The sequence below is a fragment of the Pseudophryne corroboree genome, chromosome 1, assembly GCF_028390025.1.
Source record: "Pseudophryne corroboree isolate aPseCor3 chromosome 1, aPseCor3.hap2, whole genome shotgun sequence".
Taxonomy (NCBI): domain Eukaryota; kingdom Metazoa; phylum Chordata; class Amphibia; order Anura; family Myobatrachidae; genus Pseudophryne; species Pseudophryne corroboree.
Genome location: NC_086444.1, coordinates 846623840 through 846695928, shown reverse-complemented (window position 1 = coordinate 846695928; position 72089 = coordinate 846623840). Strand labels below are relative to the sequence as shown.

Genomic DNA, 72089 nt, shown 5'->3' with positions numbered 1-72089 from the left:
TGGATGGGCTGTCAAACTTTACCGAGCTCTTTTCGGATTTTGGTTGCAACAAAATGGGGGAGCACATTTTAGTTGATGATACATGAATGGGGGAATATGTGATTGCTGATATCTGTGCCTGTATTCCCTATCGACTATGTGTGTCATTACCTGAAGGTTGTAGAGATGAAGATAAAGAACACTTATGGTAAATGCAGTGGTATTCTATGTCAGGTTAATGAACATTTGTCGGTTGAGGTCTTGTTCGGTGTCTGTTGAATGCAGTCTTCTTTGGGCTTTTGCCAAAAGGTGTGGGCAAAAAGCTTTGTCAATGTCCATAGACTTACAAAAGTGTTGGGCTAGCGTAATTTTAAAATTTCTAGGGAAACTGGGGGTCTATGGCATAGTTCATCAAATATCTGTGTATAAGGTTGTCAAAACTTCTTCTTTAATCCATCAGTTGTCTGTATACAGGATCATCAAATTTCTTGTCCAAGTGGGTCTTTTTACCTTGGAGAAAACGGAAAAACAGGTGAAAGAAACGGACCGTATAATCGCTTTTTCATCACATCATTGTTTCTACCGTTGGGTTATAAATCAAATCCATTGGAATTACAATTTCCTCACTCCTTAGACTCATTACTCTGGTACTACGTTTGCACTTCGTTAAAGCCTGAACGCACCTAAATATCAAGCCAATCGTTATGACAACACCTAAGATACATAGGAGAAACTTCCCTACATCCATTATGACTCCTTGAGCCCATTCTCCTAAACCAGAGAACCAATTTCGCGGGTTCAACCATGACACCCAACCAGTCAGCTCATTACCCACAGCAGCAAGGGTGAGATTGTGTCTCCTGCGAAATTCCCACTTTAATTGGAGAATATCGTCCATCTTTTGGTCTATGACCTCGACCGGATCCTCGGTGCTATTCGTAATATAAGTGCAGCATTTCACGCCGTACTGCGTTGCCAGTGTGACACAATATCCACCTGTCACTGCCGTGAGATAATTAAGAACCATCCTATGCTGAACCAGTTCTGTTTTATAAGCTTGAAGTTCCCTTCCAGTATACCTAAAAGTGTCGTCATACATTTCAGTGATATTGTCTAATAAATTTGCAAGCGCAGATATGTACCTATAGTTCAGCACTCCTCTAGCGGTGCGAGTGAAATCTAGCGCAAGTAGAACCTGAATCCCGGTGGATTCATGGATCATGTCAGAGGCCGAATGCTCTGTCCTTTCTGTCAGTTGCCTTTTAACTACGTGCTCGTAATGAGTGTGAGTATGAGCTTGGGCACCACGGTGTATATCTTTCATTTTGGCATGTGATACAGTCATTACCTCAGGCAGTACTTTTCCAATATAACACAATCCTTCAGAGTTTGGGGCAAGCCACTTATACGCCTTCCTCCCGCATATGAAATATGCATCATCGGGGAGAACATATGGGACGGAGTAGGACATAACCATATTACACATCCTCCATGTGAAATCTCCTACCCCTAATTCTCCCATCTGTCTAGTACACGTATCAGTTTGTACGATATGTGCACAGTATCCTGGTGATACTTCTCCAACTCTCGTAATCCTACTTCCTAGGGTATACCTATAATCGGAAAGATTTTTCTCTACTGGCTATGTGGCGTATAAGCTCTGTATCTGTCGGCATTCTATCTGCTCTATATGAAAAGGTCATGGTTTGGTTACTCCATGACACTTCCCAATTTCCCGGCTTTCGGGGATTGGTAATGTTAAAACATATTAGGGATCTATCCACATGATATTGGTGGAGCTTCAAACTAGGAGGACTGGAGATATTAAACCTCCTGTCCACCGGTCTCCCACCCTTTAGCTCAAGTACCTCTCCTACCGTTAAAGGGAATGGTACTAGTCCTGATTTGCTATGACCTTGAGGTACTTGAGAGCATACCCAACAATCTGTTTGATTTAACACACTACCCACTAAGGAGTGATAGTCACTCAATGGATGCCGGTCCATGTGGATAGTAAAACTGGATTGGCATTTCTTAATGCACCCATCCTCAACTACATTGTCACAGAGCCTACAGATACAGTTTTCTTCAGCTAACAATCCTTCACAATTCCTTCTATTGTCAATGCTATCGGATCGTTTTCTGATACTCGCCTTTACTTGTTGATTAAGTTGTTCTTGGAAAACTACGCCTCCATCTTTGTCATCAGAACCCATTCCAGAACCTCTCTCGACCTCCATGGTACTCTCGCCGGAACAGACTGCTCTGGTCAACATCATGGTCAACAGGAAAATCCGGATCACAGTCTCTTGGGGCAAGTCCATCTTATAGGAGGAAACGGAGAAGAATGAGAAGGGGGGAAAAAATAATTGAGGGAGAGGGGATGGGAAGTGGAGAAAAACAATAAAAGGGAACAGGGAATCGACAACTGCTTTTGATCTTATGATTTTCAGTGCTCAGGTGCCGCCTCAGTCCTCCTGGAACAGACACTCCAGTGATACAACTTCCTCTACCGTCTGTTCCTTATCACGGGACCTCTCTGGATCAGCAACCTTCTTACAATGGGACGAATGAACCCAAGTCTCTCTCTCGGCAACCTTCAATGCTGTAGTGCTAGTCAATAAGACTTGGTATGGTCCTTCCCATCTGTCAATAAGGCAACCTGAGCGTAGAAAATTCCGTATCATTACATAATCCCCAGGTTCAATGTCATGACAATTACTATCTGGTAAATCAGGAATCACCAACTTCAAATTATCATTTTGGTTCCTTAGCTGTTTACTCATGTTAACCAGGTACTTTACAGTCACTTCATTGTTACACTTCAAATCATCCTGAGGGTTAATCATAACATGCGGTTGTCGACCAAACAAGATTTCAAAGGGAGACAGATTAAGAGGGGACCTGGGAGTGGTTCTGATGCTGTATAGTACAATGGGTAAAGCTTCTGGCCATGTCAATCCTGTCTCTGCCATAACTTTGCTCAGTTTATTTTTAATAGTGCTGTTCACTCTTTCCACCTTCGCACTCGCCTGGGGACGGTATGGAGTGTGCAGCTTACTATCAATTCCCATCAACTTACACATTCCTTGAAAGACATCACCTGTAAAATGGGTACCCCTATCACTTTCAATTATTCTAGGGATACCATATCTACATACAAATTCCTGCACAATTTTCTTAGCAGTAAACATAGCGGTGTTTGTGGCCGCAGGAAATGCTTCGACCCAATTTGAGAATACATCTATACAAACAAGTATATATTTCAAATTTCGACAAGGAGGTAATTGAATAAAATCAATCTGTATTACCTGAAAAGGGCCGCCTGTAGGTGGGATATGAGATGGTTCTGTTGGTATTGCCTTTCCGATATTCTTTCTCAAGCAGGTAAGGCATGACATTGCTCTCTTACTCGCATGAGATGAAAATCCTGGGGCGCACCAATATGCTCTTACCAACTTGCACATTCCCTCCTTGACCAGATGAGTCAGCCCGTGTGCTGCCTCAGCTAAACATGGAAGATATGCTCTGGGGGCCACTGGTTTACCTTGTCCATCCGTCCAGAGTCCTGAGGACTCCTGGCCATATCCTTTTGCCTTCCAGACTGCCTTTTCCTGTGTGGAACACAAATTTTGCATTTCACACAACTTCTGTGTGTTGATGTTATTAAATACCATCAGTTGTGTGGTGTCTGTCTGTCTGGGGGTACCAGCTGCTAACTTAGCAGCTTCGTCTGCTCGGCTGTTACCAAGTGATACTGGGTCCTGGCTATATGTGTGTGCTTTACACTTGATAACAGCCACTCTGTCGGGTTCCTGTATCACTGTTAGAAGCCTTTTGATGTGAGCTGCATGCGCTACCGGTGTGCCAGCTGCTGTCATGAAATTTCTGAGGCGCCATAGGGCTCCGAAATCATGGACCACCCCGAAGGCGTATCTAGAATCGGTGTAGATATTGGCTGACTTGCCCTTAGCCAATTCACATGCTCTGGTTAGGGCGACCAGTTCAGCAACCTAGGCTGAGTGAGGTGGGCCTAGCGGTTCTGCTTCTATGGTGCCTTGGTCATCTACGACTGCGTATCCAGTACACAAGTCTCCCGAGTCTGACTGTCTGTGACAACTACCATCCGTGTAGAAGGTAAGATCTACATCTTCCAGTGGGTTGTCACTGATGTCAGGCCTTGCGGTAAAATTTTGGGTCAAATATTCCATACAATCATGTGTGTCCTCCTTTGTATTAAATCCTCCTTCCCCACCACTCTCATCCTCCACCCTTTGTGCCTGTCCAGGCACACCTGGGAGATATGTTGCAGGATTTAATGCACTGCATCTCCTTATGGTGATGTTTACGGGGGCCATTAGTGCCAATTCCCATCTTGTAAACCACGCTGATGAGACGTGCCTGGTTTGGGCAGAATTTAACAAGGCTGACACTGCATGTGGTGTATGAATTGTGAGGTTGTGACCTAGCACTACATCTTCGCTTTTCGTTACTAGCAATGCTATCGCAGCAACGCTTCGCAAGCATGTGGGGAGGGATCGCGCTACCGTATCTAGCTGAGCGCTGTAGTATGCTACCGGCCTGCTGGCATCACCATGCTTTTGGGTTAGGACGCCTGCCGCACAACCAGCACTTTCTGTTCCGTACAGCTCAAAGGGTTTCCCATAGTCTGGCATACCTAATGCTGGTGCCTGCGTTAGGCACTGTTTAAGTCTCTCAAATGCCATCTCGGACTCGTCTGTGTGCGAAATCCGATCAGGCTTGTTTGAGGAAACCATCTCCTGCAAAGGTAATGCTAGAATGGAAAATCCTGGGATCCAGTTACGGCAATACCCACACATTCCTAAAAACGTTCTGATCTGTTGCTGGGTTTGAGGCAGAGTCATGTCTCTAATTGCTTGAATTCTATCAGCGGTCAGGTGTCTCAGTCCTTGTGTTAGACAGTGTCCCAAATATTTTACTTTAGTTTGGCATAATTGTAACTTGTCTTTGGAAACCTTGTGTCCTGTGTCTGAAAGATGAAACAGGAGCTGTTTCGTATCCTTCAGGGATGCTTCCAATGATTCTGAACACAGTAGTAAATCATCCACGTACTGTATCAATACTGATCCACTCTCTGGTTGGAAAGACTGTAAACAATCATGCAAAGCCTGGGAAAATATACTTGGACTGTCTATGAAACCTTGTGGTAATCGAGTCCATGTGTATTGGACTCCTCTGTATGTAAATGCAAACAAATATTGACTGTCAGGATGTAGGGGTACCGAAAAGAAAGCGGAGCAGAGGTCAATAACAGTGAAAAATTTTGCAGTGGGAGGGATCTGCATAAGGATGACAGCTGGATTTGGCACTACGGGGAACTGACTCTCAACTATTTTGTTAATCCCCCTTAGATCCTGCACTAGCCTGTAACCCCTCCCCCCACTCTTTTTCACAGGGAAGATGGGACTATTGGCAGTGCTGGATGTTCTTACCAGAATGCCCTGTTGTAGCAAGCGCTCTATTACTGGGTAAACTCCTAACTCCACCTCTGGCTTCAGAGGGTACTGTGGGATTTTTGGAGCTATCCTACCATCTTTTACTTGTACAACTACCGGAGCTACGTTTGCCATTAATCCAGTGTCCTGTCCATCTTTAGTCCAAAGTGACTCTGGTATCTGGGATGTCATTTCTTCTACCTGGGATGGAGTCCTATTTGTCATAATGGTATGTGACATTCATTTTGATGGGGAGTCTAACATGTCTCGCACTTCCTGAGCGTGATTCTCAGGTATGTCCAAGAATACACCTTCAGGAGTACAATAAATGACGCACCCCATTTTACACAATAAGTCTCTTCCCAGGAGATTAGTCGGTGCCGATGCAGCCAGCAAAAAGGAATGCTTGGTATGTAACGGCCCTATTGTAATCTCTGCTGGTTTGCTAACAGGGTAATGCTGGACTACTCCCGTTACTCCCATGGCTGGAATTATCTTACCAGTGGTTCTCATGCCCACTGTCGAATTTATCACTGATTTGGCCGCCCCCGTATCTACAAGAAAGTTTAATGATTTACCAGCTACATTAATTGCAATTTCGGGTTCACTTCCAAGACTTGCAATCAATTTTACTGGCTGCAGATTACAGGTATGGCCACACCCCTATTGGGTATGGTGACCTCCCTGAATCCCGCTGGCAGCAACTACTAGAGAAGGGGTTAAATGGGAACTACCAGAGGCGTGCCAGTCTCTGTTCGGGGGGTATCTTTTTGTTTCCCCTGCATGTGGCTCATAACTCCGTTTCTGTGGACCCTGCTCCCAATGTCGTGTGTCGTGTCGTTGTCTAGGGGGTTGATAAGACTTTTGTATGTTTCTCGATTTACAGTCTCGTGCAAAGTGTCCCTCTCTATGACAAGAATAACAAGTTACCACATTTGACTTACCCACAGGGTTTGGTGATTTATACAAAGGCTGCCTTGTGGTCAGGGCCTGTATACTTACGGCCATTAATTTATCACCTTGTAATTCCCTGTGTCTGGTGATATTCCGATCGTGATCAATAGCTGCCTCTCTCAAAGTAGCCACCGACAGACCTCGCCAACATGGTTGCGTGGTCTGTACCCTTGTCTTTAATGCTTCTTTTAAACCATCCATTAGTACAGATACTGCTACTTCTCGATGGTTTATGTTTGTTTTAATGTCCTCTATGCCTGTGTATTTAGCCATATCTAGTAATGCCCTGTGAAAATACTCTGCAGCTGTTTCTGACTCTTTTTGTTTAATGGAGAATATCTTATTCCATTTAACTACAGCTGGGAAATACTCCTTTAACTGTAAGCTTATCCTTTTTACATTATCCTTGTTGTACACATCTGTAAGAGATACATCCTGATCCAATCCACAGTCAGCTAAAAATTGAGCTGAGTCGACATTGGAGGGTAAACATGCCCTCAGCAATACCTGCCAGTCTTTGTTATTGGGCTCTAAAGTGTTCCCTAGGTCTCTGATGTATTTCTGGCTAGCAACTAAGTCTTTCCTAGGGTCAGGGAATTCAGACACTATGGTTCTTAATTCCATTCGGGAAAATGGGCTATACATGGCAATGTTCCTAATGGGAGTGACTCCTGTGGTGTCTGTTTTCCCATTTGGAATAGCTATCACCCTAACAGGATTAAGTCTAGCAACATCATTCTGTGTAGATTCTACAGCCTGTGGTGAAATGGTTTCAGCATAGTGTATGGTGCCGTACTTACCCGTAGATACGACCTCACCTGTCCCTCCGCTAGGGGCCTTTGTTACTAATCTTAAGGGTTGGGCCGTGCCTACTGTAGTTTCTGATATGGTGGCTGCTAGAGAGAGCGCCGATATTGTTGCCGATTCGTCCTCTTGATCACACTCCTGGGGAAAGTTCAAAACAGGGTACAACTTGCACGGGTTAATACTTGCATTGGTTAACTTATTAACATTTACACAGTTGCTAAGTGTTTGTTTGTTACACCCTAGTGCGTCATTCTCCGCAACCAATTTCTCTCCCGTTATGTAAGGTGGCGGTGGTGCCGTGGCTATCAGTTTCCTGATAGGGTTAGATCCCGCCGCCTGAGCCAATCCTCTCTGTATTTCACCCTCCTGTTGCCATAACTGCAAATAATCATAATGTTTGATCCGTCTCTTTGTTGATTTAATGAGACATATCCTCCTCCTTAAATTTTGTAACACTTCTGGGCTAAAACTACCTACTCTTGGGAACTTCTCCCCGTCATGTACCGTCATTCTCTCCCATTCATCACATAAAACTTCTGTGTGTGACCCGTATTTTTCACATATTACATACCATGCCGACCCGATTGGTCGGTTTACTGAATCAACCCGAACCGAGGTTGATCGCCCCCTACCTGAACAATTGGCCCCCATAGTTTGAAGGTGTTGCTTTCTTCAGCCAACCCTTACAAAAACCAAAATGTTCACGATAGGCTGACGGTGGCGGTTTACCGAGTACCCCACTCACTCGCCCACGCCGACCAATACGACCTACACACTGTCCTAGTGCTGGCGTACTCGACCCAGGGCCCCTATGAACCTTTATTTACTGGAACATGTGAGTGTGTTCCGCAGAGCATTGACCCTTTCCAGTAACTATTGGTTGTTGGATAATTCCTGAGTGACCAGCGAACTTCCCTTTAAAAAATAAAAAATTACACAAATCACGTCAGAATGTACAAATAGTATTTATGACCCGTTTCGTACACAAATGGTACTGGTCAGATTTAACTAATGCACACAATTACGTGCGGTACAATCGTTCAGCGCATAAGCAACTAATCTTATGTGCAGAGCGACCAGTGGAATCGAAAATTTCGGCTGCGAATTCCTTCAGCATGAGCTTTATGGCCTATATGGGTTCCGCACCAACCCTTCCTGGTGTTGTGCTACTTGTCTCTATAGCGGACTTCTTTGTCTGCTGTACCTGGACCTCCTGGTCTGTTCTGGACCTCCTGGTCTGTACTACAGTATGACCTCCTGGTCTGCTATACTCAGATTTATGTTTAACAAGGGATGCCTCCCTAGCCACCATGTACGTCACTTACATGCATGTACCTCACGAGAACTCGACTTCTTGTGGTTCAACCTCAAAAAATTGTATAATTGCAAACACTCACTCACCACATGTACACTTTTGTTTCTATTTCTATTTCTGCGCAGAAATTTCTTTCCTTTAGACCAGATGTGTTGTAAATTTGGAGAAGGATCTGTTAGTCTAAATTTCGGACACTAAAATAGACTTGCGCTATTTATCGCGTTGCCACCTTTTCGCCTGTTAAAAATAACACTAGCGTGTGATTTGAGTTACGTGGGCGTACCCGGACGCTCCGTTGCGTAATGTACGCTGCGTGCGTTGGCCTTTGCGTTGCGTACGCGAGTCTCAGCCCTTTGTTAGAAACACGTGTACGCAAAGCAGAAATTCACCGTAACACAATTAACACGTTTATCAATGTAGATGATCCTCGATCATCTACTGAGCACCACACCAATCTCTCCTTGTATCTTTAGGTAGAGCTGTGTGCGAGCTTTGCAATTTATCCCTTAATGTATTACTTTTACACTTTAACTATGAAATAGCGACAAATCTCTTTTAGCACGTTTATCACTTAAAAAATGGCAAACAGGAGAGTGATATATGAAAATGCACGAATAAAAAGAAATGCAGATATGCGTGTGTGCGTACGCAAGACAGAAATAAACAGTTTTAAAAGACACTAGCGTGTTGTTCTTACCTCCGGTTCCGGATTCCCTCAGCACCCTTTACTAAGCGAAGCAGACGCTTATCCAGACAGCACTACGAGGAATATGATCTCCCGCCCTTTGCTGATGGATAATGTCTGCTGAAATTACCTAGCAGAGATATGTGAAGGACGGACGAGCCGCCAATTGATAAAGCTAAAAATTGATCTTATTTAAAACCCTTTAAGAGGTCTAAGAACACTGTACGCTATTGACGTATGGAGTACCGTAAGGGTACGCACGTTGCGTAACAATCGCTTAGCCGTAGTCGAGACGCTCAAGTGTCACGTTCGCTCACGGCCAAGAGATCACAGTCAGGCAGGCTATTGGCTGCCGACTAACGTAATGTTTCGCTATAGCGTAGCGGGCGCTCGGGACCACGAGAAGATCACCAGCGGCGCTAACGCTCACAATGTTAAACCTTTAAATGTAAACCATGAACAATGTATTATACAGGAAAACCTTAGTGTAGTGATAGAGTGTAGATGCAACACAGTGTAACCTTATTAACTTAAAAGCTGTTCGAGCGTCACTGACGCTCTGAGAATACTTAACACTAAGAAATACACAAATACCGGGCTTAGGGTCTAACGCCTTATATGAATGTTATACTTGAAAAAGAATAATACAATACAAGTCATACACTACAATATAACATAGACTAACTAACTAGATGACTACACAGGAAATACAATACAATACAATTACGTTTAAGGGAAAATGAGAGAGAAAGAGGAAGAGAGAGAGAGAGAGAGAGAGAGAGAGATATGGCTCACAATAACAATAAAGACAATATGATTGCGGAGAAAACTTACGCACAAAGGAACGATCGCATGCGCCTTTCTGAATATCCAGCTCCCGATTATCAGTGATGAGAACCGTTGAAGAGAGTGAGCTGGATATGATCGGCTTGTCTATTTATGCCCTACACACAATACAATTCAATGGTCCCTACAATCTCATTGTTCATTGGACACAGGAATTCGTCTTCGCATTATAACAAGAGGTCATAGGTTGATTCATACAGGTGGGCTGAGACCATTTCCAACTGCTCAGGTGGGTGGGAAACTAGGTTTCCCGCCGCATGGATAAGTAAGTGCAAATAATAGTAAAAGTACATAAACTTCTTATGTCCATAACTATTCGCACGAGCGATTAATCAGCTTCAAACCAACACCGGAATATTGCTAATTAAATACTCTTCCGATGGATACTAAACACCACTGTATGACCCATGTCTGACCCTTCGTATCAAACAAAGAGGGATCTCTCTGTCCATGAACATGCTATATTAACTAAACTTTCAGAATCTATCAAGGGGACCATGATCTACAAAATACATTATATGGTGAAAATATATAACGATTGAGTCGCACGCTGGGCGCACAGAAACTCTACCGTAAATGCGCATACCGTGCGCCTGCGGGTGCCCACAACAGCGAGTATGCGCACGCACGGGAGAGTGCACGCATGCGCAGCGCGGACCTGTATGAGGTGCAAATATGGCAGTGTGCATCGTGATATTTTTCTGACTTCGACATAGGATAAACCGTTCTAATTTTATAGCAGAAAACCCCGACATTTTGAGAAAAATAGCTGTTTTTTAATACTTTAGGGCTGATGAGGCAGGTCTTAACGTTATCCGATCGAGCTGAAACTTTGACAATCTCATTTTTACACCAATTGGAAACTAATGTGACAATCTAAAAATGACCAAAGGAAAACATCTCTTGTTAACGTGACTGTAATATAGAAAATGGTGCGCTTAGTGATGACATAAATATGAAACCTCTCAACGAAAGAGGTTACAGGTCGCTCAGCGATGTCATGAATGTGAAATCTTTCTATATGTAAAAAAAAAAAGTTTACTTTTGTAATAAGTAGTTATACTGAGAAGGAATGGTGGGGTTGGATGGAGGGTGTCGCCTGGACAGGACAGAACGGGGAAAACTGAGGTGACCCAGCATATAGTGAGATAGATAGATAGATTCAAACCCGAATTGCTAATATCCAATACATAGCTACAGTATAATGTATTAGGGGCTCCTGACTGGGGAATGGCATAAGACACACGGAGACGCACCATCTTATGGACATGTTATAGGAGTGTCACTGCAGTTGTAGTGAAATCAGATGATTAATCGCTAACACTGGAGATAGTAGGTCTGTCAGAGATCTGCACATAGCATGGGGCAGGTGCAGGTTTTGACGTTTGTGTTTTAAGATCAGCATAAAGTCGCACACACTACAGCGGCAAAAGATGGACACACAGATGTGCCTGAGTTTGACTCAGAATCAGGCCCAATTTTTGGGTTATTATATATGTTTTAATGGGGTTGGTATCAGGATCCCGATGGTTGGCATGCTGGCTGTCAAAATACCGACATAGGCATCCCGATGTTAAAAATACCGACATTAACTATTTAACTAAGCTAACCCCCTAACCCACCTTTCCCGTACCCTAAACCTAAACACCCCACCACCACCGCAGCCTAACCCTAACCATCCCCAGGGGTGCCTAACCCTAGCCCCCCCTCCCCGCAGCCTGACCCTAACCTCAAATCCCCCCCCTTGCAGACTAAACCTAACTACCCCCCTCCCCCCTCCCCCCTCCGCTGCTTATCTCTGGTGGTCTCTGTAATCATTGTTCGGGATTCCGACGCCGGGTAGTGATCAATGTCGGGATCCCGGCTCCAGCACTCTGAGTAATATTGGGATTCTGGCGTCTGTATTTCGAATGCCGGGATTCCGACCACAGGGATCCTGACCAGATCCCGTTTTAATGGTGCTAAAATGTATAATGCAAATGAGAGGTGATAATGCCGATATTATCTTAGACCGCAAAGCTATACCTCTAAATACACTATTACCGTGGGGCCGCTAGACTGAATGCACGTGCTACGCACTTTGTACGCTATTTGCGTACAGAGTCCTGCCCCTGGTACGCACACCGCGCTGAGTGTACGGAGTACGCTCAGCGTGCGCACACACAATGGATAACCTTTAAACCTTGTTAAATGATACAATGTAATGATATGCTTTACACTTTAAACCCTTAACAGTAAAGTACTGCAATGATGTTATACCTTTAAACCTTAAGTAGCGCTGGCGATACAAAGTACCCGCAGTGCGTACACCTTATCAATGTTTATACACCTTATACAGATAGATCTACTTTAAAGCCCATGCAGGAAAGTGAAAACACAACACAGATTTGTAGTTGCAACCACAGGGCTCTAAGGCCTCAGTGGATTAATTCCAAAAGGTAAACAATACAAATCATACACTACAGGCTAACAAGTAAATCTAAACAGAATAATGGCTACAGAGAATGTACATACGTGAGAATGTTCGCAAGCGCAACCTGGCCGATCCTCCGCTGGTCATACAGATAGCGTTCAGAGTCTTCTGACCGGCCAGGCAACAATGGTCTTTTTATACACAACATGCATACACAATACAATGGTCACTGTAATCTCATTGTCCATTGGACACAGGGATGTGTACTTACATTACAGAAAAGGTCATAGGTGGATTTGAATAGGTGGGCGATGTCTTTCCCCAACTGCTCTTGTGGGTGGTATCCTCTGGATTCCCGCCGCATACATGAAATACAGTAAATACAGTTAATGTTCATATTCTACTTTTGTACATAACTATACGCAGGAACAAGCGATCTTTCTCTAACTAACACCGGAATGTTACCCTCAAAATACCCTACAGCTGGATACTAGACATCACATTCCAACCTTTATCTGACCCTTCCTATCATGCAAAGGCGAATCTCTCTGTCCAGGAACTGTTTAAACTATTAATACTCGCTGAAATGGTCTAGGGGAACTATATCTAAAATGTACACTAAGGCGCATGGCCGTGATAAGCTCCGTTACGCAAATTGCGGATATGCGCACGCACGGCAGACTGAGTGCACGCGCAGCGGGCATGTGCATGGGGTTAGTACAAGGCATATGCATTACAATATTTTTCGACTTTGACAGTCCACCCTTTGGCAGTCAACAATAACTGCCACTATCTAAACATTAAACAGAAAAATATACAATACAATATCTATAAAAATGATTGGACGGTAGGAGGGAGAGGAGTAGGTGGGAAATGTATGACCTAGTGGGATAGTAAAAGCATGTATGTATGGAATCCATGTCTGAGGGGCATGTATCATCGTGCCGTACATGTTCTAGATAAGCTTCGAGGTATTGAGAAGTATACATTAAATACTTCTCATCCCGTATTAAGGGTCTGTAAGTGGGCAACAAACACTACCGAGCTCTCTTCGGCTTCTTGTTCCAACAAATGGGGTGCACATTTAGTTGATGATACATGGAGGGGGAAACACATGTGAATGCTAATATATGTATCTATATCACCTGTCGACTATGTGTGTCACTACCTGAAGGTTGTAGAGATGAAGATAAGACACGTATCACAAATACAATCACATAACATTTGTGCAATCGTTCTTGGGTGTTGGTTGAAGTCTTGTCCGGATGGGTGTATCTTTGCTGAAAGTGTTAATCAAAGTCTTTAGAGTGTCCATCAAAGTCTTTTCCGAATGGATGTATAGTTCATCAAAGTTCCTTCCGAATGGATGTATTTTTCCTTGAGGGAAAACAAAGGAGAAACGGGTGAAAGAAACGAACCGTGGAATCACGTCTTATCACAACATTGTCTCGATTGATGGGTCATAAATTAAATCAGTTGTTGTAACAATGCCCCCGCTACTCAAACTCATCACTTTGGTACCGCGCTTGCGCCACATTAAAAATCGAACACATCTAAATATCAAACCAATCATTACGACGACTCCCAGGATACAAAGGAGAAACTTTCCTACACTCACGATAACATTTTGAGCCCATTCTCCTAAACCTGAGAACCAATTGCGTGGGTTCAACCATGAGACCCAGCCGGTCAGTTCATTACTCACAGCAGTAAGGGTAAGGTTGTGTCTCCTTCGGAACTCCCACTTCAACTGCAAGATATCGTCCATCTTTTGATCTATGACCTCGGTTGGGTCATCAGTGCTGTTTGTAATGTACGTGCAGCACTTCACACCATACTGAGTTGCTAGGGTGACACAATACCCGCCTGTCACCGCTGTGATATAATTTAGAACCATCCTGTGCTGGATCAGTTCCGTTTTGTAAGCTTGCAATTCCCTCCCTGTATACCTGACGGTGTCATCATACATCTCGGTGATATTATCTATCAGGTTCGCTAGCACATGAATATACCTATAATTTATAATTCCTCTGGCGGTACGGGTGATATCCAAAGTGAGTAGGAATTGAATCCCGGTGGATTCGTGGATCAAATCAGAGGCTGCGTGCTCTGTCCTATCTATAAGGTGTCTCTTAACGATGTGTTCATAGTGAGTGTGAGTGTAAGGAGCTTGAGCATTGCGGTGAACGTCTTTCATCTTATTATGGGTTATGGTCATAACTTCTGGCAACACTCTTCCAATGTAACACAATCCCTCTGAGTTTGGGGCAAGCCACTTATACGCCTACCTCCCGCATATGAAATATGCATCATCGGGGAGAACATATGGGACAGAATATGACATTACCATATTGCAAACCTTCCAAGTGAAAAATCCTATCCCTAACTCTCTCATCTGTTCAGTACACGTATCAGGCTGTATGATATGCGCACAGTACCCTGGTGATACTTCTCCAACCCGCATGGTCCTACTTCCTAGCGTATACCTGTACCGAAAATACCTTCCAACGTCGGCTATTTGGCGTATAAGTTCTGAGTCTACGGGCATTCTGTCGGCTCTGTGTGAAAATGCCATGGTTTGGTTATTCCATGTCACTGCCCAATTTCCCGGCTTTCGGGGATTGGAAATGTTGAAACATACTAAGGACCTATCCACATGATATTGGTGGAGCTTCAACCTAGGGGGCCTAGAAATATTAAATTTCTTGTCCACCGGTCTCCCACCCCTTAATTCAAGTACCTCATCTATTGTTAATGGATACGGTACTAGTCCTGACTTGCTCTGACCTTGAGGTACTTGTGAGCACACACAGCATTCTGTTTGGTTTAAAACCTTACCCACTAATGAGTGATAATCACTCAATGGATGACGGTCCATGTTGATATTAAGGCTGGACTGACATCTCTGGATGCACCCGTCCTCAACTATGTTTTCACAGTTTCTACAAATACAATTTTCCTCAGCCAATAACCCTTCACAGTGCCTCCTAGTTTCGTGACTACCAGATCGTTTTCTGATACTCGCCTTTGCTCGGTGGATGTGTTGCTCTTGGAATTCTACAAATCCGTCCTTGCCATCAGAACCCATTCCAGATCCTTTCTCAACCTCTCTGGTACTCTCACCGAAATAGACTGCTCTGGTCAACAACAGGGCCAACAGGAAAACCCGGAATGCAGTCTCTTGGGGTAAGTCCATCTTGCTAAGGGGAGAGAAAGGAGCAAGGGAAGGGGGAGAGAAGGGTAATGGGAGATGGAGAAGAAAATAAAAAGGAAAGAAAAATTTTTGTGTGACAACCGCCTCTGGTCTTGTAGTTCTGTGCTCAGGTGCCGTGACAACAGTCCTGCCTCTCAACCTTACCGGAACAGGCACTCCAGTGATACGATTTCCTCTACACTCTGCTCTTTGTCACGGGCTTTCTCTGGGTCAGCGACCTTCTTACAGTGGGACGAGTGAACCCAAGTCTCTCTCTCGGCAACCTTTAATGCTGTCGTGCTGGTCAGTAAGACTTGGGCCCTCATTCCGAGTTGATCGGTCGCAAGGCGAATTTAGCAGAGTTACACACGCTAAGCCGCCGCCTACTGGGAGTGAATCTTAGCTTCTTAAAATTGCGACCGATGTATTTGCAATATTGCGATTACTAACTACTTAGCAGTTTCAGAGTAGCTTCAGACTTACTCTGCCTGTGCGATCATTTCAGTGCTTGTCGTTCCTGGTTGACGTCACAAACACACCCAGCGTTCGCCCAGGCACTCCCACCGTTTCCCCGGCCACTCCTGCGTTTTTTCCGGAAACGGTAGCGTTTTCAGCCACACGCCCCTGAAACGCCGTGTTTCCGCCCAGTAACACCCATTTCCTGTCAATCACATTACGATCGCCGGAGCGATGAAAAAGCCGTGAGTAAAATTACTTTCTTCATAGTAAAGTTACTTGGCGCAGTCGCAGTGCGAACATTGCGCATGCATACTAAGCGGATTTTCACTGCGATGCGATGAAAAATACCGAGCGAACAACTCGGAATGAGGGCCCTGGTACGGTCCTTCCCACCGGTCAATAAGGCAACCTGAGCGTAGAAAATTTTGAATCATTACATAATCCCCAGGTTCAATGTCAAGACAATTACTGTCTGGTAGGTCAGGAATCACCAGCTTTAAGTTTCTGTTTTGATTCCTCAACTGCTTGCTCATCTTAACAAAATATTTTACAGTCACTTCATTATTGCATTTCAAATCATCCTGGGGGTCAATCATTACATGGGGTTGTCGACCAAAAAGAATCTCAAAGGGTGATAGGTTAAGGGGGGACCTGGGAGTGGTTCTGATGCTGTACAATACAAGTGGCAAAGCTTCTGGCCACAACAATCCAGTTTCAGCCATCACTTTGCTCAGCTTGTTCTTAATAGTGCTGTTTACTCTTTCCACTTTCGCACTCGCCTGTGGGTGGTACGGAGTATGCAGCTTACTATTAATTCCCATCAGTTTGCACATTACCTGAAAGACTTCACCTGTAAAATGGGTACCCCTATCACTTTCAATTATCCTAGGGATACCATATCTGCACACAAATTCCTGCACGATTTTCTTTGCAGTAAACGTAGCAGCATTTGTGGCAGCAGGGAATGCTTCTACCCAATTTGAAAACACGTCAATACAAACTAACACATACTTTAAATTTCTGCAGGGTGGCAACTGTATGAAATCAATTTGTATTACCTGAAAAGGGCCGTCTGTTGGCGGGATATGGGATGGTTCTGTTGGTATTGACTTTCCAATATTCTTCCTCAAGCAGATAAGACATGTCATTGCTCTCTTACCCGCATGAGAAGAGAATCCTGGCGCACACCAGTAGGCTCTCACCAGCTTACACATACCCTCTTTGCCCAGATGAGTCAGACCGTGTGCCGCCTCAGCTAAGCTTGGAAGATATGCTCTGGGGGCTACTGGCTTACCTTGTCCATCTGTCCAGAGTCCTGAGGACTCCTGGCCATATCCTTTTGACCTCCAGACTGCCTTTTCCTGTGGAGAACACAAATTTTGCATTTCACTTAATTTTTGTGTGTTGACGGTATTGAATACCATCAGTTGTGTGATGTCTGTCTGTATGGGGGTGCTGGCTGCTGATTTAGCAGCTTCGTCTGCCCGGCTGTTACCAAGTGACACTGGGTCTTGACTGTACGTGTGGGCTTTACACTTGATAACAGCCACTCTGTCAGGTTCCTGTATCGCTGTTAGAAGTCTTTTGATGTGGGTCGCATGCGCCACGGGTGTGCCAGCTGCCGTCATGAAATTTCTGAGGCGCCATAGGGCCCCGAAATCATGCACTACTCCAAAGGCATACCTAGAATCTGTATAAATATTGGCTGACTTACCCTTAGCCAATTCACACGCTCTGGTTAGGGCGACCAGCTCAGCAACTTGTGCTGAGTGCGGTGGGCCCAGGGGTTCAGCTTCTATGATACCTTTGTCATCTACGACTGCGTATCCAGTACACAAGTCTCCCGAGTCCGTCTGTGTCAGGATTCTGGTTTTGTCTGTCCCCGGCGGGGGCGCTAGTGGGTCAGTGTTGGTGTGACGTAATACACGAGGAGACCGAAGAATAGTCCTGCGCATAGGCGCTGATATTTATTATGTCACAGGGATCACAAAGCAATTGAATAACAGGTGCAGTGGAATGCAATTGCAGTGGAAATGCAAAACCATAAATAACAGGAAATAAATATTCAAAAGTCACTGGTAACTATGATTGAAACAAACAGAACTCCGGTAATTGTAAAAAGCACACAGTCTCAGTATAACTCAGGATGAAATAACAGAACTCTGATAACTGTACAGTCTCTATGAAGCACAAGTCCAGATAGCCTAACGGGCTTAAGCAGGAGACAGTCTCTAAGATGTTAACTGCTGAGATGCACAGATGGTAACTGTAAATGAGTGCACAGGTAGATAATGATAAAACACCTGCGGAGAGTCTCTTACTGCTGATGGATTGTGGCTGGCTGTGGCTGGAGTTTGTAGTTCCACAGGAACACTGGAACAGGGAGATGACATGGAGATGCCAGAAATAGTAGACTGCTGGAAACAAAGGATTGAAGACTGGAACCTGGAACTGGAACGGAACTGGAACTGCTGGGACCTGTAGTTCCACAGGTCCAATACACAGGGGTATCTCTGCAGACAGTGGACTGCAAACAGGAGACGCCTGTTCACAGAATGTGACGTGTTGTCCAAGGCAATGAGACTGAGCCAGGAACTGGAGTTTATACCCCTTGGTCTGTGATGATTGGACGTTGCATCTGTGAGAACACACCCTGCTGGATTAGGTGTTCAGATCAGCTGTGGGTTAGCTGAAGCACTGTGTACTCCAGGCTGCAGTAGACTGAAAACTGGAACTGGAACAGAACTGAACTGCTGGAACCTGTAGTTCCACAGTAGTGATGCGATGGAGAATGCAGATTCCTGACAGTCTGTCTGTGGCAACTACCGTCAGTGTAAAAAGTAAAATCTACGCCTTACAGTGGGTTGTCACTAATGTCGGGTCTTGCAGTGAAAGTTTGGTTCAGGTATTCCATACAATCATGTGTGTCAGTGTCTGTACTAAATCCTCCTTCACCATCACTCTCATCCTCCACCCTTTGTGCCTGTCCAGGCACACCTGGGAGATACGTTGCAGGATTTAGTGCGCTGCATCTCTTTATGGTGATGTTTACACTTACAGGGGCCATTAGTGCTAATTCCCACCTTGTAAACCGTGCTGATGAGACATGTCTGGTTTGGGCAGAATTCAGCAAGGCTGACACTGCATGAGGTGTATGGATGGTCAGGTTGTGTCCCAACACTACATCTTCACTTTTACTCACTAGCAATGCTATCGCTGCAACACTTCGCAAGCATGTGGGGAGAGACCGTGCTACGGTGTCTAGCTATGCGCTGTAGTAAGCTACCGGCCTGCTGGCATCACCATATCTCTGTGTTAAAACACCTGCCGCACACCCAGCACTCTCTGTGCCGTACAATTCAAAGGGTTTCCCATAATCTGGCATACCTAATGCAGGTGCCTGTGATAGGCACTGTTTGAGTTTCTCAAATGCCAGTTCGGACTCATCTGTGTGCGAAATCCGATCTGGTTTGTTTGAAGAGACCATCTCTTGCAAAGGTAAAGCCAGCATGGAGAACCCTGGGATCCAGTTTCGGCAGTACCCACACATTCCTAGGAAAGTGCGGATCTGTTGCTGGGTTTGTGGCAGAGTCATGTCGCGAATCGCCTGTATTCTATCAGCGGTGAGATGTCTCAGTCCTTGTGTCAAGCAATGTCCCAAATATTTCACCTTGGTCTGGCACAATTGTAACTTATCCTTTGAAACCTTGTGTCCCGTATTGGAAAGGTGAAACAGAAGCTGTTTCGTGTCTTTCAAGGACGATTCGAGTGAATCAGAACACAGCAGTAAGTCATCTACATACTGTATTAATACTGATCCGCTCTCAGGTTGAAAGGATTGTAAACAGTCATGCAAAGCCTGGGAGAAAATACTTGGGCTGTCAATGAAACCTTGGGGTGGACGAGTCCAAGTGTACTGTACTCCTCTGTATGTAAATGCAAACAAATATTGGCTGTCAGGGTGCAGAGGGACCGAAAAGAAGGCAGAACAGAGGTCAATGACAGTGAAAAACTTCGCAGTAGGGGGAATTTGCATGAGGATGACAGCTGGATTTGGCACTACGGGGAATTGGCTCTCAACTATCTTGTTTATCCCCCTTAGATCCTGCACTAGCCTGTAACCCCTCTCCCCACTCTTTTTCACAGGGAAGATGGGACTATTGGCAGTGCTGGACGTCCTAACTAGGATGCCCTGTTGCAGCAAGCGCTCTATGACTGGGTACACTCCTAATTCCACCTCTGGCTTCAGAGGATACTGTGGGATTTTTTTTAGCTACCTACCATCTTTTACTTGCACAACTACAGGAGCTACATTTGCCATCAATCCAGTGTCTTGTCCATCTTTGGTCCAGAGGGATTCCGGTATCTGGGAGATCATTTCCTCTACCTTGGATGGACACCTGTCTATAACAGCAGAGTGTGACATCAACCTTTGTGGGGTGTCTAACATATCCTGCACTTCCTGAACGTGATTCTCGGGTATATCTAAGAAGACACCCTCAGGAGTACAATATATGACACACCTCATCTTACACAGTAAATCTCTCCCAAGTAGATTAGTCTGAGCCGATGCAGCTAGCAAATAGGAGTGCCTGGTCTGCAAAGGCCCTATCGTAATCTCCGCTGGTCTACTTAAAGGGTAGTGTTGCACTACTCCTGTTACCCCCATTGCTGAAATTGTTTTACCCGTTGTTTTCATACCTACCGTTGAATTTAACACTGACCTGGCCGCCCCTGTATCTACAAGGAAAGGTAGTGATCTATAATCTACATCAACTGTAACCTCGGGTTCATTTCCAAGGCTAGCAATCAACTTCACTGGCTGCAAACTACAGGGGTGGCCTGACCCCTATTGTATGTTGTGACCCTCCCGCAGCGCGCTGGCAGCTACGATATGTGAGGGGGGTATCTGAGAATTTCCAGAGGGCTGCCAATCCCTCCTAGGTGGGTACCTCCTTGTTTCCCCTGCATGTGGCTCGTAATTCCTCCTATGCAGTCCCTGATCCCAATTACGTGTGTTATGCTGTGAGTCATGTTCTGGTCTAGGGGGTCGATATACCTTATGTGGGTCTTTAAAATTACAGTTCCGTGCGTAATGTCCTTCCCTCTGACATTTAAAACATTTTACCACATATGACTTACCATCAGGGGTCTGGGGTTTAGGCTGATGTGGCTTCGTTGTCAGGGCTTTTATACTTAATGTCATCAGCTTATCCTGCTGTGACTCCCTGTGCCTAATGATGTTCCGATCATGTTCAATAGTGGACTCTCTTAATGCAGCCACCGAGATACCTCTCCAATTTGGTTGAGTGGTTTGTACCCTTGTTCTTAACGTTTCTTTTAAACCGTCCATTAGTACGGACACAGCTACCTCTCTATGATGTACATTTTCCTTAATATCCTTGACCCCAGTGTATCTAGCCATTTCCTGCAGTGCTCGATGGAAATATTCAGAAGCCGTTTCACCTTCTTTTTGTCTAATGGAGAAGATTTTATTCCACTTGACAACAGTTGGGAAATATACTCCTAATTGCAGATTGATCTGTTTTACATTCTCCTGATTGTATTCATCAGTGAGAGGTACCTCTGCGTCTAATTTACAGTCAGCAATGAATTTCACAGGGTCAATATTGGAGGGCAAACATGCCCGTAGCACTGTCCGCCAATCTTTGTTTGTGGGTTCGGTGGCGTTACCTAGTTCTCTAATAAACCTCTGACATGCGGCTAGATCCTTCCTGGGATCGGGAAATTCAGACATAATTGTCCTCAATTCTGTCCGGGACCAGGGACAATGCATAGCAATGTTCCTGACGGGAGTGATTCCCTGAGCGTCAGTCTTCCCATTGGGGACTGCGATCACCCTGACAGGATTTAGTTCAATTACATCATTCTGGGTTGCTTCTACAATGTGAGGTGCAATTGTCTCTGCATAATGTACTGTACCGTACTTACCTGTGGACACAACCTCACCTGTCCCTCCGCTAGGGGCCTTTGCTACTGCTCTTACTGGTTGGGCCGTGCCCACTTGTGTGTCTTGTATGGTGGCTGCCAGAGGGAGTGCCGATATCGTGCTGGGCTCATCATCTTGGTCGCAGTCCTGAGGGAAGTTTAAGATGGGATACAACTTGCACGGGTTAGCATTAACACATTTATTAAGTTCAATTTTATTATATATTAGTATGCCATTGTCTGTAGCCACTTTCTCTCCTGTAATGTACGGTGGTGGTGGTGCAGTTGCTATCAGTTTCCTGCTAGGGTTGGAACCAGCTGTTTGAGCTAATCCCCTTTGCATATCACCCTCCTGTTGCCATAAATGTAAACAATCTGTATGTCTAATCCTTTGTTTTCTGGATTTTATTAGACATGTCCTTCTCCTTAAATTTTGCAACACCTCTGGACTAAAACTGCCTACCTTAGGGAATGGTTCCCTATCTTCCGCAGTCATACGTTCCCATTCATTGCATAAAACCTCTGTGTGTGAGCCATATTTCTCACACATTATGTACCTCGCCGACCCCTTGGGCCGCGGAATATCAACCTGAACCCTGGTTGATCGTCCCTTACTTGAGCAACTGGCCCCCATCCTTTGCAGGTATTGCCTTCTCAGCTAATTCCTACAAAAACCAAAATACTCAGTGGTTAGGCAACGGTGAAAGTTCTCAGAGCGCTCTCACCCACTCACGCCCTGTCTTGCTGTATAGAACTAGGGTGTGTGAGATTGCTCAATACATTCTGCGCTCACTGTTGCCCAGAACAGGCTTACACTTTAATGCAGCAAAACAAACAACACTTTTATGTCTCAATAGTAAATAATTTATTAGTTCTTATAGTATTTTCGTCAGGTATTAATACATAATCATAAATATAGGTATAATATCAAGAAACTACATCAATATCTTACCGAATATTGTAGCATCACTTGAGCACTCTGGATCGGGGAATCTCAGGACGATCATCTCAAGGGGAAATTCGGTATTCACACGCAGCACGTCTGCTAGCGTCTCAGGTGGATTCCGAAATTCCCCTAACATTCCCCGTCCTTTATACAACACTAAAAACACAATCTATCCATATGTGGGTACATTCCGGGGTTCTGAAACATCTTATCTAACTGAAAATAACAACACGAGTCCTTGTCTATAACAAACTGAAAATAACAACACGAGTCCTTGTCTATTCTAAGAATCCTTCTTCTAGCATGAGACAAACACCCTTTCATAAGACAAACACCCTTGCTATTCTCTTGTCATTATGTGGCATAGTTACTGCGGCACAAAATGGAAGTCAGTCAGAAAACCCCACTCTCACCCTTTCATATCACACTCGTATCACAAACGGCCCTTGACTGATTCCAATTATAACGCATAACTTGCCATTACAACCTTTTGTCGTTTACAACATATGCGGTAAAATACCACACAGTTCCAAATAGATAAAATTATTATTATTATACACAGTATGAGAACAGGATGTATCAGAAAATTTAGCATATTGGATGCAGACGGAGAATATCCAGTAAACAAGTCCCACCAATGATGAGAAGTTGCATCCTGGACATCAGAACCAATTTTCTGTAATTGATCAGCAATTATTGTTGTTGTCACTTGATGAGTTACAATAGATTGATTTAGATATTTGATATGATCTTCAATAACTTTGGATTGTTTCATAATTGTATGTAGTTTATCTAACTTCAAATCCCATTGGGGAATACTTAAATTTTGTGGACTCCAATATTTTGTAACATGTTCTTCACGGTCAGCATACAATATAAATGTCTAATTTTCCCAGGTTAAGGAACTAACATTACTAATACATCCGGAAAATGGAACTACCATTCCAGGTATGGCTGGTGTATCAGTTACCAAACATACTTCTTGTGGGGCTACCTCCATCATCATTGTATATGACAAAGGTAAAACTATCCATTTACATAAATTTACTCCATTCTCTAATAAGCAAGGTTCATAAACTGCAGATTGTACTCTACATATCTTGCCTTGTAAAGTGGGTGTACAAATACTCAAATCATGAGTTCTATTATTCTCATCTATATATTCTCCTTTCATAGTGGGGAAACAGTACCATTCTCCACCAGATGATCCTAACAACAAAGGCATTACAATATATTTACACATTTGAATAACTTTGGTTACATTATACATAGTTAAAATACCTTGGCATATGGTGTCATTACAAATCATTTTAGCAGCTTCCAAGTGTATCCAAGCGTCCCTGGACACACTTGTATTAAAAATTGTTCTCCATACTTGTTCATTTCCGGTCATTAGCATAGTTTGCATAACGCCTTTTTGTTGTTGCTCATACATAGTCTGTAGTGTACAGACGGTCCAATTTATAAATTTAGTAATGTTGGTATCAAATCCAACAGCAAAATCATTACTAGCATTAATTAGCTGGTTCATTAAAGTATCTATTCCAGCCGATATTTTGGCTGGCTCAAAAATAGTAGGCATCCATTTTGCTTGTAATGTAAGTCCGTCATTTAATTTACTACCGGCGCTATGCATCCTAATGGCTAATGTTTCAATATCTATCCCATTTAATACTCCTGTTAGAGTCCCATATCCTCCCAACAATGTATCATACCAGGCACGTCGTTGCCGGGATATACATTGTCTATTATTGGGAGGGAAAACAACTTGTGTGACTAACACAGTCTTTTGAGCTTGTGTACCTACATTTTCACATGTAGATGGTAATCTTTTAACATGTCCAATATCGATTCGTGATGCATTGATATCAATAAACATTAAATCTTGTGCCCACCACGTTCGATTTTTTATTTCAGTAGCATTATGACATACCAAAATTAAAACGTCTTTTACAGCTAACCGAAATGTGGTTGCTCCTTGTTTAGAACAATTCTTATATTCTTTATTCTTCTCTTCTTTAGGGAGAAATCGGAACCTATAAGGTTTAGAGCAGCAACTTATATTTACTGCAGCATTAATTGTGATATTGCCTTCTGACTGATGTAAGGCAAATGTAGGTTGATATCTGTTTCTTTGTGGATCAGGCGGTCCAGCCCACCTCGTTCCTGGAATTGTTATATTTACTATATTAGTACAGCGCTGATTGGCCTGACAAGTGAAATTATCTTGGGTTCTTGGTATAGTGGCATTGTTCCATCCCCACCGTACAGTATGCAACTCTCGTTTCTCTATCTTCAATCCAGGTGTCCATGTACTAGAGGGGACGACCAATAATACAATTCCAAGGATTCCAAGACTGAGCCTCACGACAATCTATAGGTACAAAATCAGTGTAAGTTACTCTCGCAAATAACATTTTTCTTGAGGTACATATTCCCATTTCTCTTGTCCTGGTTTCATTATTAAGAGTACTCTGTCTTTTCCCACAGCTATAACCTCAGCCGGTTCAGGCGGCCCTTGAGGCTTCTGTACCCAGATTTTTGCTCCTACATTCACAGTGTTAGATGAACCAAAACCCTTGTCTCCTCGAACAGTAAGTTCGGTTGGAGCTTCTCCCAATTGGATAGGCTCTATCAAAATGGGTATTATTAACAATTGTGCCACTCGGTCCCCTTCACAGATTACGCAGGGGTCTGGGCTCAAATTCATCACAACTATTTTAATTTCTCCTTGATAGTCGGGGTCAATTACTCCTCCTATCACTATTATTCCGTTCTTGGCCATACTAGAACGGGTTGACAACTGTCCATAATGATTAGAAGGCATTTTGCAACCTATCCCCGTAGGTATAACCTTAATCCCATAAGGAACAATAACATCAGGGTTTATAGCATACATGTCCAACCCTGCCGACATGGGCGTAGCTCTGTACGGTTCTATCGCCTTTTCGTGAATTTTCCAATAAATAAGGCTTTCTACTTTATGTGCTGCCTTGATTGATAAATTGGGGGTCAACATCCTCATCAGAGGAGTTGTGGATTCTGTCAATGGTCGGTTATTTATTATCTGTAAAGCTTCTGAGATATTATCTCTCCATTGCCCAAACTTATCAGATCCATTAACTTTTTTCAGAGTGGATTTTAATAATCCATTCATTCTTTCTATTAACCCTGCCGCTTTCGGGTAATAAGGTATGTGGTACAACCACTCAATATTATGCTCAAGAGCATAATTTTTTACTTGTTGTCCTGTAAAATGGCTACCATTGTCTGTTTGAATCTGTAAGGGCATACCATAATATTGTACTATAATCTCAAGTGTCCTAATAGTACTCCATTGTGTAGCAGTCTTACAGGGGAAAGCTACCATTAATCCTGAGTATGTATCTACTGCTGTACATGCAAATTTACACCCTCGACTTTCTGGCAGGGGTCCAATAAAGTCCATCTGCCAGATTTGTCCAGGTAACTTACCTCTTCCAATATGACCCATTACAGTATGGGGCACTTCCCTCTTTTGGGAGTGTTGACACAAGGGACACCGTAAAATCACAGATTTCACAATGTCCAATGTGAGGGGAATACCCCTTTCTTGCGCCCACCTGTAAGTTGCCTTTTCTCCCAGATGTCCACTCTTTTGGTGTGCCCAAAGGGCTGTACCCTGTAACCATGATTCCAATTCCTTCGTCTCTCCTGCCACTGGCTCCTGAGATGACTTAGCAATGGCGGCTTGTGCATCTGCTTGTGAATTAAACAAACGTTCAAGTGAGTCTAATGGTACATGTGCATCAACATGGAATACAGTTACTTTTGTTTGTTTAGTGATAACTTCAATGTCCTCCCAGACTTCCTTTCCCCATAACTCTTTCCCATGAATTTTCCAATCATGTTTCTTCCAGCTCATCATCCATGTGGCTAATCCATTGGCTACTGACCATGAATCAGTATAAATATTACATTCACCTCCAATTTCCTGTCTAAGGGCCAAATATACTGCAAATAATTAGGCATATTGGCTACTCTTTCCTTCCCCTTCTATTTCTAATGTTTTAGACATGCGGGGATTAAACGCAACTGATCTCCACTTCCTTCTTCCCGCAACATAACGTGCAGATCCATCTGTAAACCATGTGTGACATTGAGATTTGTTGCTTAACTCAGAATAAGGTTTACCCCATTTTACTGGTGATTCTTCTAGCTGTTCTTTAGGAGAAGCTGTACTCACTCCATCTACTGGAATATCTGCAATTTTTTCATGTAAGGATGCCACACCTCCCTCTCCCTGTTTTGCTCTTTCTGAAATATACCATTTCCATTTTATAATACTCTGTTCTTGGGCATGGCCTATCCTATCCTATTTGACTTTGGAATAGACATTATCCATTGCATAATTGGTATGCGTGGTCTCATCAATACAGAGTGTCCTATTGTTAACTGTTTAGTATCCACTAATGCCCAATAGCAAGCTAGTAACTGTTGCTCCAAAGGAGTGTACTTCTCTCCTGCATCGGGTAATTTTCTGTTCCAAAATCCTAGTGGCACTCTCTTGCCACTTTGCTTTTGCCACAGTGACCAAGTAGCATATTGTTCTTGTGCTGATACATGTAATTCTACCTCTCCATCTTCCATGGGCCACAAATCTACTGCTTGTTGAATTGCTTGCTTGGCATCTTCAAATGCCTGTTGCTGTTCCTCCCCCCAAGTAAATGCATATTTCTTGCGTGTCACCTTTCGCAAGGGGGAAAGTAACTGTCCTAAATGAGGAATATGCTGCCTCCAAAAGCCAAACAGCCCAATATAAGATTGGGTTTCTTGTTTGTTTTTGGGGGTAGGGAAATCTAGGATCTTCTGCCTGGCTTTAGGGAGGATTTCCCTATGTCCTTTATTCCACTGTATCCCCAAAAACTTCACCGCTTGTGCAGGTCCCTGCACCTTGGCGGGATTAATCTCCCACCCTTTATTTTTCATGTGTTTTATTAACAAGTCTAATTGTTCTTTGACCTGTTCTTCAGTATTTCCTTGAATCATTATATCATCGATATAATGTGATATCTGCATATTAGCTGGTAACTTGAATTCATCTAAATGTTCCCCTACTACTCTCTGGCAGATTGTGGGACTGTGTATCCATCCCTGCGGTAATCGGCAAAAAGTGTACTGCCTACCCATCCAAGAGAAGGCAAACTGGTCTTGTGCCCTCTCTTCTATAGGTATTGTAAAGAACGCATTGGCCAGATCTAGTACGACATACCAGGTCCCTGGATGCACCTGTATTTATTCTATAATAGTTATTGTGTCCGGTACCGCGGCTGTCAATGGGGGTGTATATTTATTCAGTTCTCTATAATCCACAGTCATGCGCCAGGAGCCATCGCTCTTTTTCACTGGCCATATCGGATTATTCCAAGCAGTAGTGGTATATCGTACCACCCCTGTATCCATTAATTCTTTAATGGTTTCGCTTATTTCTTGATGGCCCCCCGGTATCCGATATTGTTTCATTGCAATTAATTTAGTTGCAGGTGGGACATGTACTGGGGGCATTTTTACTTTTCCCACCACAATCGGTCTGGCCTGAATACAATTACTTCTGACTCCAAAACTAAATTTTCCTGTATCTAAATAAAGGGTCAGTCCTTTTAAAACATCAATGCCTATAATATATTCTCTAATGGGTACTATTAGTACTCAGCATTTCTTAATAGGTAAATTTCCTATTTTTAGAGGTATTTCCACCTGTACCCCTTCAGTTACTCGACCCCCCAACCCTGCAATTTTAATTCGGGGTCCTTTAAATCTATTGGGATTTCCATATATTAGGGTAGCCTCCGCCCCTGTGTCAATTAACGCGGGGACCTCTTGTACATTGCCCCGTGACCAATGGATTCCTAATCTGACATAAGGTCTCTCATCATGACGAATCCATACAGGGGCTTGGCTGGCTACCTATGCATCACCCTCTCAATCTTCCTGTTCCTCGGGAGGAGCAGTAGGCTTCAAATGTGTTGCTACTTTAGCGGCAATATCCTCCCAGGGATATAATTTTTCAAACATCTCCCAGTCAGGCAATTTTCCTCCCTTAATTGCTTTTTCTTGATCCCTAAATTCTTTTACCTTTTTTCACTGGTATTCCCTGCAAAAGCAATTTTCTTGCCTGACAAAATTTTTTGCTTATACAATTTCCATAAATAGGGAGTATCTTTCCCATCTATGGTTTCTTTATCTATTCCTGCTTTCAAAAGAGCTTGGAACATTTCCCGTCTGGATACTCTATTATCTGCATTGCCGGTTTGTCTGTATCCCTGTTCTCCACTCCCTTCTCTAGTGTTTGACTCTGCTCTATCCCTATTCCATTCTCCCATGTCCTGTAATTCCCGCATCTTATCGATTACATCTTCCCATCTTTGATCTGTCATAGAAATTAATAATGTCAGAACCACTGGCTTATATGCAGGGGGAGCTGTCTTCACGAGCCTAGCCCGAGCTGCTACTGAAACCCTTCCTTGTAAATATTCAGCGGCTTCTTCTAAAAGCACAGCGGCTTTCATAGCCTCTTCCTTACATCGTTGAACACACTCTCTGAGGGTTGTCCATGGTTTGTCAGAGGTAGGTATCTCATCAGTGTACCGGGAATTTACCCCGTATGCAACCACTGTTAAGAGATTAGTTTGTACTTGAGCATTACCCTCTCTGGCGAACCATAACTGTGCGTCCCTCATAATTGTCCTATCTTTGGATAGAGTTCCAAATTTTGCAACATCTTGTCTATCTACATCAACCCCTCCAGCGCCATCCTCTACCAAACGGACCAGCCAGGTAAGGACGCCTTCCCCGGGGCGTTGTGAAAATTTGGTCAATAGTTCCATAACTTAATTTTGAGTGAAATCTTGCAGTATCATTTTCTCTTTGAGGACTGCCTGCCCTCCACCTTCTGCAAGCTTAGTTAATTGCCTGCGCGAGACAGGACAAGCATTTGCCCCAGGAGGGTCAATGACAGGATTGGGAGGATCCCATCCCCCCTTGTCCTCTTCCTCCTCCTCACTACTACTATCCCATACATCACCATCCCATGTATCGGGATCCCATTGAAGATCGTCAGAAGCAATAATTGCTCGTACTTTTCGGGTGTTTACCCTTCCCTTTCTTGTTTTATATTTGTTCTGGGCTACTTTAACAGCAGCCTTCTCGGCAACAATCTGATATTTCTGGGCTTTTTCTGATAACATCTGATTGCTACACTGTAACAATCCTATCTTTCCTTGTTGTTCAATTACTGTTTGTTCTATATCTAAATAACGTGATTGTAACTGCTCATATCTTTGGTGCATTTTACGGTATGCTGATACTAGTATCCAGCACCGTCTTCCCAGCGCCATTACATCACCTGCCTTGGCAGGGACCCCCTCAAGTACATATACAACATCGAGGGGTTCTGCATTCTTGAGTTTACCATCCCATGATTCTGCTAAACCTGACGTTAATAACTCCTGTGCTATAATATTGTAGGGACTTTCACTCCACCCTGGGACGGTGATTTGCTCCGCTCCAGCCTTTTTCCCCTTACGAAACATCCTTACCGTGCTATGTTGTTATATATCGGCGAAAACTTGGCAAACTGCCAATTGACAAAACTTTGCACAGAGGTAAGTCTGGCCAGGACCCACCACTGTACAAAAGCGTTTTACACTATCAGTATCCTACACCGAGATATAAGAAAACATAGATCCTGCCGACTACGCCAAAAATGTCTTGCTGTATAGAACTAGGGTGTGTGAGATTGCTCAATACATTCTGCGCTCACTGTTGCCCAGAACAGGCTTACACTTTAATGCAGCAAAACAAACAACACTTTTATGTCTCAATAGTAAATAATTTATTAGTTCTTATAGTATTTTCGTCAGGTATTAATACATAATCATAAATATAGGTATAATATCAAAAAACTACATCAATATCTTACCGAATATTGTAGCATCACTTGAGCACTCTGGATCGGGGAATCTCAGGACGATCGTCTCAAGGGGAAATTCGGTATTCACACGCAGCACGTCTGCTAGCGTCTCAGGTGGATTCCGAAATTCCCCTAACATTCCCCGTCCTTTATACAAAACTAAAAACACAATCTATCCATATGTGGGTACATTCCGGGGTTCTGAAACATCTTATCTAACTGAAAATAACAACACGAGTCCTTGTCTATAACAAACTGAAAATAACAACACGAGTCCTTGTCTATTCTAAGAATCCTTCTTCTAGCATGAGACAAACACCCTTTCATAAGACAAACACCCTTGCTATTCTCTTGTCATTATGTGGCATAGTTACTGCGGCACAAAATGGAAGTCAGTCAGAAAACCCCACTCTCACCCTTTCATATCACACTCGTATCACACGCCCACGTTGGCCAATGCACCTAAGCACTGTCTTCAGCACCGGTCGTACCCAACCTAGGGCCCTATGTAACCTCTATTTACTGAGAGTGTGTGGGAGTGACTTACCCTTCCCAGTAAATATTGGTCGTTGGAGATTTCCTGAGTGACCAGCGAAACTCCCTTAAAATAAAAAAACTGTTACACAAATCACGTTGCGTGTACTACACTTAGCGCCAATGAGCCCGCGACTTTTACGCACAACTCGTAAAAGGGTTATCACGGTGGGCTAAGTATTGCACTCACAAACGCGCGGTACAATCGCACAGCGTATAGGTAACTGTTACTTATCCGCCGTACGACCAATGGAATCGTTTTTCGGGCTGTGAAACCCCAGCCGGAGAGTATCTGAACGAGCCAATATGGGTACTACGCCAACCCCCGGGGCTGCGCTCTACACAAAACCTCGCGGACCTTTTAGGCCGCGGTATTCAGAGCTTCGCGTGACTTTGTCAGCGGTTTTCTGACTTCGCTGACCTCTTGGTCTGCTGATATACTAATTGCTCCTTTATACCTTAATCAATGTTAACGTGAGAAAGCCACTCTCACGCCACCAAGTGTCCACTCACCTGATGTGGTCTCCTACGGGATCCCGAATTCCCTGGGTCCACAAAACCTTTATTGTTTGCACACTCACGCTCGTTCACTCATATACACTTTGGTTTTTCTGTACAGGAAATTAACTTTCATTCAGATAAACAGAGTAATTCCAGAGGTGATACAGTAAGGGAAGGTTCTTTTAAACTAAATATTGGAAAATGAACAAATTTGTGCTATTATCACATGGCTACCGTATCGCCTAAACTGAAACCATGCTATTGTGCGATTTGTATTTAGTGGGCGTACCTGTACGCACGTTGCGTAAACACACCACGTGTGTAGGCCTTTACGTTGCGTACGCAGTCCCGAACGTTGTTCGAGACACGTGTACAAAGGCCGTACGTCCGCAGTACTACAAATCCCACACTTCTATAAATGTAAGCGATATTTAACTATAATCACTTACTTAACACTACACACAGTTTCCACTGTATCAACCTTTACAACTAGGCCAGGCTGTGTGTGCGTCTTATACTTACTCCCTTAAATATTAACTCTATATGTTAACTAAATAGCAACATATTTTCCAGTACAGGTCAAAATAAATCTAGTAATCAGTAATTATGGCAATAGTGTGAGCAGATATGCAAAGTACAAAATACAGATGTATGTGTGTGTTGCGTGCGCATTTGGCGCCAAAACAAAAATTTACAGATTTTAAAAAAAAAATAGCTTTTGCGTTCTTACCTTACGGATCCCTCCAGCATCCCTTCAAACGATGCAGGGCAGACGCTTATCTAATCAGCACTTATTGTATCCCCCGACCAAGAGAAGGTTTACAGGGGATACCCTTCCACCCTTTGCTGATAGATAAAGTCTGCTAAAACTCTGCTAGGCTGCGGGTATGAGAAGGAACCGGACGAGCTCCCAATTGATAATGCCAATATTATCTTAGACCGCAAAGCTATACCTCTAAATACACTATTACCGTGGAGCCGCTATGGCCGCTAGACTGAATGCACGTGCTACGCACTTTGTACGCTATTTGCGTACAGAGTCCTGCCCGTGGTACGCACTTGGCGTACACACGCCGCGCTGAGTGTACGGAGTACGCTCAGCGTGCGCACACACAATGGATAACTTTTAAACCTTATTAAATGATACAATGTAATGATATGCTTTACACTTTAAACCCTTAACAGTAAAGTACTGCAATGATGTTATACCTTTAAACCTTAAGTAGCGCTGGCGATACAAAGTACCTGCAGTGCGTACACCTTATCAATGTTTATACACCTTATACAGATAGATCTACTTTAAAGCCCATGCAGGAAAGTGAAAACACAACACAGATTTGTAGTTGCAACCACAGGGTTCTAAGGCCTCAGTGGATTAATTCCAAAAGGTAAACAATACAAATCATACACTACAGGCTAACAAGTAAATCTAAACAGAATAATGGCTACAGAGAATGTACATACGTGAGAATGTTCGCAAGCGCAACCCGGCCGATCCTCCGCTGGTCATACAGATAGCGTTCAGAGTCTTCTGACCGGCCAGGCAACAATGGTCTTTTTATACACAACATGCATACACAATACAATGGTCACTGTAATCTCATTGTCCATTGGACACAGGGATGTGTCCTTACATTACAGAAAACGTCATAGGTGGATTTGAATAGGTGGGCGATGTCTTTCCCCAACTGCTCTTGTGGGTGGTATCCTCTGGATTCCCGCCGCATACATAAAATACAGTAAATACAGTTAATGTTCATATTCTACTTTTGTACTTAACTATACGCAGGAACAAGCGATCTTTCTCTAACTAACACCGGAATGTTACCCTCAAAATACCCTACAGCTGGATACTAGACATCACCTTCCAACCTTTATCTGACCCTTCCTATCATGCAAAGGCGAATCTCTCTGTCCAGGAACTGTTTAAACTATTAATACTCGCTGACATGGTCTAGGGGAACTATATCTAAAATGTACACTATTTGGGTTAAATATGTAATGTTCTAATAACCCTCTATGCGCTCACAAACTCTACCGTAAATGTGCATACCACGCGCTAAGGCGCATGGCCGTGAAAAGCTCCGTTACGCAAATTGCGGATATGCGCACGCACGGCAGACTGAGTGCACGCGCAGCGGGCATGTGCATGGGGTTAGTACAAGGCATATGCATTACAATATTTTTCGACTTTGACAGAGGACTATCTGTATATTATATTCTGGTGCTACACACACAAACTATTTTTTGGGGGACAGGGGAGCGGGCTTTGGTTTTTATTGAAGTGGACTGGCAATACACAAATAAGGGCCCACAAACAGAATATAAAACACTACAGGCAGCACACTCGGTTTGCTCCCTTCCTCAATCAGTGTTTACTATACACAAATGTTTTCTTTATCCAGCCCTTACATGTACTGTGGGGTGCTAAGGTCTCAGCAGCCATACGCTGGCAGTGGCTAGATATGGAGTGATAGAGATTGGCCGCAGTCACAGGCACGCAGTGATTGGCTGTACATAGAGCGCATCTCCCGAGACCCTCGTTTTATAAAAGCGAGTTCTTGATCCTAATTTCTGTGTAAAATACATGCTTATATAAATACATATATATATGAATTGTTATGTAAAGCAAGATGCATTCCTCCTGCAGTCTCATCAGTAAGGGTGCTACCTGTAATGTCACCGCATCAAACGGTGAACACATGCAGACGGTTTTCCACTAACAGGGAACAGATACATAAACGATATAACCACTTTTCAATTTTATATCACCTTGAGAAATCACCGAACAGTTATGGGAAAACAGTGGACTTCATATTTATACCACTGAGCTAGTCATCATTCTTAAGACACATTGGCACCGCCAGAAAAATACAAATAAAAATACTGGCCCCTACAGGTAAAATAAAACATACTGGACCCCAAAGGTTGCGGGAAAAAAATTAATGGCCTCAGTAGGAAAAACACATTGGCCCCACACTCCCACCCCTCGCAGCCTGCGCTGTATCACACTCACACACTCCCTCCCCCCTGCACTCTATAACACTCACACACTCCCGCCCCTTGCACTCCATTACACTCACACACTCCCGCCCCTAGCGCTGTATCACACTCACACACTCCCTGCCCCCTGCACTGTATTACAATCACACATTCCCGCCCCCCACGCTGTATCACACTCACACACTCCCGCCCGTACACTCTATTACACTCATACACTCATAGAAACATAGAATTTGACGGCAGATAAGAACCACTTGGCCCATCTAGTCTGCCCCTTGCCCATCTAGTCTGCCCCTTAAACTCCTGCCCCTGCACTCTATTACACTCATACACTCCCGCCCCTGCACTCTATTACACTCCCATCCCCCACGCTGTATCACATTCCCACCCCCGCACTCTAATACACCCACACACTCCCACCCCTGCACTCTATTACACTCACACTCCCGCCCCCCATGCTGTATCACACTCCCACCCCCGCACTCTACTACACTCACACTCCCACCCCCTGCACTCTATTACATTCACACACTCCCGCCCCGCGCTGTATCACACTCGCACACTCCCTGCCCCCCACACTCTATTACACTCATACTCCCGCCCCTGCACTCTATTACACTCACACACTCCCGCACCTTGCACTCTATTACACTCACACACTCCCGCCCCCTGTGCTGTATAACACTCACACATTCCCTGCCACCTGCACTCTATTACACTCACACACTCCCGCCCCCAGCGCGGTATCATACTCCCACACTCTCTGCCCCCCCACTCTATTACACTCACTCACTCCCGCCCCTGCACTCTATTACACTCACACACTCCCGCCCCCCGCGCTGTATCACTCACACACTCTCTACCTCCTGCACTCTATTACACTCACTTACTCCTGCCCCCGCACTCTATTACAGTCACACATTCCCGTCCCCCGTACTCTATTATACTCACATACTCCTGCCCCCGCACTCTATTAGTCACACGCTCCTGTCCCCTGCACTCTATTATACTCACATACTCCTGCCCCCGCAGTCTATTACACTCACACACTCCCGCCCCCTGCGCTGTATCACTCACACACTCCCACCCCTGCACTCTATTACACTCACACACTCCTGCCCCCCGTGCTGTATCACACTCACACACTCCTTGTCCCCGCAATCTATTACACTCACACTCTCTCACCCTTGCGCTATATTACGCTCACACACTCCCGCTCCCCGCACTCTATTACAGTCACTCACTCCCGCCCCCCACGCTGTATCACACTCACACACTCCCTGCTCCCGCACTTTATTACACTCACACACTCTTACCCTTGCGCTATATTACACTCACACACTCCCTGCACCTGCACTCTCTCACCCTTGCTATATTAAATCCTACTCCCTGCAGAACCTCATACAAGACACACACACATATAGAAGTTCACATGGAAATCACATTCACAGAAGCTCACACACACACAATTCCCCCCCCCCCACTCACTCTTACCTTACACACTACAGCAGAGTTTACTCTCACTGGCTGCCCTGCATGTGCATCAGCTTCAACTCTCCCTCTCACAGCACAGCAGCAGCCATGTGAGCAGCAAACAGCCTGAGACAGTCCCGTGTAGCTCCGCCCCCTGGACTCCGTGTAGCCACGCCCCCTGTCGAGTTTCCAGATCCTCTGCCGAAGTGTGGCTGTGTACTGCTGGCGTTTTGAGCCGTTCGGCCAGCAGTAGCAGACGCAGTCAGTCCAACTACTACTACTATCAATAATACATCTACGCGCAGGTGGGAGCGGTGCTTCAGACTGTCACTTGCAAGCTGCTGTAGCAGGGGGAAAAAATTCCTTGCTGCAGCAGCACAGCAGATGCTGTGGGCCTATTGTGATGGGGGGGGCTGGAGCTGCAGCTCCATCCGCCCCATTGTTAATCCGGCCCTGCCACTAGTACATGCAGCAACACACACCTAGCACTGGTACAGCATTTTGAAATGTCAGCATTTCACATGTCGGTATTCTGACTATGGTGGTCATTCCGAGTTGATCGCTCGCTAGCTGTTTTTAGCAGCCGTACAACTGCAAACGCTATGCCGCCTCCCAATGGGGGTGTATTTTAGCTTAGGAGAAGTGCGAACGAAAGGATCGCAGAGCGGCTACAAAGTTTTTTTGTGCAGTTTCAGAATAGCTCAAAACCTACTCCGCGCTTGCGATGACTTCAGACTGTTCAGTTCCTGTTTTGACGTCACAAACACGCCCTGCATTCACGCAGAGCAACGCCTGCGTTTTTCCTGGCACGCCTGCGTTTTTTCGAACACTCCCTGAAAACGGTCAGTTGACACCCAGAAACGCCCACTTCATGTCAATCACTCTGCGGCCAGCAGTGCGACTGAAAAGCTTCGCTAGATCTTGTGTGAAACTACATCGTTCTTTGTAATAGTACGTCGTGCGTGCGCATTGCGCCGCATACGCATGCGCAGAAGTGCCGTTTTTTAGCCTCATCGCTGCACAGCGAACAAATGCAACTAGCGATCAACTCGGAATGACCCCCTATGTCGGCATTTTGACCATGCCGGCATAATGAATGTCGGTATTTTGACTGCGTCGGTATTTTGACTGTCGGTCAATTGCTGTCGGGATTATGACCGTCGGTATTGTGTCCATCGCTACCCCCACACACACCTACCGCTGGTACATGCAATCACAGACACCTACCACTGGTACATACAGCCACACACACCTACCGCTGGTACATGCAGCCAAACACACCTACCGTTGGTACATGCAATCACACACACCTACCGCTGGGACATGCAGCCACACACACCTACCGCTGGCACATGCAGCCACACACACCTACCGCTGGTACATGCAATCACAGACACCTACCGCTGATACATACAGCCACACACACCTACGGCTGGTACATGCAGCCACACACACCTACCGCTGGTACATGCAATAACAGACACCTATCGCTGGTACATGCAATCACAGACACCTACCGCTGGTACATATAGCTACACACACCTAGCACTGGTACATGCAGCCACACACACCTACCGCTGGAACATACAATCACAGACACCTACCGCTGGTACATACAGCCACACACACCTAGCACTGGTACATGCAGCCATACACACCTACCGCTGGTACATGCAATAACAGACACCTACCGCTGGGACATGCAGCCACACACACCTACCGCTGGGACATGCAGCCACACACACCTACCACTGGCACATGCAGCCACACACACCTACCGCTGGTACATGCAATCACAGACACCTACCGCTGGTACATATAGCTACACACACCTACCACTGGTACATGCAGCCACACACACCTACCGCTGGAACATACAATCACAGACACCTCCCGCTGGTACATGCAGCCACACACACCTAGCACTGGTACATGCAGCCATACACACCTACCGCTGGTACATGCAATAACAGACACCTACCGCTGGGACATGCAGCCACACACATCTACCGCTGGTACATGCAGCCAAACACTAGGGATGAGCGGGTTCGGTTCCTCGGAATCCGAACCCGCCCGAACTTCAGTTTTTTTTACACGGGGCCGAGCGACTCGGATCTTCCCGCCTTGCTCGGTTAACCCGAGCGCGCCCGAACGTCATCATCCCGCTGTCGGATTCTCGCGAGGCTCGGATTCTATATAAGGAGCCGCGCGTCGCCTCCATTTTCACACGTGCATTGAGATTCATAGGGAGAGGACGTGGCTGGCGTCCTCTCCGTTTATAGAGAAGAGAGTGAGACAGTAGAGAGAGACACAGTAGTAATTTTGGGGAGCATTAGGAGGAGTACTAGTAGTTACTTGCTGAAGTGATAGATAGTGTGACTGTATTATCTGACTTGTGGGGGAGACACTGACAGTGGGGAGCAGTTAGAGTCTGAGAGCAGGACTCAGGAGTACATATAACGTACAGTGCACACTTTTGCTGCCAGAGTGCCACACTGCCATTGTGACCACACTGACCACCAGTATAATATATATTGTGATTGTCTGCTTAGGAGTACTACTTGCAAGTTGCTGATAGTGTGACCAGTGACCTGACCACCAGTTTAATAATCACCACCAGTGAGTTTAATATATATATATATATATATATATATATATATATATATAATTGTATATAATATATATATAATATTGTATACCACCTACCCGTGGTTTTTTTTTTTCTTTCTTCTTTATACATACTACTATAGTAGCTTACTGTAGCAGTCTGCGGTGCTGCTGAGCTGACAGTGTCCAGCAGGTCCGTCATCAGTCATTACATAATAAATATATCTACCTGTCCGGCTGCAGTACTAGTGATATTATATATATATATTGATTTCATCTCATTATCATCCAGTCTATATTAGCAGCAGACACAGTACGGTGGTCCACGGCTGTAGCTACCTCTGTGTCGGCAGTCGCTCGTCCATCCATAATTGTATACCACCTACCCGTGGTTTTTTTTTTTTCTTTCTTCTTTATACATACTACTATAGTAGCTTACTGTAGCAGTCTGCGGTGCTGCTGAGCTGACAGTGTCCAGCAGGTCCGTCATCAGTCATATTACATAATAAATATATCTACCTGTCCGGCTGCAGTACTAGTGATATTATATATATATATATATTGATTTCATCTCATTATCATCCAGTCTATATTAGCAGCAGACACAGTACGGTAGACCACGGCTGTAGCTACCTCTGTGTCGGCAGTCGCTGGTCCATCCATAATTGTATACCACCTACCCGTGGTTTTTTTTTTTCTCTTTCTTCTTGATACATACTACTATAGTAGCTTACTGTAGCAGTCTGCGGTGCTGCTGAGCTGACAGTGTCCAGCAGGTCCGTCATCAGTCATTACATAATAAATATATATACCTGTCCGGCTGCAGTACTAGTGATATTATATATATATATATATATATATATATATTGATTTCATCTCATTATCATCCAGTCTATATTAGCAGCAGACACAGTACGGTAGTCCACGGCTGTAGCTACCTCTGTGTCGGCAGTCGCTGGTCCATCCATAATTGTATACCACCTACCCGTGGTTTTTTTTTTTCTCTTTCTTCTTGATACATACTACTATAGTAGCTTACTGTAGCAGTCTGCGGTGCTGCTGAGCTGACAGTGTCCAGCAGGTCCGTCATCAGTCATTACATAATAAATATATATACCTGTCCGGCTGCAGTACTAGTGATATTACATATATATATATATATATATATATATATTGATTTCATCTCATTATCATCCAGTCTATATTAGCAGCAGACACAGTACGGTAGTCCACAGCTGTAGCTACCTCTGTGTCGGCAGTCGCTGGTCCATCCATAAGTATACTAGTATCCATCCATCTCCATTGTTTACCTGAGGTGCCTTTTAGTTGTGCCTATTAAAATATGGAGAACAAAAATGTTGAGGTTCCAAAATTAGGGAAAGATCAAGATCCACTTCCACCTCGTGCTGAAGCTGCTGCCACTAGTCATGGCCGAGACGATGAAATGCCAGCAACGTCGTCTGCCAAGGCCGATGCCCAATGTCATAGTACAGAGCATGTAAAATCCAAAACACCAAATATCAGTAAAAAAAGGACTCCAAAATCTAAAATAAAATTGTCGGAGGAGAAGCGTAAACTTGCCAATATGCCATTTACCACACGGAGTGGCAAGGAACGGCTGAGGCCCTGGCCTATGTTCATGGCTAGTGGTTCAGCTTCACATGAGGATGGAAGCACTCAGCCTCTCGCTAGAAAAATGAAAAGACTCAAGCTGGCAAAAGCACCGCAAAGAACTGTGCGTTCTTCGAAATCCCAAATCCACAAGGAGAGTCCAATTGTGTCGGTTGCGATGCCTGACCTTCCCAACACTGGACGTGAAGAGCATGCGCCTTCCACCATTTGCACACCCCCTGCAAGTGCTGGAAGGAGCACCCGCAGTCCAGTTCCTGATAGTCAGATTGAAGATGTCAGTGTTGAAGTACACCAGGATGAGGAGGATATGGGTGTTGCTGGCGCTGGGGAGGAAATTGACAAGGAGGATTCTGATGGTGAGGTGGTTTGTTTAAGTCAGGCACCCGGGGAGACACCTGTTGTCCGTGGGAGGAATAGGGCCGTTGACATGCCTGGTGAAAATACCAAAAAAATCAGCTCTTCGGTGTGGAAGTATTTCACCAGAAATGCGGACAACATTTGTCAAGCCGTGTGTTGCCTTTGTCAAGCTGTAATAAGTAGGGGTAAGGACGTTAACCACCTCGGAACATCCTCCCTTATACGTCACCTGCAGCGCATTCATAATAAGTCAGTGACAAGTTCAAAAACTTTGGGCGACAGCGGAAGCAGTCCACTGACCAGTAAATCCCTTCCTCTTGTAACCAAGCTCACGCAAACCACCCCACCAACTCCCTCAGTGTCAATTTCCTCCTTCCCCAGGAATGCCAATAGTCCTGCAGGCCATGTCACTGGCAATTCTGACGAGTCCTCTCCTGCCTGGGATTCCTCCGATGCATCCTTGCGTGTAACGCCTACTGCTGCTGGCGCTGCTGTTGTTGCTGCTGGGAGTCGATGGTCATCCCAGAGGGGAAGTCGTAAGCCCACTTTTACTACTTCCACCAAGCAATTGACTGTCCAACAGTCCTTTGCGAGGAAGATGAAATATCACAGCAGTCATCCTGTTGCAAAGCGGATAACTGAGGCCTTGACAACTATGTTGGTGTTAGACGTGCGTCCGGTATCCGCCGTTAGTTCACAGGGAACTAGACAATTTCTTGAGGTAGTGTGCCCCCGTTACCAAATACCATCTAGGTTCCACTTCTCTAGGCAGGCGATACCGAGAATGTACACGGACGTCAGAAAAAGACTCACCAGTGTCCTAAAAAATGCAGTTGTACCCAATGTCCACTTAACCACGGACATGTGGACAAGTGGAGCAGGGCAGGGTCAGGACTATATGACTGTGACAGCCCACTAAGTAGATGTATGGACTCCCGCCGCAAGAACAGCAGCGGCGGCACCAGTAGCAGCATCTCGCAAACGCCAACTCTTTCCTAGGCAGGCTACGCTTTGTATCACCGGTTTCCAGAATACGCACACAGCTGAAAACCTCTTACGGCAACTGAGGAAGATCATCGCGGAATGGCTTACCCCAATTGGACTCTCCTGTGGATTTGTGGCATCGGACAACGCCAGCAATATTGTGTGTGCATTAAATATGGGCAAATTCCAGCACGTCCCATGTTTTGCACATACCTTGAATTTGGTGGTGCAGAATTTTTTTAAAAACGACAGGGGCGTGCAAGAGATGCTGTCGGTGGCCAGAAGAATTGCGGGACACTTTCGGCGTACAGGCACCACGTACAGAAGACTGGAGCACCACCAAAAACGCCTGAACCTGCCCTGCCATCATCTGAAGCAAGAAGTGGTAACGAGGTGGAATTCAACCCTCTATATGCTTCAGAGGTTGGAGGAGCAGCAAAAGGCCATTCAAGCCTATACAATTGAGCACGATATAGGAGGTGGAATGTACCTGTCTCAAGCGCAGTGGAGAATGATTTCAACGTTGTGCAAGGTTCTGCAACCTTTTGAACTTGCCACACGTGAAGTCAGTTCAGACACTGCCAGCCTGAGTCAGGTCATTCCCCTCATCAGGCTTTTGCAGAAGAAGCTGGAGGCATTGAAGGAGGAGCTAAAAGGGAGCGATTCCGCTAGGCATGTGGGACTTGTGGATGGAGCCCTTAATTCGCTTAACAAGGATTCACGGGTGGTCAATCTGTTGAAATCAGAGCACTACATTTTGGCCACCGTGCTCGATCCTAGATTTAAAACCTACCTTGGATCTCTCTTTCCGGCAGACACAAGTCTGCTGGGGTTCAAAGACCTGCTGGTGACAAAATTGTCAAGTCAAGCGGAACGCGACCTGTCAACATCTCCTCCTTCACATTCTCCCGCAACTGGGGGTGCGAGGAAAAGGCTCAGAATTCCGAGCCCACCCGCTGGCGGTGATGCAGGGCAGTCTGGAGCGACTGCTGATGCTGACATTTGGTCCGGACTGAAGGACCTGACAACGATTACGGACATGTCGTCTACTGTCACTGCATATGATTCTCTCACCATTGAAAGAATGGTGGAGGATTATATGAGTGACCGCATCCAAGTAGGCACGTCAGACAGTCCGTACTTATACTGGCAGGAAAAAGAGGCAATTTGGAGGCCCTTGCACAAACTGGCTTTATTCTACCTAAGTTGCCCTCCCACAAGTGTGTACTCCGAAAGAGTGTTTAGTGCCGCCGCTCACCTTGTCAGCAATCTGCGTACGAGGTTACTTCCAGAAAATGTGGAGAAGATGATGTTCATTAAAATGAATTATAATCAATTCCTCCGTGGAGACATTGACCAGCAGCAATTGCCTCCACAAAGTACACAGGGAGCTGAGATGGTGGATTCCAGTGGGGACGAATTGATAATCTGTGAGGAGCAGGATGTACACGGTGATATATCGGAGGATGATGATGAGGTGGACATCTTGCCTCTGTAGAGCCAGTTTGTGCAAGGAGAGATTTATTGCTTCTTTTTCGGTGGGGGTCCAAACCAACCCGTCATTTCAGTCACAGTCGTGTGGCAGACCCTGTCACTGAAATGATGGGTTGGTTAAAGTGTGCATGTCCTGTTTATACAACATAAGGGTGGGTGGGAGGGCCCAAGGACAATTCCATCTTGCACCTCTTTTTTCTTTCATTTTTCTTTGCGTCATGTGCTGTTTGGGGAGTGTTTTTTGGAAGGGCCATCCTGCCTGACACTGCAGTGCCACTCCTAGATGGGCCAGGTGTTTGTGTCGGCCACTAGGGTTGCTGAGCTTAGTCACACAGCTACCTCATTGCGCCTCTTTTTTTTATTCTTTGCGTCATGTGCTGTTTGGGGAGTATTTTTTGGAAGGGCCATCCTGCCTGACACTGCAGTGCCACTCCTAGATGGGCCAGGTGTTTGTGTCGGCCACTTGGGTCGCTGAGCTTAGTCACACAGCTACCTCATTGCGCCTCTTTTTTTCTTTGCGTCATGTGCTGTTTGGGGAGTGTTTTTTGGAAGGGCCATCCTGCCTGACACTGCAGTGCCACTCCTAGATGGGCCAGGTGTTTGTGTCGGCCACTAGGGTCGCTGAGCTTAGTCACACAGCTACCTCATTGCGCCTCTTTTTTTCTTTGCATCATGTGCTGTTTGGGGAGTGTTTTTTGGAAGGGCCATCCTGCGTGACACTGCAGTGCCACTCCTAGATGGGCCAGGTGTTTGTGTCGGCCACTAGGGTCGCTTAGCTTACTCACACAGCTACCTCATTGCGCCTCTTTTTTTCTTCTTTGCGTCATGTGCTGTTTGGGGAGTGTTTTTTGGAAGGGCCATCCTGCGTGACACTGCAGTGCCACTCCTAGATGGGTCAGGTGTTTGTGTCGGCCACTAGGGTCGCTTATCTTACTCACACAGCTACCTCATTGCGCCTCTTTTTTTCTTCTTTGCGTCATGTGCTGTTTGGGGAGTGTTTTTTGGAAGGGCCATCCTGCGTGACACTGCAGTGCCACTCCTAGATGGGCCAGGTGTTTGTGTCGGCCACTAGGGTCGCTTAGCTTACTCACACAGCTACCTCATTGCGCCTCTTTTTTTCTTCTTTGCGTCATGTGCTGTTTGGGGAGTGTTTTTTGGAAGGGCCATCCTGCGTGACACTGCAGTGCCACTCCTAGATGGGCCAGGTGTTTGTGTTGGCCATTAGGGTCGCTTAGCTTACTCACACAGCTACCTCATTGCGCCTCCTTTTTTCTTCTTTGCGTCATGTGCTGTTTGGGGAGTGTTTTTTGGAAGGGCCATCCTGCGTGACACTGCAGTGCCACTCCTAGATGGGCCAGGTGTTTGTGTCGGCCACTAGGGTCGCTTATCTTACTCACACAGCTACCTCATTGCGCCTCTTTTTTTCTTCTTTGCGTCATGTGCTGTTTGGGGAGTGTTTTTTGGAAGGGCCATCATGCGTGACACTGCAGTGCCACTCCTAGATGGGCCAGGTGTTTGTGTCGGCCACTAGGGTCGCTTAGCTTACTCACACAGCTAACTCATTGCGCCTCTTTTTTTCTTTGCGTCATGTGCTGTTTGGGGAGTGTTTTTTGGAAGGGCCATCCTGCGTGACACTGCAGTGCCACTCCTAGATGGGCCAGGTGTTTGTGTCGGCCACTAGGGTCGCTTAGCTTAGTCATCCAGCGACCTCGGTGCAAATTTTAGGACTAAAAATAATATTGTGAGGTGTGAGGTATTCAGAATAGACTGAAAATGAGTGGAAATTATAGTTTTTGAGGTTAATAATACTTTGGGATCAAAATGACCCCCAAATTCTATGATTTAAGCTGTTTTTTAGGGTTTTTTGAAAAAAACACCCGAATCCAAAACACACCCGAATCCGACAAAAAAAATTCGGTGAGGTTTTGCCAAAACGCGGTCGAACCCAAAACACGGCCGCGGAACCGAACCCAAAACCAAAACACAAAACCCGAAAAATTTCAAGTGCACATCCCTACCAAACACACCTACCGCTGGTACATGCAATCACACACACCGCTGGGACATGCAGCCACACACACCTACCACTGGCACATGCAGCCACACACACCTACCGCTGGTACATGCAATCACAGACACCTGCCGCTGGTACATATAGCTACACACACCTAGCACTAGTACATGCAGCCACACACACCTACCGCTGGAACATGCAATCACAGACACCTACCGCTGGTACATACAGCCACACCAGGGGCGTTTTAAGAGAGGAGGAGGCCCATGTTCAGCCTCCTCCGTCCGGGCCGCCTCCTCTCTGCCCGGAGCGCTGTAGAGTCTGAGCACTAGAGGGCTCAGACTCTACTGCGCATGCGCAGATCTCTGGGAATATTGTGCATGCCTCTATTGACTCCCTTTCTGTACAGTGTTACTGTCTGTGGTGTGGCCCTGCTCTCAGCTCTGCAAAGCAGTGTCTTACTGTAGAACCGAGGCAGAGCTGTTGATCTCTCATCTCCCTGCAGCTCAGTGATCTCCACAAAGCTGGTGAGTGTTTGCTATAAAAAGGATTACAATAAACAAAGAAGATGGCACAGAACAGCGACATTCAACACAGTGGGTTGCGCGTGGTCACGCATGTGCAGTAGTACACCGGCAGCCATCTTGGTAAAGGTGCCCAACCGGAGTATCTGTAAGAAGTAAGGAGACTGCACAGGAACGTACTCCTCTCCAACACCCCCTTGGTGTCATCTAATATGAAAAGCCATATCTGATGCCATGTCTCATAAGCAGAGCCATATCTGGAGCCAGGTCTAACAAACACATCAATATTGTAAAGTCAAAATGCAGGCGCAAAACTAAAGGCAACTATAATACGATATGCATAGCAACAACTGAAGCCAAGTCCAATATGCAGATGTCAGGTTTAATATGCAGAGCCAAATTTGGTGCCAGGTCTAACAAGCAGTACAGTACTGGTGTCAAGTCTAATATGCAGAGCCGAAACTAAAGGCAAGTCTAATAAGCAGAGCTGAAACTAAAGACAAGTCTAATATGCAGATATATATCCAGTATCAGGTAAAGAAAATAGAACAATATTGTTGTCGAGTTTAGTGTGCAGAGCAATAACTGAAGGCAATATATGCAGAACCATATCTAATTCCAAAATCTTATAGGCAGAGCAATAATTGATGCCAAGTCTAATGCACAGAACAATGGTGGTCATTCCGAGTTGTTCGCTCGCTAGCTGCTTTTAGCAGCATTGCACACGCTAGGCCGCCGCCCTCTGGGAGTGTATCTTAGCTTAGCAGAATAGCGAACGAAAGATTAGCAAAACTGCTAATAAATAATTCTTTGCAGTTTCTGAGTAGCTCCAGACCTACTCCTAGATTGCGATCAGCTCAGTCCGTTTAGTTCCTGGTTTGACGTCACAAACACGCCCTGCGTTCGGCCAGCCACTCCCCTGTTTATCCAGACACTCCCGCGTTTTCCCTGACACGGCTGCGTTTTTTAGCGCACTCCCGGAAAACGCTCAGTTACCACCCAGAAACACCCACTTCCTGTCAATCATTCACCGATCAGCAGAGCGACTGAAAAACGCTGCACGAACAACAGCAAAACTGCTAAGTTTTTAGTTAAATAACTAAGCGCATGCGCCCTGCGTGCCTTGCGCATGCGCATTTAGCAACATATCGCAGCATAGCGAAAATCGGCAATGAGCGAACAACTCGGAATGACCACCAATATTGGTGACAAGTCTAATTGGCAGAGTCATAACTGAAGCCATGTCCTTATAATGTCTGAGTATCAGAAATGGACAGGGTCAGGGTGTGTTCAGCATTATTTTACAGTGATATAGATAATGTTTGTGTAACCTGTATTCTGAGTTGTACGCAACTATGCAATCGCTCGCCCCCAACTCTTACATTGGTGAGTGTACTCATCAGCCCTTACACCTACCCCGTGCTAGGTGCATCCACTTTGTATACATGGCTCGGTATAGCAAGTACAGCAGCCTAGTTACATGCCTATAGCACACCCACAACAACATCTCTTACGTGCGTGTGCAATGTTGCTGTCCAGCTTCCACACGGACATGCCATTTAGCGGCCTTCAGGGAAGAACCCAAATGTATATGAATTGATCCTAATGTAGCAATTAGAGATGTGTGGTTCGGTTCTCCAGAAATCCGAATCCACCCAAATTTTGTGTATCCGAACCTAACCAAAACCCGGTCCGGATCTTCTGAGGAAATCCGATCCAAACTGAGCACCGATTGCAATTGCGACTGAACGCACACTTTGCAAATCTGACTGCAAATCTGCAAAGAGCTCCTGCCAAATCCACAATTGCATCTGCAATCATACAACCCCATCACAAACTAGCCCACTCCCACTGCACGCATAGCTACAAACACAGCAATACATATATTCACTCAACATTACGAAAATAACGCATCTCTTATACATCGATGTCAGCACAAAACTGGGACGGTTTGTTTCTTGTTCTATTCTGTCAGAATAAAGGGGGTAATTCAGACCTGATCGCACGCTAGCTTTTTTCGCTGCGATCAGGTCAGAACTGCGCATGCACCTCAATGCGCAGGCACGCCACTCAGGTACAAAGCGGTTCGTTGCTGTGCAATGGGTTTTACGAAGAATACATTCACACAGACGATCGCAAGGAGATTGACAGGAAGAGGGCGTTTGTGGGTGGCAACTGACCATTTTCAGGGAGTGGTTGGAAAAATGCAGGCGTGTCCAAGCGTTTGCAGGGCGGGTGTCTGACGTCAATTCCAGTCCTGGACAGGCTGAAGTGATCGCAGTGGCTGAATAAGTCCTGGGCTACTCAGAAACTGCACAAGATCTTTTTGTACTGCTCGGCTGCACATGCGATCGCACACTTGCACAGCTAAAATACACTCCCCAGTAGGCGGCAACTATACGAACGCAGGACTGCAAAAAACAGCTAGCGAGCGATCAGGTCTAAATTAGGCCCAATGTTAGGCAGGCATTAAGGGTCATGGTGTAAACACAATACATACATGTAAAATATTAAAGTAACGTTACTTACAATAGTAATAACAACACTGCTAAAATGAGCGTACACATGACAACATACTGTACATACATAAAGAAAAGTGTTATTTTGTTGATTTAAAAAAACCTAACTTTGTAATTAGGCATGCAGCACACTAACAGCATTACCTGCATCACTGTGACCACCATCAGCTGCCTGTCTTTTTCCAATCATTAGCTAGAACATTGGAATTTTGGGATGGAGTTATATCGACGGCTACATCCTGCCCCCCTATAAATCCCAAAAGTCGGCATGCCGACTACCAGGGACTATTCCCACTCGTGGGTGTCCCATAGAGACCCATAGAGTGGGAATAGAACCTGTGGCAAGCGCAGCGATCCCGCAATGGGCTTTGTTGCGCCGCGCCCCCCCTACCCCCCTGGCATTCTGCTGCTGGTATCCCACGGTCGGTATGCTAACCACCGGGATACCCAGCGCCGGGAACGCATACCCGACCTGGAGTTTTTGCTGCTGGCATTAGTACTTCCATGGTCTGCGTAGCTTTCCAGCCTGTGCTGTTGAAGCAATTGCAATTTCTGCAATCTGTTTCTCACATATTACAATTCTAATGCCCATGACAGACCCACTAGACGCCCTGCATTGCAGAAATTTCAGGCCCATCCCACTGACACGCCTCCACCACTCCTTTTTATCATTGCTAAATGCAATTGCTAATGTGTTCGCAGATACCGAGGTACGATCCCAGAAACTAGACTTGGTGCATGTGCACTGTCATCTCTTTGAATGTGTACGCATGCGCAGTGTGCTGATAATCGCTCATTGCACAATTATTCGCATTTGCTGAATGAGGCCCAGAGTCTCTGATCTTCCTACGGTTCAGAATTCGGATTTTGAATCTAAATTTTAGGTTTTGGATTGCAAACATTACATGATTTTAGCTGTTTTTATCGATTTTTATCAATGAATAAATAAGATTTTAAACCTACCGGTAAATCTTTTTCTCGTAGTCCGTAGAGGATGCTGGGGACTCCGTAAGGACCATGGGGATAGATGGGCTCCGCAGGAGACATGGGCACTTTAAGAAAGACTTTAGGTCTAGGTGTGCACTGGCTCCTCCCTCTATGCCCCTCCTCTAGACCTCAGTTAGAGAAACTGTGCCCAGAGGAGACGGACAGTACGAGGAAAGGATTTTTGTTAATCCAAGGGCAAGATTCATACCAGCCCACACCAATCGCACCGTATAACTTGTGTATCTATTAAACAGTTAACAGTATGAAAAAACAACGTAGCATCAGTCCAACCTGATGAAACTATAACATAACCCTTATGTAAGCAAAACTATATACAAGTCTTGCAGAAGTAGTCCGCACTTGGGACGGGTGCTCAGCATCCTCTACGGACTACGAGAAAAAGATTTACCGGTAGGTTTAAAATCTTATTTTCTCTAAAGTCCTAGAGGATGCTGGGGACTCCGTAAGGACCATGGGGATTATACCAAAGCTCCCAAACGGGTGGGAAAGTGCGGATGACTCTGCAGCACCAAATGAGCAAACCTTAGGTCCTCCTCAGCCAGGGTATCAAACTTATAGAACTTTGCAAAGGTGTTTGAACCCGACCAAGTAGCAGCTCGGCACAGTTGTACTGCCGAGACCCCTCGGGCAGCCGCCCAAGACGAGCCCACCTTCCTAGTGGAATAGGCCTTGACCGATTTTGGTAACGGCAATCTAGCCATAGAATGCGCCTGCTGAATTGTGTTACAGATCCAGCGAGCAATAGTCTGCTTCGAAGCAGGGGCGCCAACCTTGTTGGCTGCATATAGGACAAACAGTGCTTCTGTTTTCCTGACTCTAGCCGTTCTGGCCACATAAATTTTCAAAGCCCTGACTACATCAAGGGACTCGGAATCCTCCAAATCTCGTGTAGCCACAGGCACCACAATAGGTTGGTTCATATGAAAAGATGACACCACCTTAGGCAAGTATAGAGGACGGGTCCGCAATTCCGCCCTATCCATATGGAAAACCAGATAGGGGCTTTTATGAGACAAAGCCGCCAATTCCGACACTCGCCTAGCCGAAGCCAAGGCTAATAACATGACCACCTTCCAAGTGAGATATTTTAACTCCACCGTTTGAAGTGGTCCAAACCAGTGCGACTTAAGGAAACTCAACACCACGTTAAGGTCCCAAGGCGCCACCGGAGGTATAAAAGGAGGCTGAATATGCAGCACTCCCTTCACAAAAGTCTGTACTTCTGGGAGAGAAGCCAATTCTTTTTGAAAGAAAATGGATAAGGCCGAAATCTGAACCTCAATGGAGCCTAATTTTATGCCCAAATTCACTCCAGTTTGTAGGAAGTGAAGGAAACGGCACAGATGGAATTCTTCCGTAGGAGCATTCCTGGCCTCACACCAAGAAACATATTTTCGCCATATCCGTTGATAATGTTTTGCTGTCACGTCTTTCCTAGCCTTTATCAGAGTAGGAATGACTTCATCTGGAATTCCCTTTTCCACTAGGATCCGGCGTTTTACCGCCATGCCGTCAAACGCAGCCGCGGTAAGTCTTGGAACAGACATGGCCCCTGTTGTAACAGGTCCTGTCTTAGAGGAAGAGGCCACGGATCTTCTGTGAGCATTTCCAGCAGATCTGGATACCAGGTCCTTCGTGGCCAATCTGGAACAATGAGAATTGTTCTCACTCCTCTTTTTCTTATTATTCTCAACACCTTGGGTATGAGAGGAAGAGGAGGAAACATAGACTGACTGGAACACCCACGGTGTCACTAGGGCGTCTACTACTACCGCCTGAGGGTCTTTTGATTTGGCGCAATACCTCTGTAGCTTTTTGTTGAGGCGGGACGCCATCATGTCTATCTGGGGCAGTCCCCACTGACTTGCAATCTGTGCGAAAACTTCCTGATGAAGTCCCCACTCCCCTGGATGCAGGCCGTGTCTGCTGAGGAAGTCTGCTTCCCAGTTGTCCACTCCCGGAATGAACACTGCTGACAGTGCGCTTACATGATTTTCCGCCCAGCGAAGAATCCTGGTGGCTTCCGCCATTGCCGCTCCTTGTGCCGCCTTGGCGGTTTACATGAGCCACTGCGGTGATGTTGTCTGACTGGATCAGAACTGGATGGTCGCGAAGTAAGTTCTCCGCTTGACGTAGGGCGTTGTATATGGCCCTCAGTTCCAGGATGTTGATGTGAAGACAAGTCTCTTGACTTGTCCAAAGTCCTTGGAAGTTTCTTCCCTGTGTGACTGCTCCCCACCCTCTGAGGCTCGCATGATCCAATCCAATCCACCCTCTGGTCACCAGGATCCAATCCTGAATGCCGAACCTGCGGCCTTCCAAAAGGTGAGCACTCTGCAGCCACCACAGGAGAGATACCCTGGCCCTGGGGGACAGGGTGATCAGCTGATGAATTTGTAGATGTGACCCGGACCACTTGTCCAATAGGTCCCATTGGAAAGTCCTTGCATGGAACCTGCCGAAGGGAATGGCTTCGTATGTTGCCACCATTTTTCCCAGGACTTGAGTGCAATAATGCACAGACACTTGTTTTGGCCTCAATAGGTTCTTGACTAGAGTCATGAGTTCCTGAGCTTTTTCTATCAGAAGAAAAACCCTTTTCTGGTCTGTGTCCAGAATCATGCCCAAGAAGGTCAGACGAGTCGTTGGAACCAGCTGTGACTTCGGGATATTGAGAATCCAGCCGTGTTGAAAGTGACACGCTGTTCAGTAACTTCTCTCGTGATCTCGCTTTTATGAGGAGATCGTCCAAGTATGCGATAATTGTGACACCCTGCTTGCGCAGGAGCACCATCATTTCCGCCATTATCTTGGTGAAAATCCTCGGGGCCGTGGAAAGCCCAAACGGCAACGTCTGAAATTGGTAATGACAATCTTGTACCGCAAATCTCAGGTACGCCTGGTGAGGTGGATAAATGGGGACATGAAGGTATGCATCCTTTATGTCCAGAGATACCATAAAATTCCCCCCTTCCAGGCTGGCGATGACCGCTCTGAGCGATTCCATCTTGAACTTGAACCATTTTAAGTATAGGTTCAGGGATTTTAAATTCAATATGAGTCTGACCGAACCGTCCGGTTTCGGAACTACAAACAGGGTTGAGTAGTATCCCTTCCCTCTCTGAAGCAGGGGAACTTCGACCACCACTTGTTGAAGACACAATTTGTGAATAGCATTTAACACTATCTCCCTTTCTAGGGGAGAAGTCGGTAGAGCCGATTTGAAAAAACGGCGAGGAGGCACCTCTTCGAATTCCAGCTTGTGTCCCTGAGAAACAATTTCTATTGCCCAGGGATCCACCTGTGAGTGAACCCAGATGTGGCTGAAAAGTCGAAGACGTGCCCCCACTGGGGTGGACTCCCTCAGCGGAGCCCCAGCGTCATGCGGTGGATTTTCCAGAGGCCGGGGAGGACTTCTGTTCCTGGGAACTAGCTGTGCAGCTTTTTACCTCTGCCCTTACCTCTGGCAAGAAAGGACGATCCACGTACTCTTTTGCTTTTATTTGAACGAAAGGACTGCATTTGATAATGTGGCGCTTTCTTAGGTTGTGAGGGAACATAAGGCAAAAAATTCGATTTACCTGCCGTAGCTGTGGAGACCAGGTCCGAGAGACCTTCCCCAAACAATTCCTCACCCTTGTAAGGTAAAACCTCCATATGTCTTTTTGAGTCGGCATCACCTGTCCACTGCCGGGTCCAGAGGACTCGTCTAGCAGAAATTGACATAGCGTTTATTCTGGAACTCAGTAAACTAATGTCTCTTTGAGCATCTCTCATATATAAGACAGCATCCTTTATATGGCCTAGGGTCAATAAAATGGTATCCTTATCTAGGGTCTCAATTTCCGCTGATAAGGAATCTGTCCATGCTGCTACAATGCTACAAACCCAGGCTGACGCAATTGCCGGTCTGAGTAATGTACCAGAATGTGTGTAAATGGATTTCAAGGTAACCTCCTGCTTGCGGTCAGCAGGATCCTTGAGGGTAGCCGTATCTTGGGATGGCAGCGCTATCTTTTTTGACAAGCGTGTCAACGCTTTGTCCACCTTAGGGGAGGATTCCCACCGTATCCTGTCCGTTGGCGGGAAAGGATACGCCATAAGAATCCTTTTGGGAATCTGCAGTTTTTTGTCTGGAGATTCCCACGCTTTTTCACATAATTCGTGTGAGGCGGGAAAAGCTACCTCAGGCTTCTTTCCCTTATACATGTGTACCCTCGTCAGGGACAGGGGGTTCCTCTGTGATATGCAACACTACTTTTATTGCAATAATCATATATCGAATACATTTAGCCACTTTTGGCTGTAACTTTGCATCATCGTAGTCGACACTGGAGTCCGAATCCGTGTCGGTATCTGTGTCTCCTATCTGGGATAGTGGGCGCTTCTGAGACCCTGAAGGTCCCAGCGACATAGGGACAGACATGGGTTCACTCCCTGACTGTTCCTTAGCTTCAGCTTTGTCTAATCTTTTGTGCAATAAGTTCACACTAGCACTTAAAACATTCCACATATCCATCCAGTCAGCTGTCGGCACCGCCGACGGAGACCTCACATTCATACGCTCCCCCTCCTCCCTAGGTGAGCCTTCTACTTCAGACATGTCGACACACGCGTACCGACACACCACACACACACACAGGGAACCTCTTATCTGAAGATAGTTTTCCCCACCAGGTCCTTTGGAGAGACAGAGAGAGAGTATGTCAGCACACACCCCAGCGCTATATGACCCTGGAAAAAAACACTAAATGTTTATCCAGTAGCGCTGTTTATACTTTATATCCGCCAAATTTGTGCCCCCCCCCACCCCCCCTCTTAAAACCCCTCTATCACCATGTATTAGCAGGGGAGAGTCCGGGGAGCTTCCTCTCAGCGCTGTGCTGTGGAGAAAAATGGAGCTGGTGAGTGCTGAGGGAGAAGCCCCGCCCCCTCGGCGGCGGGCTTCTGTCCCGCTCAAAATTCCTGAAAACTGGCGGGGGCTCTGTTATATACATGTACAGTGCCCATCTGTACATGTATATACTTATTTTGCCAATGGAGAGGTTTTATTGCTGCCCAGGGCGACCCCCTGCGCCCTGCACCCTTACAGTGACTGCGGTGTGTGAGGTGTATGGGAGCAATGTCGCACAGCTTTACTGCTGTGCGTTACCTCAGTGAAGATCATGAAGTCTTCTGCCGCCTCTGAAGTCTTCTTTTCTTCTCATACTCACCCGGCTTCTATCTTCCGGCTCAGTGAGGAGGACGGCGGCGCGGCTCTGGGACGGACGGCGAGGGTGAGACCTGCGTACCAATCCCTCTGGAGCTAATGGTGTCCAGTAGCCTAAGAAACAGAGCCTTGAAACTCACAGAAGTAGGTCTGTTTCTCTCTCCTCAGTCCCTCGATGCAAGGAGTCCGTTGCCAGCAGGCTCCCTGAAAATAAAAAACCTAACAAATATACTTCCTAACAGGAAGCTCAGGAGAGCTCCCTGTAGTGCACCCATCTCCTCTGGGCACAGTATCAAACTGAGGTCTAGAGGAGGGGCATAGAGGGAGAAGCCAGTGCACACCCAGACCTAAAGTCTTTCTTAAAGTGCCCATGTCTCCTGCGGAGCCCGTCTATCCCCATGGTCCTTACGGAGTCCCCAGCATCCTCTAGGACGTTAGAGAAATTATCAATTTTTACCGAACCAAAAACTGAATCCAAACCAAAACACTTGGTGGTTTTGCCAAAACACGATGATGAATTAGAACCAAAGCCAAAACATGGGGTCCGCGCACATCTCTAATAGCCATGATCAGGGCCATAACTAGTTGTGTGCCAGCGGTCCCTGGCACTCAGTGCATAAGCACTGTGGTCACAGAACTGCCAGCAACACCTGCTGTGCCAGGCCGCACCGCACTAGTAGATCTGACCGCCACAATCTGCAGCGCCCAGCTATTTCTCTGCTAGGCATAGTGCTGCCATTACACATAGCAGCGGAGCTGACAGCGCTGTAGCTGTCTGTCCCCTCCCCGACTTGTCTGTAGGCTTCCCAATGCCCATCCTGCCCGATCACCTCTCCCTTTCGATAAGCCCACTTCCCGGTTTGTCTGCAGGCTTACCGCTCTACTCTACAATGATGTGCATGCAGCCCACAACTCATGCGCAATATACTAAAAGCACCAGGTGCGGCTGCCTTTTGCGCAACTAAGGGGCCGATTCAGACCCTGACACTGATGTGCAAAAATCGCTATGAAGCGATTTCTGCACATCTGCACATGCGTGTACGCCGGTAAGCGCATGTGAAAGGTCCTAAACTGCATTCTCTTCAGAACGCAGTTTAAGACCTGGATGGGGGCGGGAATGGGGTGTTGACGCTGCGTTTTGTGGACGTCAATGCTCTATTTTAGGGGAGTGGTCCGGACAACGCAGGCATGTCCGTACTGTTTGCGAGGTGGGCCGTGGTGGCTGCGTGACGTCAAACGCAGCTGCTGCAACACATAACATGGTGGATAGCCATCTGCCTTCACAGCTAGGATGCGCATGCAGAGGGCTGCTCTAAACATGCGAAACATTGCCGCCATGTGATGCTCTCGCATGTCTGTGTGGGGGGGACTGGATGCCCTATGCTGGACGTCCCCCGACATGTCAAAGAAATTGATCGTAGATGTGCGTTTTCTCGTACATCTACGATCAGGTCTGAATTAGGCCCTAAGTCCCCTTTTGAGGGGCTTCAATTACACAAAAATCCTTTGCACAAACCAGTGACAACAAAGTGCTTGTATGGTAATCCTTACTATATTATCGCCTTATTGCCTTCACTGAAATGTTTTATAAATTCCAATTGCTTTTCCTTAGGCAAAACAAACTTTATAAGTAATAAATATACCAAATACTTTCACATGTAGTGAGCATAGTCCAAGCCACCGCACCGTCCGTAGGTTTGTCTGTTGCACTTGATACCGAAGTAGTACGGGTGGTGTAATGTGGGGCAGTGCGGATGATATAATGGTTAGCATTACTGCCTCACAGCACTGAGGTCATGGGTTCGACTCCCACCATGGCCATAACTGTGTGGAGTTTGTATATACTCCCCGTACTTGCGTGGTTTTCCTCCGGGTACTCCGGTTTCCTCCCACAATCCAAAAATATACTGGTAGGTTAATTGGATCCCAATAATATTAACCCTAGCGTGAATGTGTGTGCGTGTATCCGTGGTAGGGAATATAGGCCCTCATTACGAGTTCATCGCTGGCTAACTAGTTTTAGCAGCCGTGCAAACGCTATCGCCACCCACTGGAGAGTGTATTTTAGCTTAGCAGAAGTGCGAACGCCTGTGCAGCCGAGCTCTACAAAAACAGTTTGTGCAGTTTCTGAGTAGCTCTGAACCTACTCAGCGCTTGCGATCACTTCAGTCTATTCGTGTCCGGATTTTACGTCATACACCCGCCCAGCGAAAGCCCAGCCATGCCTGCGTTTTTTTAGACACGCCTGAGTTTTTGCAACCACTCCCTGAAAACGGTCAGTTAACACCCAGAAACGCCCCCTTCCTGTCAATCTTCTTGCGGCCGTCAGTGCGACTGAAAACTTCGCTAGAACCTGTGCAAAACAATAAATGCTTTTGTGCCCGTACATCACGCATGCGCATTGCGCTGCATACGCATGCGCAGTAATGCTGATTTGTAGCCTGATCGCTGCGCTGCGAACAACGGCAGCTAGCGATCAACTCGGAATGACCCCCATAGATTGTAAGCTCCACTGGGGCAGAGATTGATGTGAATGGCCAAATATTCTCTGTAAAGCGCTGCGGAATATGTGTGCGCTATATAAATAACTAAAGATGTGCGGCGGGCACTTTTTGTGTTTTTTGTTTGGTTCTAATTCCACTTTCGTGTCTTGGTTTTGCCAAAACCACCCTTTCGTGTTTTGGATCTGGATGATTTTTTTAAAAAGACATAAAACAGCTAAAATCACATAATGTGGGGGTAATTTTGCTCCTACGGTATTATTAACCTCATTAACAATCATTTCCACTAATTTCCAGTCTATTCTGAACACCTCACAATATTGTTTTTAGGCCAAAAGGTTGCACTGAGATTGCTGGATGACTAAACTAAGCTACACAAGTGGACAACACAAACACCTACTGGCCCATGTAGGAGTGGCACTGCAGTGTCAAACAGGAGGGCAGATATAAAAAAAAAAAAAAGGCCCCAAACAGCACATCATGTAAAGAAGAAAAAGAATTGCAATGAGGTAGTTGTATGACTAAGCCAAGCGACACAAACAATTGGCCCATCTAGGCGTGGCACTGCAGTGGCAGACAGGAGGGCAGATATAAAAAAAAGGCCCCTAACAGCACATGATGCAAAGAAGAAAAAAAGGTGCACAGAGGTTGCTGTAGGCCTAAGCTAAGCGACACAACCACCTGGCCCATCTAGTAGTGTCACGCAGTGGCTGAATGTCGAGAGTGGGCCGCAATTGTTCGGTCCACTGACAGCATCTCCAGCACGCTCCAGTCACTTTTAAAAAAAATCTGCAATTGGTGGACTTCTACGGCAGTTCCCAAGGACTAATACAGCAGTACCCCTGGACTCATACGGCAGTGTCACACAGGATGGCACTTTTCAAAAACTAGGCCCCAAACAGCACCTCATGCAAAGATGTCAAAGAGGTGAAATGAGGTAGCTGTATGACTAAGCCAAGCGACACAAACAATTCCAACTGTAATTATACGTCCAAATCACTGGAATTAATTGGCAAGATCACTGTAATTAATAATTATAAATCACTGACATTAATTAGCAAAATCACTGTAATTATACGTCCAAATCACTGGAATTAAATGGCAAAATCTTGCTATCGCCTGCCTAGTGAAGTGGAATCTAGATGGGATTTGTTACCGGGGACACAATACCTCCATCAATTGTCTAAATCCCACTGCACTAATGGCGGATACTGGACGCATGTCTAACACCAACATAAGTGTCAAGGCCTCAGTTATGAGGGCTTCCATCGTCATGTGAAGCTGAACCACTAGTCATGAACATAGGCCAGGGCCTCAGCCTTTCCTTGCCACTCCGTGTCGTAAATGGCATATTGGCAAGTTTACGTTTCTCCTCAGACGATTTAAATTTCTTTTTTTGGTTCTTTTTACTAAACTTTGGCTTTTTGGATTTTACACGCCCTCTATCACATTGGGCATCGGCCTTGGCAGACGACATTGATGGCATTTCATTGTCTATGTCATGGCTAGTGGCAGCAGCTTCAGCACTAGGAGGAAGTGGTTCTTCTTGATTTTTCCCTATTTCTCTGACGTCCTAGTGGATGCTGGGGACTCCGTAAGGACCATGGGGAATAGCGGGCTCCGCAGGAGACTGGGCACTCTAAAGAAAGATTTAGTACTATCTGGTGTGCACTGGCTCCTCCCTCTATGCCCCTCCTCCAGACCTCAGTTAGAATCTGTGCCCGGACAGAGCTGGGTGCTTTTAGTGAGCTCTCCTGAGCTTGCTAATAAGAAAGTATTTTAGTTAGGTTTTTTATTTTCAGAGAGCTTCTACTGGCAACAGACTCTCTGCTACGAGGGACTGAGGGGAGAGAAGCAAACCTACTAACTGCGGCTAGGTTGCGCTTCTTAGGCTACTGGACACCATTAGCTCCAGAGGGATCGAACACAAGACCTGACCTTGTCGTCCGTTCCCGGAGCCGCGCCGCCGTCCCCCTCGCAGAGCCAGAAGACAGAAGCCGGCAGAAGCGGAGAAGACATCGAAATCGGCGGCAGAAGACTCCTGTCTTCACATGAGGTAGCGCACAGCACTGCAGCTGTGCGCCATTGCGCCCACACTAACCCACACACTCCGATCACTGTAGGGTGCAGGGCGCAGGGGGGGGCGCCCTGGGCAGCAATTGTTACCTTCTGGCGAATGCTGCATATAGACAGTGGCACACTGTTATATGTATGAGCCCCCGCCTTCTTCCTCAGCACTCACCAGCGCCATTTTCCTTCCACAGCTCCGCTGAGAGGAAGCTCCCCAGGCTCTCCCCTGCAGAATCACGGTAGAAGGGTAAAAAAGAGAGGGGGGGCACATAAATTTAGGCGCATAAATCATAATACAGCAGCTACTGGGTAAACACTAAGTTACTGTGTAATCCCTGGGTTATATAGCGCTGGGGTGTGTGCTGGCAGACTCTCTCTCTGTCTCTCCAAAGGGCCTTGTGGGGGTCCTGTCCTCATTTAGAGCTTCCCCTGTGTGTGTGGTGTGTCGGTACGCGTGTGTCGACATGTTTGACGAAGAGGGCTATGTGGAGGCAGAGCAAGTGCAGTTGACTGACGTGTCGCCACCGACGGTGCCGACACCTGATTGGATGGATATGTGGAAGGTGTTAAATGATCATGTAAACTCCTTACATAAAAGGTTGGATAAAGCTGATACCTCGGGCCAGTCAGGGTCTCAACCCATGCCTGATCCTACAGCGCAGAGGCCCTCAGGGTCTCAAAAGCGCCCACTATCCAAAATGGTTGACACAGATGTCGACACGGATTCTGACTCCAGTGTCGATGACGATGATGCAAAATTGCAACCAAAAATGACAAAAGCTATACGTTACATGATTATAGCGATGAAGGATATTTTACACATATCAGAGGTAAACCCTGTCCCTGACAAGAGGGTTTATATGTATGGGGAGAAAAAGCAAGAGGTGACTTTTCCCCCTTCACATGAGTTAAATAAGTTATGTGAAAGAGCGTGGGATTCCCCGGATAATAAAGTCCTGATTTCCAAAAGGTTACTTATGGCGTACCCTTTCCCGCCAGAGGACAGGGTGCGCTGGGAATCCTCCCCTAGGGTAGATAAAGCTCTGACACGCTTATCTAAGAAGGTGGCCCTGCCGTCGCAGGATACGGCCACCCTAAAGGATCCTGCAGATAGAAAGCAGGAAAGTATCCTGAAATCTGTTTATACACATTCAGGGACTCTACTGAGGCCGGCAATTGCGTCGGCGTGGATGTGTAGTGCTGTAGCAGCGTGGACAGATAATCTGTCTGAGGAAATGGATACCTTAGACAGGGATACCATTATGCTGACCCTGGGGCATATAAAAGACACTGTCCTATATATAAGAGATGCCCAGAGGGACATTTGCCTACTGGGCTCTAGAATTAATGCAATGCCAATTTCTGCCAGGAGGGTCCTGTGGACTCGGCAGTGGACAGGTGATGCCGACTCCAAAAAACACATGGAGGTGTTACCTTACAAGGGTGAGGAATTGTTTGGGGACGGTCTCTCGGACCTGGTTTCCACAGCTACTGCTGGGAAGTCAAACTTTTTGCCATATATTCCCTCACAACCGAAGAAAGCACTGTATTACCAAATGCAGTCCTTTCGCGCACAAAGAAGCAAGAAGGTCAGAGGTGCTTCCTTTCTTGCTAGAGGCAGGGGCAGAGGAAAAAAAGCTGCACCTTACAGCTAGTTCCCAGGAACAGAAGTCCTCCCCGGCTTCCACTAAATCCACCGCATGACGCTGGGGCTCCACGGGTGGAGCCAGGAGCGGTGGGGGCGCGTCTCCGACATTTCAGCCACCAGTGGGTTCGCTCACAGGTGGATCCCTGGGCTATACAGATTGTGTCTCTGGGATACAAGCTGGAATTCGAGGTGATGCCCCCTCAACGTTCCCTAAAATCGGCCCTGCCAGCTTCCCCCATAGAAAGGGAAGTAGTGGTAGCGGCAATTCACAAGCTATTTCTCCAGCAGGTGGTGGTAAAGGTTCCCCTTCTTCAACAGGGGAAGGGATACTATTCCACAATGTTTGTGGTACCGAAACCGGACGGTTCGGTCAGACCTATATTAAATTTAAAGTCCCTGAACATTTATCTGAAAAGATTCAAGTTCAAGATGGAATCGCTCAGAGCGGTCATTGCAAGCCTGGTAGAGACGGGATTTTATGGTGTCTCTGGACATCAAGGATGCTTACTTGCATGTCCCCATTTATCCGCCTCATCAGGAGTACCTCAGATTTGTGGTACAGGACTGTCATTACCAATTCCAGACGTTGCCGTTTGGCCTGTCCACGGCACCGAGAATATTTACCAAGGTAATGGCAGAAATGATGGTGATCCTGAGAAAGCAAGGAGTCACAGTTATCCCATACTTGGACGATCTCCTCATAAAGGCGAGGTCGAGGGAGCAGTTGCAGATCAGCGTAGCGCACTCACAGGAAGTGTTGCAACAGCATGGCTGGATTCTGAATATCCCAAAGTCGCAGCTGATTCCTACGACGCGTCTGCCCCTTCTGGGCATGATTCTGGACACAGACCAGAAGAAGGTGTTTCTCCCGACGGAGAAGGCTCAAGAGCTTGTGACTCTAGTCAGAGACCTCTTAAAACCGAAACAGGTCTCGGGGCATCACTGCACGCGAGTCCTGGGAAAGATGGTGGCATCGTACGAAGCCATTCCCTTTGGCAGGTTCCATGCGAGGATCTTTCAATGGGATCTGTTAGACAAATGGTCCGGATCGCATCTTCAGATGCATCGGTTGATCACCTTGTCCCCCAGGGCCAGGGTGTCTCTTCTGTGGTGGTTACAGAGTGCTCACCTTCTCGAGGGCCGCAGATTCGGCATACAGGACTGGGTCCTGGTGACCACGGATGCGAGCCTCCGAGGGTGGGGGGCAGTCACTCAGGGAAGAAACTTCCAAGGGTTGTGGTCAAGTCAGGAAACTTGTCTGCACATAAATATCCTGGAACTAAGGGCCATATTCTATGCCCTGAGTCAAGCGGAGCCCCTGCTTCGCAACCAACCGGTGCTGATTCAGTCAGACAACATCACCGCGGTGGCTCATGTAAACCGCCAGGGCGGCACAAGAAGCAGAGTCGCGATGGCGGAGGCCACCAGGATTCTTCGGTGGGCGGAGAATCACGTACGAGCACTGTCAGCAGTGTTCATTCCGGGGATGGACAACTGGGAAGCAGACTTCCTCAGCAGGCACGACCTTCACCCGGGAGAGTGGGGACTTCATCACGAAGTCTTCATTCAGATTACAAATCGATGGGAACTGCCACAGGTAGACATGATGGCGTCCCGTCTCAACAAGAAGCTGCAACGGTATTGCGCCAGGTCAAGAGACCCTCAGGCGATAGCTGTGGACGCCCTGGTAGCACCGTGGGTGTTCCAGTCGGTCTATGTGTTCCCTCCTCTTCCTCTCATACCCAAGGTACTGAGAATCGTAAGAAGAAGAGAAGTGAGAACAATACTCATTGTTCCGGATTGGCCAAGCAGGCCTTGGTACCCGGAATTGCAAGAAATGCTCACAGAGGACCCGTGGCCTCTGCCTCTCAGACAGGACCTGTTGCAACAGGGGCCCTGCCTGTTCCAAGACTTACCGCGGCTGCGTTTGACGGCATGGCGGTTGAACGCCGGATCCTAGCGGAAAAAGGCATTCCGGAGGAAGTTAATCCTACGCTGATAAAGGCTAGGAAGGACGTGACAGCAAAGCATTATCACCGCATATGGCGAAAATATGTTGCTTGGTGTAAGGCCAGGAAGGCCCCTACAGAGGAATTCCAACTGGGCAGATTTCTGCACTTTCTACAGTCTGGAGTGACTATGGGCTTGAAGTTGGGATCCATAAAGGTCCCGATTTCGGCCCTATCCATTTTCTTTCAAAAGGAACTGGCGTCTCTTCCTGAAGTTCAGACGTTTGTTAAGGGAGTGCTACATATTCAGCCCCCTTTTGTGCCACCAGTGGCATCTTGGGATCTTAACGTGGTGTTGGGTTTCCTAAAATCCCACTGGTTTGAACCACTTAAGACCGTGGAGCTAAAGTATCTCACGTGGAAGGTGATCATGCTATTGGCATTAGCTTCGGCTAGGCGTGTGTCAGAATTGGCGGCTTTGTCATGTAAAAGCCCCTATCTGGTTTTCATATGGACAGGGCAGAATTGCGGACTCGTCCCCAATTTCTGCCAAAGGTGGTGTCATCTTTTCATTTGAACCAACCTATTGTAGTGCCTGCGGCTACTCGTGACTTGGAGGATTCCAGGTTACTAGATGTAGTCAGGGCTTTGAAAATTTATGTAGCCCAAACGGCTGGAGTCAGGAAAACTGACTCGCTGTTTATCCTATATGCCCCCAACAAGTTGGGTGCTCCTGCTTCAAAGCAAACTGTTGCCCGCTGGATCTGTAACACGATTCAGCAGGCTCATTCTGCAGCTGGATTGCCGCATCCAAGATCAGTGAAAGCCCATTCCACAAGGAAGGTGGGCTCTTCTTGGGCGGCTGCCCGAGGGGTCTCGGCATTACAGCTTTGCCGAGCTGCTACTTGGTCGGGTTCAAACACATTTGCTAAATTCTACAAGTTTGATACCCTGGCTGAGGAGGACCTTGAGTTTGCCCATTCGGTGCTGCAGAGTCATCCGCACTCTCCCGCCCGTTTGGGAGGTTTGGTATAATCCCCATGGTCCTTACGGAGTCCCCAGCATCCACTAGGACGTCAGAGAAAATAAGATTTTACTTACCGGTAAATCTATTTCTCGTAGTCCGTAGTGGATGCTGGGCGCCCGTCCCAAGTGCGGACTTTCTGCAATACGTGTACATAGTTATTGCTTAATAATGGGTTCTGTCATGTTGGCATCCATTGTTGATGCCCTGTTGTTGTTCATACTGTTGACTGGATAAGTGTATCACAAGTTATACGGTGTGATTGGTGTGGCTGGTATGAGTCTTACCCGAGATTCCAAAATCCTTTCCTTATAATGTCTGCTCTTCCGGGCACAGTCTCCTTAACTGAGGTCTGGAGGAGGGTCATAGAGGGAGGAGCCAGTACACACCAGATAGTACTAAATCTTTCTTTAGAGTGCCCAGTCTCCTGCGGAGCCCGCTATTCCCCATGGTCCTTACGGAGTCCCCAGCATCCACTACGGACTACGAGAAATAGATTTACCGGTAAGTAAAATCTTATTTTTCTCCTCAAAATTTTTGTTCTCCAGTATTTTTTGGGAGTTATATGAGACAATATGCGTCACAGGAATGACTGGAATTACTGATGACACAGGACATTACTACTGGTCTGATGCAGCACAACACGTTGTTGTTATAATTATACTGCAGCAGTGGACATATAGCAGCAGCGTATATCGTCACTGGAATTACTGATGACACAGGACACTATCACTGGTCTGATGCAGCCCAACAGGTTATTATAATTGTTATACTGCAGCAGTGGATATATAGCGGCAGCGTATATAGTCACTGGAATTACTGATGACATAGGACACTACCACTGGTCTGCACAACACAGCACCACTTTATACAGCTACACTGGATATATGGCAGCAGAGAACACCAACACTGTGAATGGCTGGACTGATACAGCACAATACACTGACTACACTGGACTGGTCTGCACAACACAGCACCACTTTACAGCTACACTGGATATATCTGCCTGGACTGATACAGCACAATACACTGACTACACTGGACTGGTCTGCACAACACAGCACCACTTTACAGCTACACTGGATATATCTGCCTGGACTGATACAGCACAATACACTGACTACACTGGACTGGTCTGCACAACACAGCACCACTTTATAGCTACACTGGATATATCTGCCTGGACTGATACAGCACAATATACTGACTACACTGGACTGGCCTGCACAACACAGCCCCACTTTACAGCTACACTGGATATATAGCAGCAGAGAACACCAACACTGTGACTGCCAGGACTGATGCAGCACAATACACTGAGTGACTACACTGGACTGGACTGAGCAGCACAACACTTGCCACTCCACTTTCCCGCCCCAACACACAGACACTGAACACTGAGGACACGTCCTCTCTATACACTCTCCGAGACTGAAATGAAAAAGGCTCCTTATATGGAATCCAAATCCCGCAAGAATCCGTCAGCGGGATGATGACGTTTTGTCGCGTTCGGGTTTCCGAGTCAAGAGGGAAAATCCGAGCCTGGCTCGGATCCGGACTCGGAAGGCAAAGTTCGAGGGGGTCCGGTTCTCTGAGAACAGTACCCGCTCAACTCTAGTTTAAATGAAGTATATGAGATCACTCCCTTTAAAGAATGTTTAACTAGATGTAAATTAAAAGTAGGTACTGTACATTAGGTGGTTATTATCCTTAATTGCAGTTTTATTGTATAATTCATTTGGGTATTTTTGGGCATCACTACTAGCATATCTGCCTTGAATAACAGGATTTTGATACCTACCGGTAAATCCTTTTCTCCTAGTCCGTAGAGGATGCTGGAGTCCACTTTATGACCACGTTACCCTCCCAGAATGGTAGCTTAAGCTGGTGGCGTTTTCTGCTTGCTGTGGATGTGGCCTGACTTCTGACTTCAAAGCCTGCTCCTAACTGGTGTGCTATCCGGAACCACCAGTGGTGTCCCAATACCATTCTGGGAGGGTAACGTGATGATGTTAGAAGCCTACACTCCAACCTGTACCATTTGATTGGTTACATGCTTTTCCTTTTTATGTAAATTGTGAGTGTCCTGTGTCTATTAAAACGTTTTTGTCCCTTTAAATTCGATCTGCACCATGATCTATTCTTTTTTCCATTGAGATAAAGAATATTACCACCTGATTGACCTACACGGTGGATTGGGAATTTTAGAACACTGACTGTGACACTTCTGGAATATCTCCATAAAGAAAATTACCACCTGACTGACTATATGGTGGTTTGAGTATTTAAGAACCCAGTCTGTGATATCCCTGGAACTTCCTTCACCTTGAGGATATTCTCTATGTAGGTTCTTTGCGCCCACTTGTTAAATCTTTATGTTTTATTTTGCTTTCTTTGGAATTTGATGAGGATTCCTGTGTTTTTCAAGCAGGCGGCATTGTTTTAGGCAGCACATTTGTTCAACACACCTGTTTTTTACTATATACAAGTCTTGCAGAATTCAGTCCGCACTGGGACGGGCGCCCAGCATCCTTTACGGACTAGGAGAAAAAGATTTACCGGTAGGTTTAAAATCTTATTTTCTCTTACGTCCTAGAGGATGCTGGGGACTCTGTAAGGACCATGGAGATTATACCAAAGCTCCAGACCGGGCGGGAGAGTGCGGATGACTCTGCAGCACCGATTGATCAAACATTAGGTCCTCCTCAGCCAAGGTATCAAACTTGTAGAATTTAGCAAAAGTGTTTGAACCCGACCAAGTCGCCGCTCGGCAAAGCTGTAATGCCGAGACGCCTCGGGCAGCCGCCCAAGAAGAGCCCACCTTCCTAGTGGAATGGGCCTTAACCGAATTTGGTAACGGCAATCCAGCCGTAGAATGAGCCTGCTGAATCGTGTTACAGATCCAGCAAGCAATAGTCTGCTTAGAAGCAGGAGCGCCAACCTTGTTGGCTGCATACAGGACAAACAGAGCCTCTGTTTTCCTAACCCGAGCCGTCCTGGCTACATAAATTTTCAAGGCCCTGACTACATCAAGGGACTTGGAATCCTCCAAGTCCCCCGTAGCCACAGGCACCACAATAGGTTGGTTCATATGAAACGATGAAACCACCTTAGGCAAAAATTGAGGACGAGTCCGCAATTCTGCTCTATCCACATGGAAAATTAGATAGGGGCTATTGTGAGACAAAGCCGCCAATTCAGACACCCGCCTTGCAGATGCCAAGGCCAACAACATGACCACCTTACAAGTGAGAAATTTTAATTCCACCGTTTGAAGAGGCTCAAACCAGTGAGATTTCAGGAACTGTAACACCACGTTAAGGTCCCATGGTGCCACTGGAGGCACAAAAGGAGGCTGGATGTGCAGCACTCCCTTCACAAAAGTCTGGACTTCCGGGAGAGAAGCCAATTCCTTCTGAAAGAAAATAGATAGGGCCGAAATCTGTACCTTAATGGAGCCTAATTTTAGGCCCATATCCACTCCTGTCTGTAGAAAGTGGAGAAAACGACCCAGATGGAAATCTTCTGCAGGAGCATTCTTGGCTTCACACCAAGATACATACTTTCTCCAGATACGGTGATAATGCTTCGCCGTCACCTACTTCCTAGCCCTTATCAGAGTAGGGATGACTTCTTCCGGAATGCCTTTCCCAGCTAAGATTCGGCGTGCAACCGCCATGCCGTCAAACGCAACCGCGGTAAGTCTTGGAACAGACAGGGCCCCTGTTGCAACAGGTCCTCTCTGAGAGGAAGAGGCCACGGATCTTCTGTGAGCATTTCCTGAAGATCTGAATACCAGGCCCTGCGAGGCCAATCTGGAACAATGAGTATTGTTTGCACACTTTTTCGTCTTATGATTCTCAATATTTTTTAGATGAGTGGAAGAGGAGGGAACACATAGACCGACTGAAACACCCACGGTGTCACCAGGGCGTCCACTGCTACTGCCTGAGGGTCCCTTGACCTGGCACAATATCGAAGCTTCTTGTTGAGGCATGACGCCATCATGTCTATTTGAGGAAGTCCCCAATGACTTGTTATCTCTGCAAAAACTTCTTAATGAAGTCCCCACTCTCCTGGATGGAGATCGTGTCTGCTGAGGAAGTCTGCTTCCCAGTTGTCCACTCCCGGAATGAAGACTGCTGTCAAAGCGCTTACATGATTTTCCGCCCAGCGAAGAATCCTGGTGGCTTCCGCCATCACCACTCTGCTTCCTGTTCCGTCTTGGCTGTTTACATGAGCCACAGCTGTGACGTTGTCTGACTGAATCAGAACCGGTAGGTCGCGAAGAAGATTCTCCGCCTGACGCAGGCCGTTGTATATGGCCCTCAATTCCAGTACGTTGATGTGTAGACAAGCCTCCTGGCTTGACCATAGTCCCTGGAAGTTTCTTCCTTGTGTGACTGCTCCCCATCCTCGGAGGCTTGTGTCCGTGGTCACCAGAACCCAGTCCTGAATGCTGAACCTGCGACCCTCTAGAAGGTGAGCACTCTGCAGCCACCACAGGAGAGACACCCTGGCCCTGGGGGACAGGCTGATTTTTTTAATGAATGTGCAGATGGGACCCGGACCACTTGTCCAGAAGGTCCCACTGAAAAGTCCTCGCATGAAACCTGCCGAAGGGAATGGCCTCGTAGGATGCCACCATTTTCCCTAGTACTCTGGTGCATTGATGGACCGACACACTTTTCAGTTTCAACAGGTCTCTGACCAAGTTCTGGAGTTCCTGGGCTTTTTCCCTCGGGAGAAAAATCCTCTTTTGTTCCGTGTCCAGAATCATGCCCAAGAAAGTCAACCGGGTCATTGGAACCAACTGTGACTTTGGTAGATTGAGAATCCAGCCATGTTGCTGCAGCACTCTTAGGGAGAGCGACACGCTTTGCCATCATTTCCGCCATTATCTTGGTGAAAATCCTCGGGGCCGTGGAAAGCCCAAACGGCAACGTCTGAAACTGGTAATGACAGTCCTGTACAGCGAATCTCGGGTACGCCTGATGAGGAGGATATATGGGGACATGAAGGTATGCATCCTTTATGTCTAGTGACACCATAAAATCCCCCCCTTCCAGGCTGGCGATAACAGCCCTGAGCGATTCCATCTTGAATTTTAACCTTTTCAAGTACAGGTTTAGGGATTTTAAATTCAGAATGGGTCTGACCGAACCATCCGGCTTCGGAACCACAAACAGGGTTGAATAGTACCCCTTCCCCTGTTGAAGCAGGGGAACCTTGACAACCACTTGTTGATGACACAGTTTTTGAGGAGGAAGCTAGTAAGGCCGATTTGAAAAACCGTCGAGGAGGCACGTCTTCGAATTCCAGCTTGTAACCCTGGGATACAATTTCCATTGCCCAGGGATCCACCTCTGATTGAACCCAGATGTGGCTGAAGAGTCGAAGACGTGCCCCATCGGGGCGGACTCCCTCAGCGGAGCCCCAGCGTCATGCGGTGGATTTAGTAGAAGCCGGGGAGGACTTCTGCTCCTGGGAACTAGCCGTAGCAGGCAGTTTTTTCCCTCTACCCTTACCTGTGGCGAGGAAGGAAGAGCCCCGACCTCTTCTGGACTTATGCGACCGAAATTATTGTGGCGTTTTCTTTTGCTGTGAGGAAACATAAGGTAAAAAAATAGATTTACCTGCAGTAGCTGTGGAAACCAGGTCCGTGAGACTTTCCCCAAATAAGTCCTCACCTTTGTAAGGCAAAACCTCCATATGCCTCTTTGAGTCGGCATCACCCGTCCATTGGCGGGTCCACAGGGCTCGCCTAGCAGAAATCGCCATGGCGTTGGCTCTCGAACCCAGCAGGCCAACGTCTCTCTGAGCATCTCTCATATATAGGACTGCGTCTTTAATGTGACCCAAGGTCAATAAAATGGTATCCCTATCCAGGGTATCAATGACAGCTGACAAGGTATCCGTCCAAGCCGCCACAGCGCTACAAACCCAAGCCGACGCTATTGTCGGTCTGAGCAAGGCACCCGTATGTGTATAAATTGACTTCAAGGTAGTTTCCTGCCTGCGATCAGCAGGATCCCTGAGGAATGCCGTATCTGGAGACGGCAGCGCCACCTTTTTGGACAAGCGCGTTAACGCCTTGTCCACCCTGGGCGAGGATTCCCACCGTACCCTGTCCTTTGCCGGGAAAGGATACGCCATAAGAATTCTCTTGGGAATCTGCCGTTTCTTGTCTGGAGTTTCCCAAGCTTTTTCAAATAACTCATTCAGCTCATGAGATGAGGAAAAGTTACCTCAGGCTTCTTTTCCTTAAACATGTGTACCCTCGTCTCAGGGACAGAGGGGTCATCTGTGATATGCAAAACATCTTTTACTGCAATAATCATGTAATGAATACTTTCGGCCACCCTTGGGTGTAACCTCGCATCATCGTAGTCGACACTGGAGTCAGAATCCGTGTCGGTATCAGTGTCTGCTACTTAGGACAGTGGGCGTTTCTGAGACCCAGAAGGGCCCTGTGACACAGTTAAAGCCATGGATTGACTCCCTGCTTTATCCCTGGACTCTGCTTTGTCCAATCTCTTATGTAATAAAGCCACATTTGCATTTAAAATATTCCACATATCCAACCAGTCAGGTGTCGGCGTTGCCGACGGAGACACCACAATCATCTGCCCCACCTCCTCCTTAGAAGAGCCTTCCGCTTCAGACATGCCGACACACACATACCGACACCCCCACACACTCAGGGAAATAACTATATGGAGACAGTTCCCCAATAAAGCCCTTTGGAGAGACAGAGAGAGAGTATGCCAGCACACACCCAGCACCACCAGACCCTGGAATAAAATCCCAGTTAGGACAGCGCTTTTATATAAAAATATATATAATAACACTCACTGCGCCAATTACATGTGCCCCCCCTCCCTCTTTTTTGCCCTCTGTGACCGTGTTCAGCAGGGGAGAGTCCGGGGAGCCAGCTTCTCTGCATGTGCTGTGGAGAAAATGGCGCTGGATAGTGCTGGAGGATCAAGCCCCGCCCCCTCAGCGGCGGGCTTCGGTCCCGCTCAAATAATCAAAAAAATAAGAATTTACTCACCGGTAATTCTATTTCTCATAGTCCGTAGTGGATGCTGGGGACTCCGTAAGGGCCATGGGGATTAGCGGCTCCGCAGGAGACTGGGCACAACTACAAAGAAAGCTTTTAGACTACTGGTGTGCACTGGCTCCTCCCACTAAGACCCTCCTCCAGACCTCAGTTAGGATACTGTGCCCGGAAGAGCTGACACAATTAGGAAGGATTTTGAATCCCGGGTAAGACTCATACCAGCCACACCAATCACACCGTATAACTCGTGATACAATACCCAGTTAACAGCATGATAACAACTGAGCCTCTCAACAGATAGCTCAACAATAACCCTTTAGTTAAGCAATAACTATATACAAGTATTGCAGACAATCCGCACTTGGGATGGGCGCCCAGCATCCACTACGGACTATGAGAAATAGAATTACCGGTGAGTAAATTCTTATTTTCTCTAACGTCCTAAGTGGATGCTGGGGACTCCGTAAGGACCATGGGGATTATACCAAAGCTCCCAAACGGGCGGGAGAGTGCGGATGACTCTGCAGCACCGAATGAGAGAACTCAAGGTCCTCCTCAGCCAGGGTATCAAATTTGTAGAATTTAGCAAACGTGTTTGCCCCTGACCAAGTAGCAGCTCGGCAAAGTTGAAGAGCCGAGACCCCTCGGGCAGCCGCCCAAGAAGAGCCCACTTTCCTTGTGGAATGGGCTTTTACTGATTTAGGATGCGGCAGTCCAGCTGCAGAATGTGCAAGCTGAATCGTACTACAGATCCAGCGAGCAATAGTCTGCTTAGAAGCAGGTGCACCCAACTGGTTGGGCGCATACAGGATAAAAAGCGAGTCAATCTTCCTGACTCCAGCTGTCCTGGAAACATAAATTTTTAGGGCCCTGACTACATCCAACAACTTGGAAGCCTCCAAGTCATTCGTAGCCGCAGGCACCACGATAGGTTGGTTCAGATGAAAAGCTGACACCACTTTGGGGAGAAACTGGGGACGAGTCCTCAATTCTGCCCTATC

The 72089-nt window shown here is 46.3% G+C and overlaps 1 long non-coding RNA gene across 3 annotated transcripts; it reads right to left on the bottom strand.

Annotated features, from left to right (window-relative positions):
- Nucleotides 1-24906: 24906 nt before the first annotated feature.
- Nucleotides 24907-31407, bottom strand: LOC134912731 (uncharacterized). Of its 3 annotated transcripts, none has more exons than XR_010176985.1 (3): nucleotides 30984-31407; nucleotides 26626-26764; nucleotides 24907-25397 (listed from the first exon to the last, which is right to left on the bottom strand). It is a non-coding gene; the product is annotated as an uncharacterized LOC134912731 (long non-coding RNA). The 3 variants fall into 3 exon arrangements; XR_010176984.1 differs by having other exon boundaries at nucleotides 26626-26761; XR_010176983.1 differs by lacking the exon at nucleotides 30984-31407 and having other exon boundaries at nucleotides 26626-30974.
- Nucleotides 31408-72089: the final 40682 nt, after the last annotated feature.